Source organism: Cryptomeria japonica, chromosome 1 (genome assembly GCF_030272615.1).
Source record: "Cryptomeria japonica chromosome 1, Sugi_1.0, whole genome shotgun sequence".
Lineage (NCBI taxonomy): Eukaryota > Viridiplantae > Streptophyta > Pinopsida > Cupressales > Cupressaceae > Cryptomeria > Cryptomeria japonica.
The window spans coordinates 517437074-517509162 of record NC_081405.1 but is presented as its reverse complement, the minus strand read 5'-3'; the positions used below and the strand labels follow the sequence as shown (position 1 = coordinate 517509162).

The 72089-nt window shown below is 37.1% G+C and overlaps 1 protein-coding gene across 2 annotated transcripts; it reads left to right on the top strand.

Annotated features, from left to right (window-relative positions):
- Positions 1-15834: 15834 nt before the first annotated feature.
- On the top strand, positions 15835-71644 carry LOC131070319 (proteasome subunit beta type-1). 2 transcript variants are annotated; one of them, XM_058005831.2, is made up of 9 exons: positions 15835-16018; positions 22255-22375; positions 22470-22536; positions 22973-23080; positions 42197-42278; positions 65466-65595; positions 65718-65860; positions 71041-71127; positions 71304-71644. In XM_058005831.2, exons 3-9 carry the CDS (start codon positions 22472-22474, stop codon positions 71379-71381), a joined length of 693 nt encoding a protein of 230 aa, XP_057861814.1. In that variant the 5' UTR covers positions 15835-16018; positions 22255-22375; positions 22470-22471; the 3' UTR covers positions 71382-71644. The 2 variants fall into 2 exon arrangements, with proteins under 2 accessions (XP_057861814.1, XP_057861813.1); XM_058005830.2 differs by lacking the exon at positions 22255-22375 and having other exon boundaries at positions 15836-16018.
- The last annotated feature ends 445 nt before the right edge of the window (positions 71645-72089 follow it).

Sequence of the window (72089 nt, the reverse complement as noted above, 5' to 3'; positions counted from 1 at the left end):
ATACCGTACTAAGAGATAAAAACCTTTATCCAGTTTGGATGAGGTAGGAGGAACCAAAGGAAGAGCATTGTACCTGCAAACAAACAGTATATACATAAAGAATAAAGAATAAGGATCCTTGGTAATGGTTCATGCCCATATGGTCGAGGTATACGCTATAGTCAACAAGCTGTAGTGATCTATGACTGTATTTTGCATATGATTACGTAGCTTGGTGAACTTCCCACGTAGACACCATTAGTACATGCCCCAGAACTTCATCGGAAATAATGCGCAAACGATACCAAACAATGTTGAAAGATCCCGATACAGATAAACGAATGATTGTACTCACAAATCAACCAAGTATTTGATAGCTTAACATAATTTTCTTGTCAAAGAAAACGTCACTGTTGTCTTTGTTTTGGTAAGGAAGGATGCATCCTTGTTGAAGACAGTTTTAAGTGTTGATGTTGATTGTGTGGTTTGATTGATAAGTGGTCATCGTGTGAGTATTTTGTCAATGCTTGTTTTGGTATCTGCATGGATGAGTATGTACAGGTGTTGCCATGTTTTTGTGTGATTTTCGATGTTTTGTCGATGTTTTTGGATATTTGAATTGTTTTGAATGTTTTTTGGATTTTGTGTTGAGACATTTTTGAATGTTTTTGGTATTTTGATGATTGCTTGAATGAAGAACTTAATGAATCATAAGACAATGTAGAAAACACTTCCATCAATAGGTTAAAGGCATTGCCCCTAGTTTGGACATGACTATGAAAAAGCGGGATGCAAGATGTATGGAGTACTAGCATAATTGCAGATGAATAACAAGCCATGGTTTTGGATGGATGGATGTATGTATGAAGTAGATGTGATCGCAACAAGTCTGAAAGACAATGGAGCCATAGCCTTTACAAGTGGCGCCTGTTTGCCAGGTTTTCGTCATCGCACTTACCCAAGGTACCACCAGAGTGGTTGTTCATCGTTTGGATGCATGATTTTTCTCTTACTCTTTTTGGTGTTTTTGTGTTTTCTTCAGGTCATTTATCTGGATGTTTTTTTGATATTTTCTGGTTATGTAGGGGAGCCTGATGCTCTGTACACCTTAGGTATAAAACCGTTTTAGGTGCATACTATTGATTGGATCTGCAAGCGGTTCTCCTTCTGATGTAGCCAACTGATATGCCCCGGACCCAAATACAACAGTGACAACATATGGGCCTAGCCAGTTTGATTCAAACTTGCCCTGATGTTCTCTGTTTGGTTGGTTGCGAGGATTCTCTCGAAGAACAAGATCACCTACCTCAAATGTACGAGGTCTAACTCGGTGATTGTAGCTTCTGCTCATGCGCTGCTGATAGGCTTTGAGATGATTGTATGCAGCTTGTTGTTTCTCATCTAGCAACTCTAAGTCCTGAAGACGGGATACTCTGTATGCTTCATCATCTATTAGATTATGCAAGGAAACCCGTAATGATAGTATCTCGACCTCAATAGGCAAGATAGCTTCTGCACCATAGACTAATGAATAAGGAGTTGCACCTGTAGGGGTTAGAATGCTAGTTCGATATGCCCATAGTGCTGGATTTAGTTGAACATGCCAATCACGACCGGCATCATTAACTGTCTTCTTTAGGATCCTCAATATGTTTTTATTGGATGCTTCGGCCTGACCATTGCCTTGTGGGTAGTAGGGAGTGGAAAAGCGGTGTTGGATATGAAATTTCTCACAAAGTTCACGGACATCCTGATTTTTGAAAGGAAGACCATTATCTGTGATGATGGACATGGGCACACCATACCGACAAATGATGTAGTTGAGGATGAATGAGGTGATCTGCTTGCCAGTGACTTGGGTAAGTGGAACAGCCTCGATCCACTTTGTGAAATATTCGGTGGCAGTAATAATGAATTTATGGCCATTGGATGAAGATGGATGAATCTTACCCACAAGGTCAAGGCCTCATTGACAGAAAGGCCATGGTGTCATGATTGGTTGCATTTCCTGGGCCGGTGCATGTATCAGGTCGCCATGAACTTGACATTTCTTGCATTTTCTGACAAAGTAGTAGGAATCCTTTTCCATAGATGGCCAATAATATCCAGCTCGCATGAGTTTCTTGGCTAGTGACGGACCACTTGAGTGAGTCCCGCAAATTCCTTCATGTACCTCTTCCAAAGCCTTTGTTATCTCATCTTGTTCCAGACATCGAAGGAGAGTACCATCAAGACCGCGTCGATATAGGGTTTCAGCAATAATGGTATATTGAGCAGTTTGGCGAATGAAGGTTTTACGTTGGTTATTTGATTGGTTGGGAGGAAGGGTGTGATCATGGAGATAGGTGTAGAACTCACCGTACCATGGGGATTCAGAACCGACAAGGCGACATATCATCTCGGATTCCGGGATATCATAAGCGGGGATCCAAAGTTGTTCTACCAAGAACTCGTAGCGTGTTGAATTTTGTGGAAGATCTAGGAGAGATGCGATGGTAGCCATAGCGTCAGCAGCTCGATTATGATCTCTTGGTATCTGCTCAAAAGTGATAGTAGTAAATGATGTCTTTAGAGTGTCCACCATTTGCTTATATGGCATGAGTTTGTCATCCTTGGTCTGATACTCATCGGTTGCTTGTCGAATGACTAGTTGGGAATCGCCATATACTTGCAGTTCTTGTAATTTCCATTGTACGGCTAGCCTGAGTCTTGTGATCAAGGCCTCATACTCTGCTATGTTGTTTGTGCAGGGAAATGTGAGCCTGTAAGACTTCGGGATGCTGTCACCTTGGGGTGTGATAAACAGAATGCCTGCCCCTGAGCCGTGCCTAGTGTATGAACCATCAAAATATTGTTTCCATGGTTGTGCTGTTGTGATCATGAATATCTCTTCATCTGGAAAATTGGAAATAAGAGGATGATCGCCTGTGAGGGGTGCATCGGCCAACTGATCTGCAATAACTTGACCTTTGATAGCTTTACGGTCCACATACTCAATGTCAAATTCACTTAGAATCATCACCCATTTGGCCAAGTGACCTGTTAATGCTGCTTTGCTGAGTAAATACTTGAGTGGATCAATCTTTGCAATGAGCTGTACCTTGTGTGTCAACAGATAGTGCCTCAATTTTGTGGCTGCTAAGATTACTGCTAGGCAAGCTCGCTCAATAGGCGTGTAATTGAGTTCATAGCCAACCAGTGTGCGAGAGATGTAGTATACAACACACTCTTTGCCTTCTGTATTATGTTGTGCCAGTAATACACCCAATGTTGTACTTGTTGCCGAGATATAGAGTAACAATGGTCTACTTGGATCTGGTGGCATCAACAATGGTGGATTCATGAGATAGTCTTTAAGTGTCTGAAATGCTTGCTGGCATCGGGCATCCCACTGAAAGTGGATGTTCTTGTGTAGCAGGTGTGTGAATGGGTGACACTTATCAGCTAGTTGTGCAATGAATCTTCGGATGGATTGAAGTCGCCCTTGTAATGTCCTTAGCTGACTGATATTCTTTGGTGGTGGCATATCCATGATTGCCTTAACCTTTGCTAGATCGACCTCAATACCTTTGCTTGAGACAATGTATCCTAGAAGTTTCCCGGAGGTTACTCCAAAGACACATTTCTTTGGGTTGGGTCGAACATGGTATTGTTCCAGTCTATCAAAGATTTTATCTAAGACGTGGAGATGCCCTTCTCTGGTGAGTGATTTTGCTAGTAAGTCATCCACATAATCTTCCATCATGGTATGGATCATGTCATGGAAGATGGTGGTCATTGCTCTTTGATAGGTTGCTCTTGCATTCTTTAGACCAAAAGGCATTACATTCTAGCAATATGTGCCCCATGGACATGTGAAGGTTGTCTTATGTTGATCTTCTGGTGCGATCTTTATCTGATTGTATCCGGAAAAGCCATCCATGAGTGAAAGCATGGCATGTCCTGCTATCAAATCCACTATGATGTTGATATTTGGTAGGGGGAAGTCATCCTTAGGACATGCCTTATTTAGATCTCTAAAGTCAGTACAAATGCGGATGCCCCCTTTTGGCTTGTCGACAGGCACAATGTTGGAGATCCATTCTGCATAATCAATTGGCCTAATGAAACCAACATCTAGGAGTTTCTTGAGTTCTGTTTTGACTAGCACTACAATCTGGGGATGCATCTTACGAAGCTTCTGCTTGACAGGTTTTGCTCCTGCTGCTACGGTGAGGTGATGCATGACTAAATCAGGATCAAGCCCTGGCATGTCTGCATATGACCATGCAAAGTTGATCTGACGCTGTTGAAAGAACTCTATAAACTTAGGCTGTTCCTTTGGAGTGAGAAGAGATGCCAGATGTATGATATGAGGATTTTCAGGAGTCCCCACATTGTACTCTTTGGTTTCCTCGATGAGAATCGTTGATTGTTCCTGTTGTGTACTATCAGGGAGAATGTCAAACCCTTCATCCTCAGGCGCCTCAGAGAGGTTTTCACCATTGGATACGCTATTTCTTTTTACTTTTGTCGGATCAAACAGTGCCACAGTGTGGTTTTCACTGGAAGATCCATGTTTTATTGTTATATTTTTGCAGCTGAAAGGTTTGGCATCCGCCCCGAAGTATGCTGCGCTATTAAGTTCAATGGTGAATCCAGCTTTGTGATCCCCACTTGGTAGGTTATCCCTTAATTCCAAAAAGTCAATGATGGCCTCATCATTTTAGAAGAAGTCAAGACATGGAGGATTTGATTGGTTCCATTCGATGAGTTCAGGGTGGATAACGGGCATTACTTCGTCGATTAAGTTAAGTGCGTTAGATGTATCAGTGAGGGTTAAGACGTTATGGTGAAGGTCGTTGATGGTACTTTCCCTGTCAGAATCAGGCGTAGGATGAGACGTAGGGTCTGTGGAAGATGTTTCCAATTCAGGAACCCAAGTGGTCTTTATCTGTGCTTCTCCGTAAACAGGGATATCTTTGCGTGGTGGAGGTGGTGATGTGTCTTCCTCATCTGAAGTGTTAAGCTGTACCGAATCAAATTCCCATTCATGTGAGTCGGTCTCTGAATCACTTTCCAGCATCCGATTACTATACCATACTGGGATGTCCTTTGAGTTAAATACTGCAGGTGTGATTGGTTGGTGTACCTTTGTAATGATCGCTGCTGCAGGGTGGTTGATGGGGATCAAGGAATCTGGTATAGGGAGTATCGGTAATATTGACTCAGTTGCTTCTGCTGGAACTGCTGGTGCCATGGATGCTGCTGTGGGTTCTGATATAGTTGCTGCTGCTAATGGTGCTGCTGATGGGATTACTGGTTTGATTGGGGGGATGATTGGCATTGGTGATAGTTGTGTTGGGGTTTTGAGCCTCAGTGGGGCAGTCGGGATGGTGCTTGATGTCGCTTTGATAATGAAAGGTGGCCTTTTGGCAGTAGGCTGACATAATGATTTGTTGGGTTTTCCTTTTAATTTTAATTTAGGAAAGATCTCTTTTTCAAAGCCTAGGCCTGTATTACCTTTGGGCTTGAATTCTGGTAGCAGAGGTTCATGTCGTCCTTGTTTGCAATAGCCCAAAGCGCTCTGACCATCATACCCCATTCTTTGCATAATGAGGAGACCTTTGCCATACTGATCTGTAGGAAGTGTAACTCGCAGCATATCAGTGGTGATAGGATCTTTATAGATCCATTCCGCTAGGTCCTCATCTTGTGTTTCTTCCTCTTGACTCTTTCCAAGAACAAAAGGCGTCAAAGCACATGCTGGTATGTTTAGTGGTTGCTGGAGTACCTGCTGTGGTTTACCATGTGTTCGAGGAGAAGTGGGCATTTATCCCACACAAAAGAGTTGACTCAAGTTGTATTCCCCAGGACCTTCCTCTGCTATTTTCATTTTAAGCTTTTCTTGCTTGGGTATAGTGGTGTTTGAACGGGCAAGAGAGGCGAGACTGATATATGATGCGGAAGAAATGGCTTCTCTATTATTAGGAACGGTAATCTCTAGTTGATGGCCGATATTATGGCAATATGCAAAGGGATTTGCATCGCCCAGGATTGTGATCTCTACACCGTTATGTGGGAACTTGATACATTGATGGTAGGTAGATGGAACGACTTGCATGGCATGTATCCAAGGTCTTCCTAACAATAGATTGTAGGGCAGAGGAAGGTCCAGCACCTGACAAATGATGTGCTTTGCCATGGGGCCCACTCAGATTGGTAGTACCACAGCTCCTCTGGATGAACGCTCCGCATCGTCATAGGCTTTGATTGTGATGTTTTGACGAGGATCCACTGATTCTACCGCATATCCCAATGCTGTGACCAACTGTAATGTACAAATATTTAGGCCTGCTCCATTATCGATCAAGACTCGCTTGATCCAATGTTGGTTAATAAATCCTTCGATGTGGAGTGAGGCGTTATGAGGTTGTTGGAAGGAAGAGTTGTCACTTTCGGAAAAAGTGAGACAAGGTGATGACTTTAGACTTCCAACCATGGCTTGAAATTGGTCCGTATTCAGATTTGCAGGGACTGATGCCTCTTGGAGTGCTTGATCCAAGATAGTTTTATGAGATGGTGATAGACGCAAAAGCTCTAAAATGGATATAAGCGCAGGGGTTTTGTCTAATTGTTCCACAAGATTGTACTGCTTTGGGATGGAGGTGGTGCCTTGTGGAGCTGCCTTGATGGTAACTTTGCCGCGACGCGTAACAACATTGCAATTTGAGTTGGGATTTTTGAAGGTTATGGTTGCAACTTGTTCATTGGCATCATACAGATGATTTACAGTGTAATTATACGCAGCCTGCATATAATCTGTGGTATCAGTGTCTCGCCTGGAAGTGGAAGGATCCATTTGATCTTGTGATGGAAGTGGATTTTTGAACATCAGATGATCATTATTTGTTGTTTTTGGGTCATGTCCTTCAATTTCAATTTCTCCTCGATCAATAAGATCCTGAATGAGATCTTTCAATCGGTGACAATTACTTGTCTTGTGTCCTCTTCCTTGATGGAATTCACAGTGTTCAGTATCTCTCCACCATGCCGGTTTGACCTGAGGTTCATAGTTTGATAGTTTAGGCAGAGTGACCAAATTTTGAGAAATGAGTTGTCGCAATACTGTTTCAATGGGTTCCCCTAAGGGAGTGTATGTTCATTTCTGTTTTTGCTGACGAGGTCTAGGTTCATCGTGAGATGTGATGCGACCTTGATTGGAAGGAACATTTGTGTTGTTTTGAGGTGGAGGATTTGGTCCTGCAAACCGAACCACAGGTTGTGCATTTTGGATAGTCCGGGCATCAACAACCCCATCATTGACGATATTCTTGTTTTTATTCCAGAAGTTTGGTTTATCACTATTAAAGCGTGGGCGATGACCATCTTTTGGTTCATTAAAGATTTTGATGAGTCCTTTCTTGATGAGCGCCCGTTCACATTTTAAACCCTTGGTGATCATATCATTAAAAGAGTCTGTGTCTTTGACATCCAGGTGAAATTCCATTTCTTCGTTTAAGTTGGAAATGAATATTTCCACTAGTTCTCGTTCAGGTAACTGAAGAGAACGTCTGCTAGACATTTGGCGCCATCTTTGCAGGAATACTGAGAAAAGCTCACTTGGTTTTTGTTTGGTGTTGCACAGATCAGCCATGGTGATGTCATGTTCAATGTTATGAGAGTAATGAGCTAGGAACTTCTGGATGAGTTCCTCAAATGTTCGAATGCCACCTGGTAGTCGGGAAAATCATGATGTGGTTGTTCCTCCCAAGCTTTGGGGAAAAAGGCGCATTAGGTAGGTGTCTTCATATGCCACTTCAAGACAAGCGGAATGAAATTCTCTGACATGATCACGAGGATCTCCCTTTCCCCTATATTTTTCGAATTTGGGTGTTTCGAATCCTCTTGGAAAGGGTGGCATATAAAGATTCCTATCAAAAGGATAGGGACAAATGTCATTGAGTGAGAATTGGTTAGTCTTGACACCACTATGAAGCTGTTGGGCGAGATTCTCGACTTGTTGCCGCAACATCTCCATTTCATTTGGAGGAGGAGGTGGTGGGTTACCTCGAGGAATGTTATATCTGATGGGTCTCTACCACTTTCTTCTTCATGGCGACTTTGTCTTTCTGATGCTTGTCTTAATTGGGCAAAATCAAAGTCAGAGGGGAGTTTTGCTCCTTCTTGAGCGAGTTTTAAGAAGTGAGCATCCGCATTGCTCCTGAGTATTTCGTCAAACAATCTATTAAAGAGAGGGTTATGCTGAGCCCTTTCTATTGTTGCAGGAGTAGGAGTACTTAGGTTTTCGTCATTCACATTTCCTCCAAGTGCTTCTTGGAATTCATTGAGATTTTCCTCTTCTTCTTCTTCTATTTCTATTTCTCGTTGTCGTGACTGTGATCGGGTTTGAGCCATTTTGTTTATGAGTCTTTGTTGAAATTGCATGAAAATGATGATGAGTTTTTGATGAAATGAGAAATTTGATGATTGGTGAATTGTGTTGCACGTGGATCTCTAGCACTTTTAAGGTGGATGTAATTGAAATTCTTCTTTGAATTGCTTGCTTGTTTGATAAGATTTGATGTGATGAGGTGTAGAGAAATCTGAGATGTGTTACAGATTTAACTACCTAGTAATGAGAGGATTCACTCATGAACTAGTTTTAACTTGCGTAGATGTGTCTCTTAGGATGAGCTTATCCTTGATGTAGAAACAATCTAAAAAGTGATGTGAAGTGTTTGATTTCAAGCAATATCTAAAAGAGAACTTGGAACAATAACTTCTTAATGTTTTGAGAGTTGGGACGGACTGATAATGAAATGATGATGTATGAGTGAGATGATGGATTAAAATGTTTTCAACTTCAATAAAAACTTTGTGTCACAAATGAGATGAACTCTAGCTCTTCTCTTTCAGGTGTTGGAGGTATTTCTCGAGCTGTGTTGTAGGTGATGCAGATGTTTGGGAAGAAGTTTGGATTAATCTTTCCTCCTTGATTTTTGTGATAACTCAGAGCTCTATATTGCATAAAAGCTCTGCGGTTCAATGATTCTGAATCAAATTCGTTTGTTTTACCTTTAAGGTATAGACGCATGCGATGTAGAAAGACTCTATGGGAGACAAAGATTTGTCGATTGATATAGAAGAATTTCCTCCTTTTGATCAAAGCCTTTGAGCTTAGTGGTCTTCTTTTCAAGTTGATATTCTGATGACACTTCTTCTTTCGCAAGATGTGAAGAATGGTCATAAAATTTGACTCTTTGTTGTTTGTACCTTGTTTTTGATGTTTTTGGTTGTGTTGACAGATGTTTGGTTGGATGAATACTTTGTTTTTGGGATTGATTTCCTGATTTGATGTTTCTTTGACAAGAAAATGAAGCAAGCACACAAACACCAGAATGTTGCTCAAAGAGCACAAATGAGTATGGGTCTAGATTAACCCAATCCTTGGACTTGTATATGACCCTTCCTTTAGATGTATTTTAAGGTGTATTTCCAAAGCCTGAAGTCCGCTCAATTTGCACTAGGTCTGTAAAATGAACACACTTCAAACACTTTTTATCCCTAAGGTCAAATGGCCATTTGTGATAAATTTAGCCCACATCTTGATATTTCTTCGACTTTGGTACTACATACCTTATGAATCCCGCCGTGGCAGGTAAGGATGTGATATACTAAGTCTTGCACGAGTATAACAAATAGATGATCCCTATGATGGGGGAGTCACCACCTTTATCAAGCCACAAGTGACTTTTCAAAAAGCTATGTTTCTACTCAAGGAAATATGTATGGTGAGTATCTTGGGAGCAAAACCATCTATGCTCTTGCACTAAATTATATCGCAAATATTTTCAATCATTAGAACGGGTGGGCTACTACTTAAAGGTGTTTAGTCATGTTCGATGTTTTTGGACATAAGTTCATTCTGCAGTGACTCACTTAAGAGCCTTGTAACTGGTGGTGGGGCCCATTTGTCCTTTCGGCCAGTTACACTGTAGGAACAACTATACCCAAGGCTACAGCTTTCGCTCTCACTTGATTTTTATAACGGCTCGAAGGATTTACCGCTCGAGGTCGTTCCCAAGAGTATCGATCCCTTGGCAGGCCTCTCTTAAAAAGATAAAATTTTGAGTGTTACTAACACTTTTCTCTTGCACCTAGGACCACGAGAGCCAAGGGAGAGGATAGTGTGTGTTAGAGGTAGGACCACTCGACTGACTTTTGTGCACAAGCGTGCCAAACACGTAAAACACTTGTTCTTTTTAATCCAGCATTTCAAAATGTGGTCTAACTATTTGGAGATGTTGCTCCAACAGCCATGGTGTTCGTTTTAACTTCAAAGGCAATGTGTTTTGTAATCTAGAATTCGAAAATCCTGGTCAACTTAATGAAAAACACGTTTTTGCTTGAAGTAAAATTTGTTTGCAAAAATAAAAAACAAGTGGTTTGTTCTTTTTACTTGCCCAAAAATTGAAGTGTGGATTGTGATTTTTTTAAGTTTGATGCAAGAAAAGAAACTTTGTGTGTTGATTTTAAGCACCAAAATAAAGATGAATCCTAACTAGAAAGCAATACAATTTTGTGTTTTTTTAAATTTTTTAAGCACCAAAAGACAAGTTTGCAATTTTTATGGTGAGTTTTTAACCTGCACAAACAAAAACATGTTAGTAAAATCGATGTTCAAGGGGGGCTTCCACAAGCCTAAGAATTTCCATTTTTGTGGTTACAAGGCGATTTGGACGACACTCTGTTGCAATAGCACTAGTCTGCGTTTAAACAGAAGCGCTATTTTACACAAAAGCGCTGAAAGAACAACAATGACAGAGAGTCAAAAGCGCTAAAAGATCTTCAATAGCGTCAGAAGAATGACCAAAGCGCTAAAATAGTGTCAAAAGCGCTGAAACTTTTACAATAGCGCTATTGTAAGAACAATAGCGCTAAAAGAAAAAGTGTCGGTAGCGCTATAACGTGTTCAATAGCGCTAAAGCGCAACCTGTGTGACACTTTCAACAATCAAACATGTTAGTTAAAAAAAAAAAATGATATGTTTTGGTGGTTCGATTCACGTTGGGTTCACCAAATGATGCCCTGCAAAATGGCACAAGGTTAGCAAATGATAAACAACACAAAAAGACACAAAACCGTTAGATCATTAGTCAATCAAAAACTAATCTAAAAAGGCATACCAAGAGAGACACTAAAAACATGCTAATATATCTAACTAAAGAAGCAAAGATAATGAGATATCTCCAAATGCCTCTTAGCATGGTCTTGGTTCCTTTCTCCCTTGTTCCTCTCCTCTCCAAGTTCCAAAATAGTGTAGCTCTCAGCAACTTTTTGCACTATGGATGCTTATGGAGGATTGAGATGGTAGTATTGTGCTTCAAATATGAAATGAGAAGTTAATGCTATGCTATTGATGCTAAAATGATATATTTTAACCAAAATAACAAGATATTAGATTGCCTATGCTAAAACGCTCTCTTAAAATGCCTATAGCTTAAATGCATACAAGTTTTCAGGATCTGGATTATGAAGAAATGGGCTCTATTTATAAGAAAAATGGAGCAATGGATGGTTGAGATTGAGCAACCTCAACAAGGGTCAGGATTGAATGATTTCAAATCCATGTGAGGGCTTTCAGCCCAATCCCAGGATGACAAGTGTCAATGTGAGATAGGTTGAGAGGGGAGGGAATAAACATTAAATGCCTAATATGACCTTGGGATTTTAGAGTCAAGGTTGGTTGAATGAATAAAATCTTTATTCAAAGAATAAAGCTTTTATCCGATGGATAAGCTCTTGTGCAAATGTGAAATGGATGAATATGGTCAAAACAATAAATGTTTGGGGGGACAAGTTTGAAATAACCATAATGGTTATGTAAGAGCCATAAATGGTCATGTAAGAGCCATTAGTGGTCTTGGAAGACTTCGGGGGTTAATTTGTTGAACACACAAAGCATTAAATGCTTTTCAAAGACTTTGGAGTCTTTGAGAAGTGACTCCATTTTGCTTAGGAATGTGACAATAATTAGGGGATGGATTAGGCTAATTAGGAAGGGGTTAGAAGAATCTAGAAGGGGATTAGATTTTTGCAAGTGGATTTGGTGGGTGAGGGAAAATAGGATTTTATTAAAATAAAAATTCATTTATTCCAATAAATGTGTGCAAGTTGCATTTGTAGGAAAATGCAAGTGGAGTGGGGATAATGATTTAAATAAATGTTTTATTTAATTTATTTAAAAGAGGAATAGGGGGATTTCATTAAATAAATAGATTTTATTTATTTAATTGATTTGAATTTGATTTAATGAATTAATTAAAATAAATTGAATAATTTATTTAATTAATAGAAGAATGTTTGGGGATGAATTAATTAAATATTAATTTAATTAATTGATGGCTAGTGGATTTTTAATCAAATAAATACGAAATATTCATTTAATTAAACTAGACAGATTTGTGTGACTACAATTTTTTTATTGGAACACTTTTCGAGGCACAAAAATCCGTATGAGTGTACCACCTGCACGCATCTTAGTACCTGCGTTATAATTTTTTTCAAAAAAAAAAATCAACAAGCTAGTAAAAAAATTTAATTGTTAGGGTTTTTAATTTTTTCAAAAGAAAATTCACTTGGATGCATGCTATTTCAAAAGGTTAAATTTTAATCAATTAATATAAAGGAAGTCAAATGCAGAAGTACATTCTGCAGCTTTTCCAGCCGTTGACGCCAGCAGTACAATCAACTATGCATGACTCATTTGACCCCTCTTTGTGCTCTAAAGGTGGGGTTTTTTTTCTTTTGCTCATAACTTGGGCATACGATCTTGGTTTTTGGCAAACGAGATATTGTTAGAAAGCTGGTTTCGTCAAATTTCAAGTGATGTGGGTCTTATCATCTATTGTTGCTGCTAGTGCATTCTATAGCTGTTTGAAGTCAAAGGTGCTATTTTTTCAGTTTCAAGCTCATAAATTTTCACCAATTTGTCTGTTTTTTGCGATTTTGGTGGCGTTGGGACTTTGTTTCAAAGCTCTTCATAGCCATCCATGCACTTTTTCTAGATTTTACTTCAGGGACATTTTATTCAGTTTTTTGTGTTTCACACTCTGGTGAATTACTTGGACATATGAGCTCGTGAAAACTTCTCGTTTGAGTGGGATGACTCGTGTTTTGTTGTTCTTCATCTATTTATAGTTTTATGTCTGATTTTGACATTTTGAGATTTCATTGTAAGCACTTATTATTTTGTAAACACACCGAGATAAAGTTCCTCTGTATTGCACATGTATTATGGGATCTTGCATGTCATTTTTGTGCCTTATTGTACTCGCACTGTGATATAAAGTGCCAGGGGGGTTTGATGTTTGCCTTTGTTTTGCCTTTGTACCTTTCTCATACGTGTGTGCCTTAGTTTGCACACCCTTTGTATTTGTTTGTACTTTTATGTTTGCACGTTTAGATGTTCTTGGTTCTTCTTCATGCACTACATTATGGCATTCAGATTCAGTGTACCTGTCATACCTCTCCCTTGTTAGCAGTATGGGGGGATTTCTACTGTTGGTGCTAATGCTTCTTTGGTTTCGTGTTGGAGTGAGCTATGTATTCAGTATTTGTTCCTATGTACTAGGCATATGCAGCGGCTAGTTTCCCATGCATTTCGGTGAGATGGAACACTTACCATATGGACACTCTTGAATTCCTATTTTTGGAGGCGACCTTTCATTTTTCACTTGACCAGTTCTTTGGACTATTGGTACTTGTGCCATCTGTATCTTTGGGTTGTAGATGTTTTGCCTGTGTTTGTCGTCTGATTCGGGTTTGAGTAGTGTCATTGAGGGCACTCATGCAGAATCATGTCTTCTTGATCATGATCATCTTTTGTTTCAGAGGAGGTTCTTATTTCAGCATCATAGTAGTCATTCTACGACAGTGTTTGTAGCTTCTTCATGCTTCAATGTTTCTTCATGCTTGTCTTTTGATCCTATCTTTTGGAACATTCTTATTTGGAGGCTTCTTAGTCCTTCACTTGTGTTTCTCTTCTTGGAGAGGAGTTTTGTGCCCATAGGGTTTTCTCATTTTTTGTCCACTTTATAGAGATATCATTGTACTTGGGTACCTCATCAGGCTTTGTTGTTGGGACCCATTTTTTGCTTTCATGCTTCTAGTCCTTAGTTTTTTAGCTTCTCCCTAAGTTCATCTTAAGGGGGGGTGTTGGAGGAATAAGGTTCTTTATTTAATTAATTAAATCATATTGATTTATTAATTAAGTCACCTTTTACTTTGTTTTCACTTAAGCTAAATTTAGGAAGCTAAACTTAGGCTCATTAATAATTAATTTATTATTAATTATTAATTGCTTTTAGGGTTTTTACTTTTAGGTTTTGATCTGATTTTATAATGGATTGGGTTTTTACTTTTAGGTTTTGATCTCCTTTTATAAGGATTGATCCATTTGTAATCCTTACATTGATTATTATTATTGCATATTGTTTTTTGCTTCAGGCTTTCAGGGCACCTTGTTTGTGTTTTAGTATCTCTTGCATGTGACAGGTTATTTGCATGCATGTGTTCACTGGGTTTTGTGAGATTGTCTTTCACAACTTTAACATATTTCCCCATCTCTCGCTATCTCTATAGATCACTCTCTCTCTCTCTCTCTCTCTCTCTATATATATATATATTTCCCTCTTTCTCTCCCCCTCTATTTTCCTATGTCCTCATTTATCTCTAGATATGTCTCCCTCTGTCTCTTCCTATGTCTCTTTCTAGCCCTTTATATCTATATATCTTTACCTCTCTAGCTCTATCTCTCAATATTTTTCCTTCCATATCCCTTTTATCTCTAGACATGTCTCCCTCTCTCTTCTTCTCCCTCTTCATAGAACTCTATATTGATATATCTTTACCTCTCTATGTGATGCCCCTCTTCTACTATGCTACTTGAGTTTCTTTTGGGCTTTATATTTATCCTTGACATTCTACTATGATGACAAATATATGTTTATGGTTAGATGTATTGTTTTGACTAGCCGCATGATATAGCTTACAATTATGTTTCTGTTTCTGTAGATGCTTAGTATATGTGATGATGCATGCTTTATTCACATTATGATTAGGATTTAATGTTAGTAAGAATATAAGATTGAAATGATTATGTGTATTAACAAGAATGCTATATATATGTATGTCGTAATCGATTGGAATCCCATATCACTCGTTTTGGGAGGCATATGGGTGGGTTCGCAATCGTTCGATTTATTGATGGTTTATATTTTTCATGTATGCATGTACAAGATGTTTTATGTAGTTCTTTGTGGATGCAACTTGTAGGTACTAGGCATCAAATTCTTTTGATTTCAGGAATGAGCGTGCCCTATTGACTTCGAAGGTGGCAAGGGGATATAGCATTCAAGTCCTAGGGTCTACCCCGTTTCCCTCCGATTTGGGAGTAGGGCAACACTTGTAACCTTTGCCTGTCCAATTTGAGTTGGTAGGTCATTGTTGTGTAGGGTTGATTCCCTAGTTTTATGTCTTCGTAGCAATATAAAATTATAACTTTAATTGGTAATTAAATCAAAAGGGGGTTACATTTTATAAATAATTAAATTGAACGCAAAATAACTATGATTAAAGATATTATAAAATAAATAATGTGCTGTTTATTCATGTTTGTGTGGAACCTTACTGATAATATAATTTCTAAACCAATTAATTAATTAAATATATTAGGTTGGAGCTAATAAGTTAAATAAACCAAGGTTAATGTAAAATTAATTAATTAAGATTTATTAAATTAATTTATTAATATAAATAATTAAAAAGTTTATGTTAATTAATTTTGATTATCTCGGAAATGGTTATGATTCTGGGGGGATATAATTCCCGAGTTCAGCCTGAGAGGAGGATGATCGGTATTTTTTTTGGGAAAGGGAAATTTTGGATTTAGATTGCCAGGGGAAGATTGGAGATAGGAGAATTGCAGAGGAGTTTTTTTTGGCTGGCGAGAGGATTGGAGGATTTGTTTTCAGTTTCCTGGGAAGTGTGTTTGGAGGTAGGGTTAATGTCCTTCTGTGCAATGTGATTTATTAATAATTTTGGGTAGATGCATAATAGTTGCAAAAGAAATTTGCCTGTGAACAGTCCTTGGTTGGCTCATTCCCTGTGTGTATACTGTTAGAAATCTACCTGTCTGCCGTATAAGTAATTTAATGTGCTTGCTCCTGTCGAGTCTTATTTTTTATTTTTGTGTTGCATTTATCATTCTGCTGAACAGGAGATGTGGGCTTTTTAATATTTTCATGGATATTTTCCTTCCAACATTCAAATTGTATTCTCCCTGTAAGTTTTATGAGCTATTCCTGTAGATGTATGGTCCCTTATATTGTATTCCTGGGATATTAGATGAATACTATCATTCTATGGTTTTAATATCGCCATTAATATTTCTTAATTCAGCCCTTGCAAAGGTTTTCTCTCGCATTTCTTTGCTTCTCTCCTGCATCGTATTTTTTTTTTGTTTCGTCTGTCGGCCTGCTTGGGCGTGGCTTGGGAGGTGATGTGTGCGGACGTGGGGAGGCGTGGCCTTCCCCCACGTATGGTGGGAGCGTTCCACCTATTTGGTGGGGGGAAGCACCTCTCCCACGCAGCGTGGGAGCTTCCCACCTGCGTGGGGAGGGGCTTCCCACCTACGTGGAAGGGGGCTCCTCACAACCATTGCTGGTGTGTTCGCACCCAGCCAATCCCCACAGGCATAAAGAAAAAAATATATGATTTCTTTTTGCTATGAGAAGTGTAGTTTGATATTATATGACGGTTTATAAATTTAGGGTTTTGCCATAAAAAAAATATATGCATACATATTTCTGTAAGCGTTTTTAGAGTTTCCTGGATATCTACTCGTATGTCTTAAAAATTTCCAGAGGAATGCTTTTTCTTTTTCTGTGAATATAGTTTTACCCCCCTTAAAGTAGTGAGTTAATTCTAGGTTGAGTTCCTGTGAATCTATTTGTTTAATTTTCTTTTACCAGTACTGTTTGTACCAATATTTCGAATGGAAGGTGAATTGGCTGTAAGCTATTTTTATTATATATGTGAATGTTAAATGTCTGGTTTAGTACTCCATTAGATTTTTAAGATAAATTTGAATGTAATGCAAATTAATTATGTGGTATTGTAAGGGCTATATTATACCTTGGGATGGTAATTATTTTATCTTTCATTGAAGAATTTGGGTAACGGGTAAATGTGAATGCGTCATGATCAGTCTAATTAGGGACAATTAAATGGTAGGGTGATGCAGAGGCAGGGCTTAGATTCACAAAGACAATCGCAACATGTAGGGTTTCTACCATACAACATTTCAAAACATAACTCCTTTTAGGCATATTGACTAACTTCAACATTGATCTCTACAAGACTTAAGCCTTTACACATAGGCTTGAACTTTCATGAAAGTATTGATCAACAACAAAAGGTAGGGTGTGAATACTATTTAGGGGCTTGGATCATCACAACAAATGCAACCTCAGGGTCTGAAACATTCCCACTCTCACCTTTACTGTCACAATGTAGGCCATAACAATTTGGACTGCCCTATGGATGATCAAAAGATCCAAACACAAAATACCTTATATTGGTAACACTCACAACTTATTGAGACGTCCCTACACAACATCAATTATCCCACCATAGATTAATAACAGTGAAAGACTCCATTTGAGATTCCTTGTAACATATTTAGGACTGGTAAATCTAGGACTGAGACACAGTCCTAGTTATGACAGTCAACACCATGTTTGGAGAACTCTAGCATTGATAACCTTATGACTGTGACATTCAAATCATTAGGACAGTCCTCTCTACATGAAGTATTTCTATTTGTTGTGACTTCAAACATCCTTCCAAGGGTGCATAGGGTCCCTACACCCCTCCCTGACATCAACCACTTCAAAAGATCACTCATTTGGTCTTACCAATAAATTCTTCAACCTCACTGTCACACTAGGTCTGATATGTTGGTTTTTTGTGTAACTAGGATAGGAAAATAAATAGGATTCGGATTGCCTTAAGGCATCATCCGAATCCTTATAGGGCAAGGCCCTATCTATTGTATTTATATGTAATGTGTAAAACCATTAAGGGCTGGACCTAACATGTAAAGGGGCGCATCTCTAGGTCCAATGTGTGGACCTATCTCCAGCACACACATTTTGTGGCGTATAGTCTTATGTATTGATAATTTATGATGGGCTGGGCCCAAATGATTTTACTATTAAAAGGACGCATCCCTTCTCCAAACGTGTGGTCCTATATCTTATTTTAGCACATCTCCATGTAGCGTGGGCTCTTGTAATGTGGAAACTATATTGTTTAGGTCCCATGCTTATGGTGGCGTGTGGAACTAATATTATAGTGTTGGCCCCAAGGATGGATTGGGCCGACCCAAGATAGGGCTCACCTCTTGTATATATGCACAAGCATATCACTAGTCGTAAATGCAATCAAGCAATCCGAATATTAGACAATCAATGTGAAGACCCTGTGCTCTGCAATAAAAGGTCAATGCGAATTCTGATCAAGGAATCAGCGAATTACTTCTGCCATCAGCATTTGCCATACATGCGATCTTGGACAGTGAGTACATTGAAGAGGATAGCGAGTTCCTCTTGAAGGTCTACAAACACCATTAGGTCTGCAATCTTCAGTGAAGAACTACGAAGAACTGGAAGCTGTATGCTGATGATATTCTTATATAAGAAAGAGATAAGTCTGCTATCTTCTGCTGTTACATTGTGCCCTAGCTGGGTTACGACTGTAACTCTAATTCTGCCCTAGGTTGACAGTTATATCAGATAAGTAATCTGATCTTTATTGCCATTGTATTCTACAATTAATAAAAGGATCTAGATCTGATTTGTTGCTGGGTCTTTCCTCCAAGAGGGAGGTTTTCCCAGGGTATGTGTTGTGTCTTGTCTCTTTTGTATTCTTGCATTCACATTGTTCTCTGCAATCTGATCACTAAAGTTAACATGATATACTCAGAAAATCACACCAATCAGACCTCATTAGCACGTGCCATTTGGATTTGAAGCCTTGCACCATGGAAGAATGAAAAACAACATAAAAATACACCTTCCGACCAATTTTTAGATTTTTTTCTATGGTGGGAAGTGGAATGATTCATTTATTTTACTCACAGCAAACCCTAGATAGGGTTTTTGATAGTTTTTACCAAAATGAATGTAACTTTGTCAAAACTTAATGGATTTAAATGAAACGAACACCAAAATTTAGAGGATTCACCCCTCTTTCACATCCAATAGGTTTCAGTTGAAAGCAAGCAAGATTTCAAGGCGAACAAACAGTGAGAGCAGCCTGCAACGTATTGACGAGCATCAAAATTTCCACTTTAATTGCACAAAAGTCTCCAAATTCAACAATTAACCCTTGGGTGGCATGTAATATGACTATTTATACCCATCCAAGTGGGCTACAACCACTAACCACCCAAAGACCAATTTCCAACCATATTTTTAAAAAGTTGCTACAAGGTTGTAAAAGTTGTCATGACAACAATGACAACTTTTACATTTTTTACCCAATGGACCTCAAACTTGCCCAATTAGGTCCAAATACATCACAATGGCCTCAAATGGCCTTATTTACATGAAAGAACACAAAACAAACAAAACACTCAAATTTTGACCCTGTTGGCCAAATGTAGGTCTCTAGGGTTCTCCTGCACCATAGGGTTAGTTTGAGGAAATCATAATATTTTTTTTTACCTTAGGTTGTTTAATTCAAGCTGGTAGATTAATAATACCTGGTAACGATTATACATATGGTGTAGTAAGATTAATTTAAGTAGGTAAATTAACCGTGGGAGAAGGGAGTAGAATTCTAGGGTAAATTTATATTCTTTAGTTAAGAAGTTGAGTTGCAATATGATCACAATTAATGTTACTTCATTTGTTTATTATCAGTGATAATTATATTTTACCTAGATTAACAATACTCATTTAATGTTAAGCATTTTGTTGGGGTGGTGCTTGTATTTTATTGCCTAAACCCCATTGGTTTATTTTATTAAGTTGATTATAGTATACCTTAGGGTTGTTAATTTGAAACCATGATTAGCATCACAGAGGCTCATAGAAATGGTTGATTATTCTGTGTCATTATCCTTGAATGGATGTCATTTGTTGAGAATGATTGGATAATGGGAATTGTGAAATTATTTTCTCCTTTGTGGTTAATCAAACCTTGTGGATTTGGTATTGAGGCTTAGGGTTAGAGTGATGAATTCCTTTGATCAATACCTTTGTTTCTATGATTGTTTTTTACCCTAAGAGTGGGTTTACCTATGGAAAGGTAGCATTGGGAGTCTTAGGGAGGAGTGGCTCGCAACGGGGGTCGAGTCCCAAAGTGGCTGCTTGGGTAACCTATTGTGGAGTTGTTTTAAACAAGTGAAAACCAAAAAGAATAATGAACTGGGGTTACACACCTAATCAAGATAAGTAAGTTTGCCTCGCCCATGTCTGGAGTGCTCGTTTATGCTCTGGAAGGGTTTGAAAAGATGCTTGTCCGTCCATGTGACGTTTGGAACTGGCATTTGCTTGTTCGTCTGGGAAGACTTTTGAAGCTAGCATTGCTTGTTTGTCCATGATATGTTTGGAGCTGGCATAGTCGCCCGCCTTGTCCTCATGAAAGGTGGTCGGTTTCACATGTGTACCCTGGGAGGGACCATGTGATGACACTCCTCCCCTAATATGTCCTAGCACCTTGCCCGAAATATTCTAGTATCCAGCCTCTATTAGTTGGCCATGATGTTAATACTTGACTTACCTTTGGATGGCTGGGCCTTGTTGACCTTAGTTTGTCTTTTAGGACTTGGTGTCTATCTCCCTAGCACGGTGGGGTGGACCTTCAGGTTCCACATGGCTGGGTGGTCGTGGCCTACCTTTGGAAGTCAATTTCCCTTGCTGAGTGTGGTTGTGGCATTCTCCAGTTGGTGCATTCTGTTTGTGGATCGATGTTCATTTTGAAGATGTATTCATGTTACCATTTGATGTACCTTTATATGTATGTAATTGTACTACTCCGCTCCGGAGGATCTTGATGTAATTGAATTATGTAATGTATTAATGATTCATGAGGAGTGATTAGATTGACCGGTGTTGGTATTGGCAATCCATCATATGATCATGAGTATCCTTTAGTTACCATTGATATTTAGCTTATTATGGTTTAGAAATGTTAATTGCATGAGATGGAATTATATGTTTTGATGTTATGGTTATGGATACTTATGGTTAATGGTTTAATGCAATTTGAATTATTGCTAATGTGGAGGAACCTCTTGGAAATAGTTGAGTAATGGATTTAAATGTTTCTTGGTATTAATGTTTCGGTAAAAAAAGAAAAATTTACTACATTTATCTGTTATTGTATGAATGTTTATTTGGTTCCATGAGGTTCCTTGTGGGGGACATTAGACTTGGTATTCTCTCGCTATTTCCTCTTCCATCTCACCCTCTATCTCTATCTTGTTATCTCCCTTTCTCTCTACCCCTTTATCTCTCCCTTTGTCAACCTCTCTCTCTATCACCTTGTATCCTCTATCTTTATCTTTCTATATCACCTTACCTATATACATATCTCTATCTATCCCTCTCTCCTCTCTCTATCTCCATCTTCCTCTCTATCTATATTCCCTAGTTCTTTATCTCCTTACCCTTTTCTCTATCTCTCTCATTATTCCCCTCTTTATCTCTTCCTGTATATCTCTTACTTTGTCTCTGTCTCTGTCTCTCTCTCTCGCCATTACAAACATAACATGAGCCTATTCATAATGAAGCATGATTGTCTTCTTGATTTAACTATCACTTCTCCACTTCAATACCTTTGTTGTACAAATGATATTATTTTCTAAATTGTCTCAATTGACCTCATGTGCTACACAAATGTATGCAAATAGTAGACCAATTTTTTTCCTTACTGACCTTCCATACCTATTCGATGTGTCCATTTCACACCAAGGTGGAATTGCTAGTTAACATGCACTTATCAAGAATAAAACAAAGATATCAAAAGAAAAACTATCCCAATTCTAGCTTTGCATTACCTGGTTTTCTTACCTTAAGAACAAGCATATGAAAAAAAGGAAGGCTTCAAAAACCTTGCACAACAAGAAAGCTCAAAAAAAAAAGTAAAAATAAAAAAAGCTTACATGAGAAAAAAAATTAAAAAAATAAATAGAAAAGCTCACATCAAAATTTCTTTTTTCAGAGCTTTTATGTACATTGCCCACCTGCAGATAGGGGTTTTATTTCTAAGTCAAATTTCATTACGTTCTCCATTTGAAGAGCTTACTCTGGAGCAGTTTTCTCCATCTACAAAGTGTGAAGAGGCATGAATCCTCATCTACTCTATTGTTTTCTTTGCTGAAAACTGGTTTTTTGGTTTTCTTTCTTCTTATAAATTGTTTGTCAAATTATTTGCAGAAATGGGTGCTACAGAAGTGATCACGCAACGACAGTCTACATGGAGTCCTTACGACAACAACGGAGGGTAAGGATTTTGTCGTAGTTTTTTTTTTCTTTGCTTCCGATATCATATATTTGTATTTTATTGCTTTTCTTTTCCAGTGTTTCTTTTTCTGCTTCTCGGGCAACTATACCAATGTCATGTATCAACATTTTACAGAATACGATTATACATTCGACATGATCTTCAATGATTAGCTTAAGACCATGATGTTTCTCCATTCTTTTCTTTTTCTTTTCCCCTTCTTTAGGTTGAAAATTTCAGGTTTTTGATTTTATTTATATTTATTTGGATATATGTTATTACTTCAATTAATTGGATCTTTAGTAGTGCAACATTTTTAAAAATTGTTTTATTAGGTTAACTGTTTGCAGATTAATAGTTCCTGCAGTGAACTATTTATGATGAATAGTCTTTTTCTACGACATATCTCTCATTATAATTTTTATTACCTTTACAGAACTTGTGTTGCAATAGCGGGGGCCAATTACTGCGTAATTGCGGCAGATAGAAGAATGTCAACTGGCTATAGCATTCTCACAAGGGATTACTCTAAGATTTGCAAACTGTAAGTCCTTAAAGCCTGGACTCTAATATTGATTTCTTTTTTTATTAAAGGCGATGGTGTGTGCCATTTTTTAAATTTTTTCTTTTTAAATTGCAACATTTTCCTGGAGCAAAAGGTCGGCGTGCACCTTCTTTTAATTTTTCTTGATAGAAGTTAAACCAAGGTAGCATCTGTCCTACTGAACATTTGGTACACTAAACCTCAAATATGTAAAAGATAAAATACAAGAGAAGGTGGGTGGGAATGCTAGTATAGACATAGGGAGAGAGGGGAGGGAGTGGGGAGGGGGAAGAGATAAACTTTTATATATATATTACATTTTTCTATATATCTCTTCAATTCCTTTATTTTTTCAGCAAAAATGATAAAATACAATGGATGGAGTGAGAGAGACAAGGAGAGGGGGTGTGGGGGGATGAAGGTGGAATGCAACTACCATAGCTACTTGATTCAGACTCAACAAGATAATTTTTTACCTGGACTTGGATTTTGTGCTTAGAAAGAGAGAGAGGAAATGCTATTACAGACATAGACAGAAGAGCAATGCAACTATAGGCATAGAGAGAACAGAATGCTACTATGGACATCGGAACTGCTATATATATATTATATTTTAGTATAATATAATAATGTTTTACTATTTTCAATATGTCCCTTCAATTCCTCTACTTTTTCACTAAAAATGATAAAATACAATGGAGGGAGGGAGGTGGGGGAAAAAGGAGTATGGGGAATGCTATTATCATTGTTACTTGATTCATAAAGAAACTAGCATTTGACCTATACTTGGACTTGGCACTCAAAGGTGGCAAATTGAAAAAAATATGAAATATAGAGATTGTTAAGGATTTAGAACTTTTTATTATGCACCCTTCAATAAATAAACATTAAAGACACAATAAAATAATGAAATAGAAGATACTTTGATCACATACACAAGTATACATTGATCATATGAGTATGAACAATGTTAAATGGGGATGCATCCCCCCTCAAATCCCCCCATTTTTGTGACAGGTATGTTTTTGAAACATGGGTTCTTAGGGTGAGAAGCACACAGGAAATACTGAGAGTGGGGGGGGGGGGCGTGAATCAGTATTTCACAACTTTTTAAAACTATTTGCAGAACAGAACCAAATAAAATAGAGAACAACCAACAAGACAAAAACACAAAGATTTCTCATGGAAAACCCTTTCGGGAAAAAAACCACGGCATCAAAAAGCCCATTTCATAAAAAATGGGCACCAACCCTGATTACAATGGAGAGCACCAACTCTTTGTTCTTCTTAAGCACCAATTCCAGAAAGTAAACAACCTTAAATACAAGAATCAATGAGATTTTTCTGAGCACATACAGAACTTCTATCACTAGCAAGAGATATACAACATCCCCAAAATTCAAGATATTCAGAAGCATTTCATTAAACACTCAGAAGATACATTCAGAACTCTGAAACAAATACTTTATCCTATAATTCTGTCTACCAATCTCAATATCTTGAAGTTGAAGCTGTGTTGACACACTGTACAACTTTTGATCAGACTTTTCAGTAGTAATACTCCAAAAATCCCGATTCAATATGAAGCCATGAATACCAGTATTGTCAAAAGGATTTCAGCCTTCACTTTCGTCCACACCAATAATCGCACTGTTCTCTTCTCATAGAAATAACACTCGAATCCTTTCTGATTTAGGATCTTATTTTTATATCTTTCTCACTTAGAAGTAAATCATTTTAACAATGATTGGTAATGCTTAGATAGAAGATGACTATCAGAGAATCTGCATACAAAATATTGTAGAACAAGATGCAATAGAACAAATCTGAGCACTCCAATGTTCACCGTTGAATATAAATGATCAACTGAGGAAATAATTGCAGATCCAAAGTCACAGCAAAAAGTCACTTCAAAGAATGTCGAACCTCACTTAAATAACCCACGACAGATGAAAAATAACCTCCTTCAATAACCGATAGCCTCCTCAAGAAGAAAACGGAAGATAAGACAAAAAGACGGTGTCAGTTACACACCGTCATGCATTATGATCCGATGAAGTCCAACGAAGGGAAAGAAACGGATTGCCAGCTGATAACACTCGAATCGCACTGTTTTTAGCTTGCTTCAAACTTTTTTATGGGCAGAGGCTTGCAGGACAGCTGTATACATTTAGAACCGTAGTCCTTATCAATTTCTAGACAACATAACTCCAGAAGAAGCTTTTTCAGGTATTAAACCTGACATTAGTCATCTCAAAATTTTTGGATGTCTTGTCTATTTTCATGTTCCAAAAGAGAAAAGATCCAAGTTGGAACCTTTAGGAAAGAAAGGCATCTTTGTTGGTTATAGTGAATCTTCAAAAGCATATAGAATCTACATTCCAGGTCAAAAGCAAATTGAAATCAGCAGGGATGTGTCTTTTGATGAAGAAGTAGCTTGCAAGAAATTCAAAGAATCTTTCATAGAATCTGATAGAGAAGACTTTGAGCCGCCTCATGATATAGATATGGCTGATCCGGATTCACTTTCAGAGATTTAGTGGGAGAATACAGATTTAGAAGACTCTGCTGATCCTGTTGATCCAATTGTTTCCTTAGATACTCTTGAAGGTCCCAATAATATTCCAGCTAATAAGAAAAGACCTTTGTGGGCTCGTAACACTATGGAAAAGGCTGAAAAATATGCAGCCCCTCGTGGCACCTTCAGAGAGTAAAAAGCCTCATAAGTTTGCAGGATATGTAGCCTTGATGAGTCACTTTTTAGCATCCGAGCCTTCTAATTTTGAAGAAGCCTCTAATCATCAAGTGTGGAAGGATGCCATGATGGAGGAGTATCAATCTATTATCAAAAATGATGTGTGGGATATTGTTCCTAGGCCCAAAGGTAAATTTGTTGTTTCCTCCAAGTGGCTATTTAAAATTAAACATGTAGCTGATGGGAGTAGAGAAAAATATAAAGCTAGATTTGTACCTAGAGGTTTTTCACAAAAGGAAGGTATAAACTATGAAGAGACTTTTGCACTTGTAGCACATTATACTTCTATCAGAACTATTATTGCTATTGCAGCTGTTAAAGGGTGGAAATTGCATCAGATGGATGTAAAGACAACATTCTTGAATGGCATAATTGAAGAAGAAGTTTTTATTGAGCAGCCAGATGGATTTGTAATTCATAAGAAAGAATCACATGTTTGCAGATTGAAAAAGGCCTTGTATGGCCTTAAGCAAGCTCCTCATGCTTGGTATGAAAGAATTGATCGATATTTGTTGAGCTTGGGTTTTCTAAAAAATGATGCAGATCCAAATATCTATTTCAAGGTAATTGATGATAATGCCTTAATTTTAGTTCTATATGTTGATGATTTATTTCTTATGGGAGAGGATGATCTTATTGCTAGATATAAGAAAGATTTAACTTCTGAATTCGAGATGAAAGATCTTGGTTTGATGCATTGTTTTCTTTGTTTAGAAGTGTGGCAAAGACCAAATGAAATCATTTTCGAGTCAAAGGAAATATGCTATTGATATTTTGAAAAGATTTGGTATGTTGGATTGCAAATCTATGGCAACTCCCATGGAAGCAAATCTGAAAAAGTTACATGAGTTTGCAGCTAGCTCAGATTTAGTTGATCCTACTATGTATAGGTAATTGATTGGATCTTTGATGTATTTAGTCAATACAAGGCCTGACATATGTTATGCTGTTAACACTCTAGTCAGTTTATGAGTGAACCTAGACAGATTCATTTTGTTGCAGCTAAACATCTACTGAGATATGTGCGTGGTATAGTGGGATATGGTTTGAAATATTCTTTTTGTGAAGGTTTGAAATTGCAAGGTTTTTCTGATTCAGATTGGGTAGGATGTGTACCTGACAGGAAGAGCACTTCCAGTTGTTGTTTTAGCTTAGGTTCAGCTATGATTTCCTGGTGCAGCAGGAAGCAATCATGTGTGGCCCAAAGTATAGCTAGAGAAGCCACGTGGCTTCGTAAATTGCTTGCAGGATTGTTTGGATAGTCTTTGGAACCTAGAGTGATTCATTGTGATAACCAAAGTTGTGTGAAGCTTTCGGTTCAGTCCGTTTTTCATCATAGAACCAAGCCTGTGGAAATAAAATATCATTACTTGAGAGATATGATTCAAAGGAAAGTAGTGGAACTCAAATACATTTGCACAAAAGAGCAAACAATAGACATTCTTACCAAGCCACTTCCTAGAGTGAAGTTTTGTTATTTTCGAGATAACCTTGGTATTGTAGAGAATGTTGCTCTTGCTGAGAGAGAATTTCAGCTTCAATGATTTCTTTTATATATATATGTTAATGAGTTCTTCTCTATGAGAGAGAAGTTCGAGGTGAAATCCCTTGTAATGCATTTTTCTTTGTGATGGAGAAATTTGAGGTGAAAGCCCTTGAAGCTCTTTCCACTTATGGGGGTAGCCATGGTGGATGTCATGTTGAGAGACTCCATGACAACATCACGTTGAGTGACTCCGTGATGAGGGCTTGTGTTATTTCACCTATGGGAGTAGCCATGGTGAACATCATGTTGAGTGAATCCATGATGCTTATCACGTTGTGAGAATCCGTGATTAAATTTCGTTGTTTTATGTTCCTTGTTTATCACGTTGAGAGAATCCGTGATTATTTTTTTTTGTTGTTTGTCATGTTGAGAGACTCCATGACTCGAATATCTTTTAATGATATCTTCTTTGTTAAGAGGGAGTGTTGAAGATGGTAACTTCAATTGATATCATACTTGTCATATTTATGATATTCTCGGGCTCTTATTTATATTCAGCTTGCTTACTCTATAGCTGGAAATGTTTTGGTTTCATTTTACATATGTCGCTGTTTATACTTCATGTATTGGAGACCTTGTATGCTGTCACCAACTTTGACTCAGCTGGCAATCCGTTTCTTTCCCTTCATTGGACTTCATCGGATCATAATGCATGACGGTGCGTAACTGATACCGTCCTTTTGTCTTATCTTCCGTTTTCTTCTTGAGGAGGCTATCGGTTATTGAAGCAGGTTATTTTTCATGTGCCGTGGGTTATGTAAGTGAGGTTCGACATTCTTTTAAGTGTCTTTTTGCTGTATCTTTGGATCTGCAATTATTTCCTGAGTTGATCATTTATATTCAACGGTTAACATTGGAGTGCTCAGATTTGTTCTATTGCATCTTCTTCTACATTATTTTGTATGAAGATTCTCTAATAGTCATCTTCTATCTGAGCATTATCAATGATTGTTAAAATGATTGCCTTCTAAGTGAGAAAGATACGTACTTATTTTGAGACTTCAATAAAATTATCATTTGGTGTGGCTGGGTTTTTCACCCTCAGGTGGAGGGTTTTCCCAAGATAATTTGATGTCTTCTTGTTCTCTATTGCTGTCTTAGATTCTATTATCTGAGTTGTTAGCTTTATGATTTTAATTTTAACAAAATTCTGTCTACCAATCTCAATATCTTGAAGTTGAAGCTGCGTTGACACACTGTACAACTTTTGATCAGACTTTTCAGTAGTAATACTCCAAAAATCCCGATTCAATATGAAGCCATGAATACCAGTATTGTCAAAAGGATTTCAGCCTTCACTTTTGTCCACGCCAATAATCGCACTGTTCTCTTCTCATAGAAATAACACTCGAATCCATTTTTTGTATTCAAAAAATGACTGCAACTTAAAAGACTTTTTCTTTATAACTTACTGTGATTACTTCTCTCATCCAACCACACTCGAACCTCACAATATCTCAATATAAACTTTCATAGTGCACTTAACATATAGCAGGAAGCCAGCACTGCAATTACCATCATGTTCTGTTTTTATTTAATTGAACATTTAAAGCCCCATAGCACAAACAGCTGCACCCCCCTATTTAGCACCAAACGGATTCAAAAAGAGATATCAGTTGGCACAGTGGTCATAAATAATCGCTTTCCTTATTTCCAATGGACGTTACAGCCTGCTGGACACTAAAACCACCCAACACAAAAACTCCATGATGACTGCCCAGCTGACATAAAAGTTCAAAATAGGCTCCACGCTTTTTTATAAAAACAAGCGCTTCTGTTGCATATTAAATACCCACAACTCCACTCTTACCTTATTAAGTTCTTCCTGTTATAATAAAATGGAAACTCGATAGGTCCGCAAACAATTTGCTGGCACAAATAAATGATGCACAATTCATATACAACACACTATTTAATAGACCATCGCAGCCCATTGAATAAGACAAATATGCTTCCTTTCATCGGTTGATATGGAAGAGTCAACCTTCAAAGGATGATGTGGCAAATGATTTGACACCTGGCACAAACAAGTAGACAAGGAGTCAACTGAAGTAGACAAGCAGCTAGGTGAAGTAGACCCATAAGCAAGTGAAGCGGACAGCCAAGCAGCTGAAGCACACAATCAACCAGCTCAACTAGGCACTCAAGCACCTCAACCAAACAAGTAAGCAGTTCGAGCAGGAAGACAAGGAGTTCAAGCAGCTCAAGGAAACAACTAGGCAGCTCAAATCAATCTCCATTACTTTGAGTAATCCTTTAACATCAATGACAAAATGTCCAACACGGGGGAGGTGTCCTCTTTCTGTCCCACAATTTGTGCTCCATACTTGGGGCTATTTTGGGGATGTCCTCTTTGTTTGGGGACTCCAAGAGGTCCCTAATGTTGGCCCAAGGTTTGCCATTGCACCAAAAGATCGACCTGTTAATGCCCAATACAATCACTAGAAATAAACAAACCATGGGAGGCGGTTAAGCAATGTTGCGAATCCCCGAGGCTAGCGTTGAACAATCAAGAGGACGAAGGCACCAACCTTCCAACAATCCCCCCCCCCTCCCCCAAGCGCAATTGAGGGATTCAAACACGTTTCTTGAGCTCTGATACCACTTGTTGGCCTAAGGTTTGCTGTCGCTCCAAAAGATCGACCTATTAATGCCCAATACAAACACTAGAGATAAACAAACCATGGGAGGCGGTTAAGCCTTATCGAAAATCCTCAAGGGAAGCATTGAACAACCAAGGGGATGAAAGCACTGACCTTCCAACACCTAAGACATCTAGGGGACTCCTAGGAGTCTCTTGATTGTCCTTGGGACTTTTAGGTGTCCCCAATGATAGATAAATGAAAAAGTCATTATTTTTAGAAAATCAAGAAGTATTTTTGATCAGTGTGCCATAAATCCTAACACTAATGGTCTATGGGCCCCACTCAAATTGTAAGCACTCACAAAGTTTGTATAAATTAGTAGGTACTTGGTGTTGCAAAACAACGAAGTGGTTTAATTGTGGAAATTGCGTGTGCGATGAAGGTTTGTGTGGGTTTGAAGGCCTTAATTTTTGCTCAATGGTGGGGCCCTGTGAGGGGTGTTGCCCTCAACCTCATTGGGGGCTCTCCCCCAAACTCCCACGAGGGGCATTGCCCATAGAGCCCCAAAAGGGGTGTTGCTCCTCAAACTCATAGGGGGCTCAGCCTCAAAACCTCCACTTGCCACCACCTTGCCATCCTCAAATCTTGGCCCTTGGTCCTCCCTTCCTCAGGATTCATCCCCATGTCCCCTTAACCTAAACTTTATGGAACATAGATAAAAGAACAACATTTTTAAATATATTGTAAATAGTAAGTGATTTAGGTGTACAAAAATCATGGATTATGATTTACATGGCATGAAAAAAAAAAATTACAATATGGAGTCATGAACTATGGTAGAAAGGAGCTTGTATCCCTTAGCCTAGCATTGATAGCTCTATATGGAGTTAAGTGCTTGTATCTCAAACAAGTTTGCAAATGCTACTACAACCTTAGGAGGATTGCTTAGGGTATGGTTTGACTTAGCAAATTAAAAGTTTCAATGTAATTTATTTACTAGAAATTTAATTGGGAAAATGTTGAAAGATAAAAAATGTTGCTTTTCCATCTAGCATGGCCTAAATTAATTTTTTATTTTTTTGTGTTTTAAAATTAGAGCAAGGGTTTTTGGGCCAGCACCCTTGGTGCACTCGTTGTCACAATATAGGGTGGGGTTGAGGGGTAGAGTCCCTGCCATCAAGACCAAATTAAAGCCTTTGAAACTACAAGACCTTCAATGTATCCCTTCAATTCCTTTATTTTTTCAGATAAACATGATTTACCAAATAAAAATACTGAAAAAGGCTACCAGTATGAAACATGATATATATATATATATATATATATATAACTGATGTTTTACTATTTTCAGTTTCTCCCTTCAATTCCTTTATTTTTTCAGTATAAACATGATTTACCAAATAAAAATACCAAAAAAGGCCACCATGGTTGCAACTTTTATAGATGCCAATGCACCATCAAGTTTAGATAGCTTGGTTTCTATACTGGTAATTTACCTAGGATTTCCATCCAGTTTGGTCCAGATGTGGCTTCTGCGACTCCATCGTTAAGGGCTGAGCTCAAACTGTGAACAGCAGCACATTGGTTGGCATGGCTCCTTAACATGGTCAATACCTAGACAGTCTTTCAAGAGAAGCAAAATGGTTACATTTGAGTCATTCTTTGTGTTCTAGATTACATGAATTCATTTTGGATAGATTATCTTGTTATATTCTACACAATAAGGCTCAGATAGAGATGTTTTATCCTGTTATTGAGATTAGATGGTTTTATCTTGTGGTCTGTTGGTGATCGGTTTGACACCTATTTAAGTTACAAACAGGCACTCTCCTATAACTATAAAGTCTTCGACTGCTATTGTGTTCAACTTCTGTAATAGTTTTAATAACTTTTATTAATAATGTATATTAGATGATGTATATTATATTTCAGATATTATATATGAAGTGAACATGGATCTTAAATCTTGTAACAGTTCCTAGTTTTAGCTTTAGATATGTTATTTTTAGTTGTTAGAGCATCCCTTAGAGCTCCTGGTTAGCTATTCTATCCTGCCATACTTTTTTGCTATCTGGTCAGCACTCCTAGCACTCTTAGAATGTAGGTCCACTTCTTGAATGTGTGCCACTCATATTTTGTCTGGGTAGTGTGCTGCTCTCGAGAGGCAGTAGCTTGCACTTTATTACAGGATTCTGTTTTACTCGTAAGGAGGCCAGTATGTTAGGTACCATTTTTTAGGGAAAATTTAGTTTGAATATATATTTTTTTTTCGGTTTGAGGGCTGAGGCAAACAGTTCTTTAGAACTGTTGCTCCATTGCCTTGTTATTGGTCTATACACAGTTTATATCATGTTGAATTACCATTCTCAGCCAGTATTGTTTAATGTGAGGATTGTGAAGTGGTTTATGCTGTTTTTTTACACACTTAATTATAGATACATTTGCACATTTTTTTTCTGAGAAAATAGTACATCTACGCAGAATAATAGGAACTGCAATTTTGGAGAAGAGTGCCAACCATGAATTAAATCTGTATCAGATAAAATGAGAAATGTTGAACTCAGAATGAGTTAAAACTTAAAACCCTGGATACCCTTTCAAATTTAAAGTTTCCGGTGGCTGTATAAGAGACGTTTCTAAATATATGAACAATAGAATCATGCCTTAGTCTTAGGATTTCAAAATTGGGTTGGCAGCACAAACTATAACAAAATAGCTCATCATGAGAAAGAACACAAGATTTTTGAGCAAATAGGAAGATGACGAGTTCTATTTTTGTCAAATGCATATCATGCACAATATCAATATGAAATACTTTTCTTTCATACAGAATTGTTCAAGGTACTTTGCAGTTGTTTTTTAGTGGTCTTAGGATGATTTTTATTTACTATCATATTCATCTGTCGGTATAAACTATTTTGCTTCAGAACTCCAATGTTCAAGAGAGGAAATCTTAGCCTTGAGGATAAAAAAATTAAAGTATTGTCCATCTTCCATTCATATCATTTGCCTATGGTTTTAATGAACTGCCTAACCCCACCTCTAAATCAAGACACAGTTTTAGAGATTTTGTTTCGGTCAATTCAAAATATTCTTGATAACTAGGTGACAAGGTTTGTGTTTGCTTTTGAGTTCAGCAAGATAAAATTTGGAAAAAAGTAACAGTATAAAATTGCAAATTTGAAAAATACAAAATATAAAATTTCTTTTTTATTTGAATTATAAATATAACAAAAAAAATTGAATAAATTTAAAAGGATTAAAACTCAATCAAATGTTAGTCCTGCTGTGATCCATTCATCTATAAAATTGAGATACAATGTCCATCTTTACACACAGTGAATGCTCCTGTGCTCAAAGGATACAACTACCTGCTTCATTGTTAGCATATTCTGAAGAAAAAAAGTCTGTTTTAGCAAAACAATTTGTCCGGCCATTTTGCTAAATAGTGTTTCTGCCTTCGCCAAATTTGTCTCACCTGGAACAAGCTTTTGCAGAAACCTTAACCTGGGCCTAAATATAGTGGGCTGCCAAACATTGACCTTTTTAGCATCTTTGCAAAAGCTCCAAGTTAAGGCTGCTCCTTTCTAACATGCGAACAACAAACAGTTTAAAATTGTTGGATGGGAGCAGATAAATGACCTGGGATGTTTGTTGTTTATGTGTTTTGGTGCAAAACAAAGAATGATCTGATACCTTGACCGGAAGTGGGCTCATGACATGTAGTCAAGACTCAAGAGTATAGTCAGTGTCCCTGTGTTGTGGATGGCTGGTTTTCAAATGTTCTGTAGATGTGATGTTGATGCTGCTGCAGTTTGAAGTTTTGTAAAACCCTTGATGCCTAGCCACCCGGTAAACAACAGATGCCTGCTGCAAACTCTAATATTTTCTAGTCATAAACCATATGATCTTGTACTTTAATGGTGATTTCAAATTAATTGGAGGGTTTTTTAATGTTTGTCAGATTTCTATTTCTAGGATAAAATCCAGCAAACTTTGAATTAGCTACATAGTATGAAGTATAATCCAAATAGAAAGGATTACTTCTAATTCAGCTGTTTCCGGATTCAATTTTATAAATTTTTGCATCAATGTTTCGGATGACACTTCGTGATCCATTATCAGGATGAAAAAAGCTAGAGAGCATACAGAGATGACATGATGATCAAGTAGCAGACCAAGGTTGCTAAAAAAGAGGGAGGGAGGAGGCACACCGATCTAGGAGGGAAGCAAGTCAAAAGAACAAACTAAACACAAGAGAAACAATCAAAATAAAGAGAAAATAAATAAAACAACAAATTAAAATAAGAAAATACAAGAGCAAAATTGTTAGTTTTCGTGATCAGATTAACAATAATGAGCAGGAAATAATAATGCAGAGTCACAAGAATCAAAGCACACAAATAGAAAGAGCACACAACACAAAACCTCCCTCTTGGAGGAAAAAGCTAGCAACAACAGATCCTCAGATCTGATTATTCATTATGAATAAAATTGCAGCCTTACAACACTTATCTCAGGCTGAATACATGTGCAGACATCTTCAGCTTCTAATGACCCTTTTGTAATCAGCATAACCGTGCCTTCTTCAGCATGAACAATAGACTTAAGTTCGCATCAATCAGAGCAGAGTCGCATCCATAGATCAGGTATCTTCACACCAAAGGAGAGCAAATATATTTCACACTGTTATTGCAGATCTGATTCGCATATATGATAATTGTATCAAGATGCATTCTATGTAGCTTTTATATATGAGGATTGGTGCCTTATTGGGTCGGCCCAATAAGGCACCTTTTGGCGCTAAAGTCTTTGTACTTTTCCCACGTTATATGTGCAAGATAGGGTCGGCCCTATATCTCACTCCATGATTTATTTAGGTTCAGCCCTATCCTGGGCGCTAAGGTAGATGCTACAATGTCGCACGTTTGACCTTGCTTGGCATGTGGAAGAGAAAGGGCCCAGCCCTATCCTGATTTGTGCACATAGATGGGGCCCAGCCCTATGTGCCCTTCTACATAAATACATTAGATGGAGATAGGGCCCAGCCCTATTTACACGCCTCCTAATGAAGAAGGGCCCAGCCCTATAAGGATTCGGATGATGCCTTAAGGCAATCCGAATCCTTTTATTTTCCTATCCTAGTTACACAAAAAAAACAACAAAAATAACAAAAAAAAACCACAAAATAACAAAGACATCAAGGACAAAAACAGCAAGGATATATATATATGTATATATATATATATACTGATAAGCATTCGATCTCCGAGAAGAGCTTAATTTGTGTTGACGTTTCAACAAAAGGATATTCAACGGTGAAAAATACTAGGAAGTGGCTATCCAGTCTAAAAATGCACCAACGCAAGTGATAGTAAATGAGAATAATTTATACATTCATGCATTTACATTTTTGGGAAACTCAGAAGTAATTGCCCAAAAGTGATATTGAAACCACATGGAAACTGGTACCGATCTTCAATTCTTTCCTCAAAACCTTCACCCTTATGTTACTCCATATACACCAAGGTAGACGTTAATTTATTTGAACAAGTTTTGTGATGCATCAATCATAAACATTAGATTTGTAAATATAGTTTGGTAAATCTCCATGATATTGGTCAAGCTCAAGTAAATCTTATTTCTAGACATATAACAAGGAAGGAGGACAAATATTGGGGAAATGAAAGCGTCGGATTCTCTAAACTTGTAAGTGATGTTTTTGAAATAACATCATTGATGTTAGAGATAAAGCTGGAAAAACTATTTCTATAAAGAAAACAAAACACGCTGAGCCCCTGTGCCACAAACTGAGAAATAGTCATGAATCTTCTATAAGAACTGGTAGAAGTAGGATAATGAAATAATATGTTTCTCCTATATGGTTTTAATATAATTGTGTATTAACAATGGTATGTTTTGATATAAAGTTGAGTTATGATTATTTATAATTGTTGTATTAACAATGGTATATTTTGATATAAAGTCGAGTTATGATTATTTATTCATATTTTTATACATTTTATGATAGTATATGTGTTTATATATTCATTTTTTATAGTTTATAGATATTATATTTTTTAATTTATATTCATATATTCATTTTTTATTTTGATATTCATATAAGGTCAATTTTATGTGTGGGAGATACACTTTCATGATTAGTTGCTATGTTTTGGTATTTTAATACATTAATTATGCATTAAGTCATAAGCAATTTGTATCTAACAATATAAGTACTTAAAGGAGAATAATTAGAGTTTATAGATATTGTTATAGATTGAGAGGACATTTATTTGCACTTATAAATTTTTTCTATTATTTGAAAATGATTTCTAATTCAAAATTTTCAAAACGTTTTTAGATTTGAGTAGATTTATATATGTGAAGCACATCATATGATGTAGGTTGAGAGGGAGGGCAATTTTACTCAGATATTTCTTTGCTTTTAGGTGCTATGTTAATTGGTTTATACATTTCTTCTATTATGTGAAGATAATTTTAATTCAAAAATATAAAATGGGTTTCAAAATGTTTTAGGTTTAACTAGATTTATATATGTGAATCATAAAAATATAAAATGGGTCTCAAAATGTTTAAGATTTGAGTAGATTTATAGATGTAAATCACATCATATAGTTATAGATTGAGAGGAGAATCTTAACTAGATATTTATTTATATATAGGCTTACCAAACATAAGGTTAATTGGTTTATAAATTTCTTCTACTATTTTAATATAATTTTAACTCAAAAATATAAAATAGATTTTAAAAAATATACGATGATTAGGTCAGTGTTGGCATTGTTTGTACTCATGTATCATTAATTATGACAAGGTCAATTTTATGTGTGGGAGATGCACTTTCATGATTAGGAGAAACATATTATTTCATTATTCTACTTATAACAGTTCTTATAGAAGATTCATCACCAACACATATATATATACTGATAAGCATTCATGGGTTTATGAAAGCACTTAGTGCATGAAAAACCTTTGCATCAAAAGCTATTTGTGGAACAGATTAAGTGTCATTTCATATTCCTACAATATCGTCTATAAACCATTGAAATAAAGAGATGGTCTAAGGAAAGAGATTCAGCAATTTGATTTTCTTGAGATCACAAAAATAAGCATTCATAGATGACAGCAAAATTGCTGCCTATGGCTGTATTATGGTGTTGTCAGAAGAATCTGCTTTTAAATTCCAGATGTTATACATGTAAGAAGTAGTTCTGCCAGACCAACAATGAAGCTACATCTTGCAGGAGAGAAGACATCTTGACAATAAAACCTGAGCGGAGTCAATCCAGCATCATTAGGAACGATGGTGTATAGGTTGATCAGGTTGAAGGTAGATAAGATAAGATAAGATAAATTTATTAATGTCCAACAAGTGACCACAAACGGGTCGAAGGGACTGGAGGTTACAAACAAGGAGGGCAGTCGCCAGCAAGGGCACCAAACGGTGCCTGCAAGAGACAAAACAAAAACTAAACAGCCACAACACCGAGGCCAAAGACCAGCCAAGCAAACCCTATGTGGCCGTAGCATAGGAGAAAAACCTCAAGACTGAGGGATAAGCCGCAGGGCTATGCCTCTGAGTGGTCCGAGTCTGACAGGAGGAAGAGGACCGATGTATGGTCCCTCTGCGGGGCTTCACCGATTTGGAGTGACTGGGGGAAGTAACCAACTGCCTTTGGGGGAGTGATCTGGAGAAGAAGGAGGTGATGAGCTGGCAAGATGGAGGACACGGGGGGCTTTGCAGCGAATGCTCTCAGAGTCTAAGAGTCTCCTGTTAGCAGAGAGGAAGGCATCTCTGGTCAATGAACCTAAAGAAAGTGGAGAGAGTCTTAGTCTCTCTAAAAAGGTAGTAGAACCTCCCTTTGATCTCGTAGTAAATAGGACATCGGAAGATAAAGTGCTCCTCCGTTTCGATCTCACCGGTGTCGCAAAGCTGGCAAACACTCTCAATCCTGTCCAACTGGTGATCAGCCTCAACCTGGAGCTGATGGAACCCCACTCTGAAAGAACCAAGGGGGATCCGGAGGGAATGAGACCAATGGCGTGAAATGTAAGAGGGACGGACAATGAGTCCATCTTGCATCACGAGAAAGTGCTCCACATAGAATGCCATCTTGGGGTGAAGACCCCCATGGGGATTGACCGCATAGAGGAGAATATCTGTAGAAAATTGAAGATCATGAACATCCTAGATCAAAGTCAAATAATCCATGAGGTGATTTTTTTGATAAGCAAATTGGGTAGCAGAGTGTGATGCAGCCATTTAAAGGTTGGCTCTACTATAAAACTGCAATATGAGAAGATGGGCCTTGTAGTAAGAGGTTCCTTATGCACCTTAGGAATGAGTTCGAAGACACAAACCCTTGCAACACTAAGAGAAACCTGCACAAGGAACTCAACTAACCAGTGGAGTGGTGTTGCTAGATGTTAGAACATCATTAACAGAAAACTGCTAGTGAGAAAACTAGAAGCACAATGAACTTTAAGCATTTCTTCTTAGACATTGCAATCGGACAAACTATTGGAGCCCTTTAGCAATGTACCAAACCCGAGCTAACACAGTAATGAACTATGCATTGTGCAATATAATGGTGATTTAATAATTATGATAAAAAAACTATATTCCAAAATTCATGGTGTAAACTCTCGTTTCTCTTCATCTCTCTATCACTATGCAATTAAATTGCTTCAAATTATTAGTATAAAAAACAGCAGTTTTTTCTCATTGTTTTTTTGTTTTTGGATCCTTGGCTTTTTGAAGAAATCTTTATCTTTTGGTTTGCTGAGTTATTCCTAAGAGAGATTTTTGCTACCATGATTTAAACTGTGTATGCTGAAGTAGACTTGAAGTTGCATAAATCAATTGTTGAGCTTTTCCATACCATCTTTTCCCTCATTGGATGAATCAGCGCTATCGTCTTTTACTTGGTTAAAGGCATAAGCTTTGGCCATTCTCCCTAAAAGCGAAGAACAAGCTTTGATTTGGAATTTGATCTATAAGTGAACAATCCATGACTGCTTTATTTCATAATACATGCATCGTCTCATCACAGTGTTGATTCTAGTGCTTTACTACTGGAATTTAAATAGAAAAATCTGATTTAGATGTGCATCAATTACCAATACTTCCATGGTGCAGCAAAAAACGGGAAAAGAATCAGAAGGCATATACAGGACAACACATTTTACCAAATATAAACATCGATCTACATGGAGAAAGCTCTCAGAAGGTTGAATAAAATCCACTACAAGAGAAGTCCTTGACTCCTTGCTTTGGAGCTTAGAAATGGCCAGAATTATCAGTACGATGTTTTCACCTTTAATAGCTTGGATCCTTGTTCTTCTGTTCTGCTTATACAAATATCTGATCTTTCCATGTCCGATCTGTTGGGAGCTTCCCAAAGAATCCCTTTCAAGTAAAATTACATACTTTAATGAATTAAGGATGATTGTTTGGAATGCACATGTTTTGAACTTACCAAGCCTGTTCACCTGTAAAATCTTCTGCTAGCAACAATTGGAATTACTGTTGAAAATTAGTCATCACCAACTTATGGACTTGTCAAAAGGGCTGGGATTGCCAAAATCAAATTACCCTGCAAACTTGAAGTTTTTAGACATATCCCTGATAATGTGCACTTATTCAGCTTTGCTTCCTCAAGGTTCCAGTACTGATATCACATTCATCCCATCAATTACACTAGCTTAGATAAGTGGCCGCCAATTGACACAATACATTTGTTATTTTCTAATCCCCATGTCTCAAGAGTGATTGAAAAGTATAGAGTAAGTCAAGGGAACGAGGAGTGGAGAGATTTCCTTTATCATCATGCAATTCAAGATTTTATGAAATTGAGTGACTATTACCATTCCTACAATTAGTTGTGTTTTTGGCTGGCTTTGAGAAATTAAACTTTTATACACTTGTAGCAACCTATAGGCTTCCCTTTGTTAACCTATCTATTTGATTTTGTCTACATTCCGTAGCAACATCATTGTAGGAATTAGACTGCTATTTCCACATTCTGTTTTTGTTGTTTGTAATATAAATTGTAGTTCAAGTACACGAGTAAACACTCTTTGGTGTTTTTAAAGGGATAATACATTTAACACGAAAACTTCATGGGCACTTTATCTACAACATAGTACCTTCTCTTAAGGTTTAATTGCAAAAGCAGGACTTTTCAAGTGGGGCCCTTTATATTTCCTTACACCTTAAAAATGTTCCCTCCGGTTGTTCTAATGTTGTGTATGTGAATGTCACATTCCTATGATTTAACTGGAATTTGGTTGTTAAAATTATGATGATGATGACAGATGTCACCAGTTTTTAGACCAGATTGATTTGTAGAACCTATTAGAATGCATCATATAGCTATGCAATTTAACATGTCTTTGGATGTTGTTTTTCAATTTATCATTTTTGAGCTGTACTTATTATTTCCATTCCTTCATTCAAACATTTTGTGTAACACTTTACAGGTGAAATTCTCATCCTTGTAATTGTTGTCAATATTGCAATTTGTAATAATTCATATTGTTCCTGTGTGCCATGACATGTGGCTAGAATTCCCCACAAATGAAAAGAACTGTAAGATAAAGTTTAAACCATTTATATGCATATGGGTAAAGTAGAATTGAGACTAGAAATTCTTCTTAGTATCAATTCTATATTTGAACATGATGGAAGTGAAGGTACCCAAGTTGTTTTGATTCTTGTAAGCTAGAAGTTCTTGAATATTAGTTGCATTATGAAACTGGATGAGATTGCTTCACATGTATTAAGGGTAGGGCAAATTTGAAAGAAATGGTGTTTGTCTTCAATTTTGCTTGATTTGCAAATTTTACAAATTTGCTCATCCCAAGGTGTTTTTTGATCACTGCAATGACCAGTTTCACCATGTTGGTCATGAGCATTGGTCCTTATTTTAGCAATATTCATTTGTTTTCAAAATGTTGGAGAAGTAGTTTTAATTAGTTAAACGAGGATTGATAAAATTCTTCTTAATACTTTAGCTTCCTCTTATTAACTAGTCCATTGTTGTTTAATTTTTTTCTTTGAATTTCGTATGGATATAGAATTTGATTTTATCAACATGGTTTGATTTAATTGTTATCTTCAATAGTCCAATATCTAGGCTAAGGTTCAGTTTCAAAAGCTCACCAGTGTTTAGTCTATTGTGGCTATTAGGCATGTTAGAGGGCATCTGGTGCCACCTAAGTTGAGCACCTTGTTTTTATTTTCTAGGTGTCGATTATAGTTTCAGATTCCACCAATGTACAAAACACTTTGACCAAAAGAATATATTATGAAGTAATGTATCTTAAATATACCCAAATTTGTTCCAAGGGCCATGAGAGATGCTGCAGGATACAACTTAACTATATAGAATATCTGGAAATGATTAAAAGGTTGAAGAGAACTTTTTGAAATCCCAGTTCCATAGCTCAGGATTTCTTCGTGTGTTTGCAAGACATGGTAAGCTTTACGGCTATAAATGATTGGCTAAAGTACATGGTCACTCCAGTTCAAATGGCTTTTGAGATTCTACATTTTATTTCAAGTTGTAAGTTTTAAGATGCTCTGAGATTTTCTCAATTTTATTTCAAGTCTCATCAGAGATGCTGCTTTGTCAACCTTCAACACCATATGGGGTAAGGAATGACCAAAGTGTTGAAAAGAGACATTTCTCATCCTATTCCCATACCTTAACATTTGTTCTTGCATTTTCAATACGGTAATAAGCTTTCCAGCTAGAAATGATTCTCTTATCCACACTACCATCCTATTCCCATAGCTTAGCATTTATACATGCATTTTCAAGACCATAATAAGCCTTCCAGCTAGAAATGATTCTCTTATCCACACTATCATTCCAATGTGAATAGCAGTTGAAGTCAATGCCGAGCTATTTGTAAGGCTAAATCTCTTCAAGCATATTGTTGTCATACAAAACTGGAGTTATTTAACAGAACCAAGTAAAATATATTTCTGCCTTCCATAATCTATTTAGCCAAAATACAGTAAAAGTGAATATAAGCCTCAAACTATATTTATTTGGTGGGTGCCGATAATAAGCTAATTTTATGTATGAATTGTTATACAAATTAAATGAATTCTCTGATATGTTACTAAGTGCCTTTGGTGTGCTTTATGGTGATTAAAATCCTTAAAATAATGTTTATCACATCCCTTATTACAGTGCAGATAAATGTGTACTTGCATCTTCAGGATTCCAAGCTGATATAAAGGCATTGCAAAAAAACTTATCTGCTAGACATCTGGTGAGTAGCTTGTTAAATTAAGAGTGTCAATTTGCTTAGTTCTTTTTGTCTATTTTAAGTGTCACCTAAAAATTTATTTGTTAGATGGCCTAAAGCAGTAGACAATTGAAGTGAGCCTTTTTGAATGTTTCCTTTTTGAAACCATTCCGACAATTATAATAAATGCAACTGAAAGGGGTGAGAAAAATTTCATTCCAATGTTTTGGAAGTAGTGATCCATTCAAATTAATGCCCTAAGAAGTTGAAAAAATGTTTCATTTATTTTATCAATGCTAAGCTATAAGTTTGTTGTAATTGCAATAAATAACTAAAGTACTAAATTTTTTTAGGGTGCTCTCAAAATAAAAAGCCAGCTGCATTAAAACTTTATTCTTACTAGAATTTTCGGTCATTTGCAAAAATTGTTATGGTTCAAAACTTTTGTCAGCTTTATTCTCTTTACTGATGCAATGCACATTACAAGAGCTTTCCAACAATATACAACAAAATGATGTTTAATGTGAAATGCTTTATTGATGTAACATTAGTTAACATTAGTTGCTAGAGGATTACATCACCAGGATTTTTTTAAAGACCCTTTTAAGTATTAAACCACACACAATATGACCATGTTTTGTTAAAATAAAAGAAAGTGAAATCATAATAGCTGATTTTATACTTGTTGCTGAACTTGAGTCTGTTGGCCGAACTAAATTTGATTATCTGTATCGAAACAGAATTAGTCCAGCTGAATCAAACGTGGAAATAAGTATAACTATACCAACCTATTAGAATAATATCTTGCTATTTTAGTTTAATGGTCATTATTGTGTGATATTGTTAATAGGAGTTTCTAACTTATTTCTGTTATCGGTTGTTTCTTAAATAGAAACATCGATCCTTTGTATCTCTATTTAATTATCTCTCGATTATTCTTTATTCATTCATTATTTTACCAAATTACCTGTGTAATATGGTATCAGAGCATAGAAGATTTTTTTCAAAAATTTTTGTTATCTTAATTTTATAATTAGTGAATTTTTTTCGAAATTGTTCTAGTTTTTTTTTTTTTTTTTTAGTTTTCAAAAACCCGTCTAGGGTTTTCCGTCATTTGCAGTCTATGTTCGTGTGGAAATCGTGACCTCTGATTTTCGTGACTTGCTTTTCGTGGGTTGAAGTTTCTGCTTGCGATTTTTGTTTGGTAACCTGTTTCTTCTTACGATCTTTTCCAACATGCAATTTCATTTTTTTCGTGTCCGTAATTCTGCCTGTGCTATGTCTTTTGCCCTGCGAAATTGCGCCGCCTATACTTCTTTAATGGCTTGCACGCGTCCGTTGTAATTTTTTCCGGCGGCTTTGCAACGATCATGAGTGTCTTTCAGCTTGCATTTGGACGTGATTTTCCTACGCTTGACGACAAGATCTCTGCGTTCTTTTTTGGCGGGCATTTTTCTCTTCTGCGTGATTTCGTCTTCATCTCTTTTGCACAACTTTGCCCGCATCGAAGGAGTTCTCGTGTTTTTCTCTTATTTTTTTTGCGATTTTCAGAACACGATTCGTCTGCTTAATTTCGTTAGCATCTGTCCACTAGGGTTTCGTGCATTTCGAGCTCCTGTTTCAGCCGTCTAAAGTTTTTTTGCGAACCCTCTGTATTTTTTGCGGCTAGGGTTTTTCATAAAACCGTTCTTAGAACTCTATTATTTGGGTTTTTGTAGGTTTTTCGAAAACTCTTTTGGGTTGTTTGCAGATTTTTTTGGATCATCCGAAATCCATACATTGGGATCCGTGCTCGAAAACTTCATCTTTTCGCCTTGAAATCTGTTTCTGATTTTTGCCTCCGTTTTGGTCATGACGCGTTGTATTTACGTGATTCACGCGTTGACATATTCTTGCCTCGGTATTCGTGCCATCATTCGGTTAATCAGCTTTGACCTCAGTTTTTCTTGATGGCATCTTTGACAAATATTTTACTTGAGGGAAGTCAGAAGTTCAATGGCAGAAACTACAACACCTGGAAATAGTGGATGCTCATGATTTTCAAGTTTCACGTCATAGACCAGCCCGTCCTCGGAAAAGGAAGCACGTACCTTTGCAGCAGCTCCTAACCAGACAAAGTTTGATGAGTAGAACCGTGAAGCTGTCATGTTCTTCAAGTTGTCAGTGACTGATGATCAACTCCCTCATATTCCATCCGACAAAAGATCTGTCGAGATATTGGAGCACCTAAAGATGCTGCATGAGACGTCTGATAAGAGTAGAGTGTTCTTACTGAAGAACATGCTCTTCTCTATTGTCATGGATGAGAGGAAATCTCTTCAGGATCACCTTAATCAGATTAAGGATATCCGTGACCAGTTAGAAGCAATCAGGCGAAAGATGGAGGTAGAAGACATGGTGGTCATCACCTTGGAGTGTCTTTCGAAGGCTTATTGAGCATTTTGTCTAGACTCTCAACATCACCTCCACTAGTGTTGATTTGAAGTTTCTCGATCTATGCACCAAACTTTTGCAGCAGGATTGGTGGAAGTAGCAGTTCGACAACAGTATCGGCTCATCCTCCACAAAGCAAGCATTCGCATTCAAATCCTTTCATAAAGATAAAGGCAAATTTCTGTCTTCTTAGTCTTCTTAGCAGCAACCCTCTACTCCGTCATCAGAAGGCTCAAAGAAGAAAAGTGTTCAATGCAACTATTGTCATAAGTTTGGTCATATGAAACTTGAGTGCCGTAAACGCTTAGCTGCACAGGCCAAGCAAAGTGGTTCTCAGTCGAAAGCAAATGTAGTAGAGGACATTGAGTAGAGCGAGTCTGCCTTTTACGCCTTCATGTCTAAAAGACCTGCAGACCATGTCAAATCCTCTGCCTGGTATATTGATTTAGGTGCCTCTCGCCACTTCACTCATTGTCGAGATGGGTTCATTGATTTTTAGCCTTACTTAGGTTCAGTTGTTTTTGGAGGAAGGGAAGAGTACATTGTTGCCGGAAAGGGCAATGTGCAAATTCAGTCTGGAGGAAGGAAATTGATTTTCCTCGATGTGTACTATGTTCTAGGAGTGGAACTCAACCTTCTCTCTGTCAGTCAAATTCTGAGACATTCTCCTTGGCTCGACGTGCCATTCAATTCACATCAATGCTGCATCATTGATCGGGAGACTTAGTCTACAATTGCCGTAGGTCTTGAGGATCGTGGTCTTTTCAGACTAATTGACTCAGGTGATTCTCAAGAGCTTGCTATGTCAGCCAAGCGCTCCTTTGTTAGTACACTCTGGCATCAACGTTATGGGCACTTAAATGTGCACTATATTTCTCAGCTTGTTCGCGAAGATCTTGTTATCGGATTGCTAGAGATCCAGACCCAGAACCTCGGAGTTTGTGGAGCATGTCAGGTTGGTAAGCAGTATTGGACTCCGTTTTCAGATGGCGACTCTTGGAGAGCCTCTAAGGTACTGCAACTGGTCCATGTTGATATCTGTGGACCTATGGCTACTCCTTCTGTAACTGGGTCCAGGTATTTTCTACTTTTTGTTGGTGATTTTAGTAGAAAAATGTGGGTGCATTTCCTTCATCAGATTTTTGAGGTGTTTGTTGTTTTTTAAAAGTTTAAAGCATTAGTAGAAAGAGAGTGGTGTAATCATATTGTAACTCTTCGGTCTGGTAATGGGGGAGAATTTTGTTCTTTTGCTTTCTCTTTATTTTCCGTGAACAACATGGCATCAAGCACCAACTCACTACACCCTACACCCCTCAACAAAATGGTGTTGTTGAGTGGAGAAATTGCTTGATTACCGAAATGGCCTGGTTTATGCTCGAACACAATAGTGTTCCAAAGAAGTTTTGGGCTGAAGCAATTAACACTGCCGTCTATCTTTTGAATCATTTTCCTACCGTGGCTGTGAAGAAGAGGACTCCGGAAGAGGCTTGGTCAGGCCGCAAGCCCAAAATCAATCATCTCAAAGTTTTTGGCTCCACTGCTTTTGTTTGGATCCTTGATGCAAAACGCACCAAGTTGGATGCCAAGAGCCAAAAACTCATGCTTACCGGCTACAGTGATAATCACAAAGCCTATCAACTGATTGACATCAAGACAAGTTGTCTCATCTTCAGTTGTGATGTGGTTTTTGATGAGGCACAAGGGCCATTTCAGCTCTCTCCTTTAGTTGTGGATTCAAAGGATCAGCCTTTCAAGGCTCACGATTTGGGTGTCCGTCTTCCTATTAGGTCCACTTGATGGGAGGGCTCCAGTTGTTCCAGTTCCTGCACCTACACCAGTTCCTTCTCCTGCAGGGTCCCCTAGACACGTAGTTGCTCCACCTGATTTTCCTCAAGATTCATCTGATCTTCTATTTGATGAACCTAATTCTGTTGCACCTCCTGCATGTGACGTTGGCACTTCCACTCTCCAGCCTAAATGGTGGGCTAAGACTCTTGCTGATCTTCATGATGATGAGCTCATTGAGGGTAGAACTGCTTGGAAGAAGAGCAAGCAGCCTGATTATGTCAATTTTGCTCTCATGGCCAACATTCGTAGTGTCTATGAACCTCAAACATACATAGAGGCAAAAAGGGATACCTGAGTGGGAACAAGCTATGGCAATTGAGCACCATAGCTTGTTGAAAAATAACACTTGGGTTCTGTCCAATCTTCCTCCAGGGAAGAAACCCATTGTATGCAAATGGGTCTATAAAGTTAAGTACAAGGCTGATGGTACTTTGGATAAGTACAAGGTTCGTCTCGTTGCCAAAGGCTTCTCTCAGCGTGAAGGAATTAATTATGAGGAGACTTTTGCTCCAACAACAAAGATGAGCACCATCAGATTAATCCTAGCCATGGCAGCTCAGTGTGGTTGGAAGGTCCATCAAATGGACGTTAAGAGTGCCTTCCTAAATGGTGAGCTTCAGGAAGAAGTCTACATGACGCAACCTCTTGGATTCAAGTTTGCCGGAAAAGAAAACCAGGTATTGAAACTGGTGAAAGCACTATATTGCCTGAAACAGGCTCCTCGGGCATTGTACATGAAGATTGATAAGTACCTCACATATCAAGGTTTCCAGAGGAGTCTTTCTGACTGAAATTTGTATGTCAAGATTACTGGCAGTGATATCATCCTTCTGGTTATCTATGTGGATGATTTGATCATCATTGGCAGCTCGGCATCTTTGATTCAGGGAATCAAGCAGAATTTATGCAAGTCTTTTGACATGACCGACCTTGGGCTTCTGCACTATTGCCTAGGTGTTAAGGTTTGGCAGCAGTCTCATGGCATCTTCATTTTCAATTCAAATATGCTAGGGCTTTGCTCGACAAGTTCCGATTGTAGGACTACACCTATGGAGAAAGGCTTGAAGTTGTTAGCCAAATTTGGTTCTCTAGTTGAGAATGAATCCGATTCGAGGTAACTAGTGGGTAGTTTAATATATCTCACCGCCACTAGACCCGATCTGAGCTATGCAATGAGTTACATATACCGCTTCATGACAGCTCCTACATCATATCATTGGGCTATAGCGAGGCGGATCCCACGCTATGTCAAGGGCATTTTAGACTTTGGTATTCTTTATGGACGAACCAAAGATCCTAGACTCATCGGTTATACAGATTCGGATTGGGTAGGCTTTGTAGATGACAGAAAGTCCACATCCGAGTATGTCTTCAGTTTAGGCACCAGTGCTATCACTTGGACCAGTAAGAAGTAGGAGGCCGTAGCTCTTTCCTCGACTGAAGCTGAACATCGAGGAACAGTCAAAGCAGCGTGTAAGGTAGTTTGTCTTTGAAGGATGCTTTCTGACATTCATGTCTCAAGCAGGTCCTTCATCCCTCTTCTGCGACAATCAAGGGGTGCTCAAACTCACCAAAAATCCATTCTTCCATGAGCGAACGAAGCATGTTGAGCTTCATAGTCATTTCATCCGCAAGCTGGTTGAAGATGGATCCGTGGATTTGCAGTATGTTCCTACTGAGGACCAGACTGCAGATATCCTCATCAAGTCCCTACAACTGGATAAGTTTGTTAAGTTTAGGGGGCTACTTGTTGTAGTAGACAGATTGACCATTAAGGGAGGGTATTAGAATAATATCTTGCTATTTTAGTTTAATGGTCAATATTGTGTGATATTGTTAATATTAGGAGTTTCTAACTTATTTCTGCTATTGTTTGTTTCTTAAATAGAAACAACGATCTTTTGTATCTCTATTTAATGATCTCTCAATCATTCTTTATTCATTCATTATTTTACCAAATTACCTGTGTAATACAACCGTTATGCATTCTTCACAAGTTCTTGTGCTATCTATCTGATTTAAAAAAAATGGAAATTCTGATCCAATATGGATTTCATGCATCTTCTACAAATTTTCAGTTTGTTCGAAATGCAATGGAAATTTCTAGTAAAGGTGTTTTTGTATTCTTTATATATATATTTTTCATTTTATTTGTTTTTCTGGAGATTGCTTACCCATCAGAGATGAAATTCAGGGCTCATGCATTGAAGTTTGAAGAACATTAACATTGCTGACACAAACTAAGACAGTCATTGGTGGATCTTAACGAAGATTTGCTATTTAGTAACTGTACAGTATTTGTGATGCATCCATTTTTTATAATGAAAAACAAATGCTTGAACCTTAGATGCGTGGCCTAGGATGACAGATGACTTTGTTGTAGCAATGCCCACTTGGAAAGAAATAGGAGAGACTCCTGATGACCCAGCCATGAATTTTCTTCTCAACCATTATGGGCCTGTTTATTTAAGGATGGGAGTGAGTATGACAAGCTGTAAAAGGTTTTGTGGTCTCTAGATGTATTTGATCTCTCATAGGAAAATAGAGCGGGTTCACATTTCTCTTCGGAAGAAACACCGGGCACCCCTTGAGAATAGTAGGGGAATGGTCCACTCTAACTATTCTAGGGGTAACAGTTATGGGCGGGGAGATGGCCTATCGCATTCCGGCAGGGGAGCGTTTTCTGCAGTGCTTGGGCAGGGATGCACTTCATACTATGACATGTCTTGTTTCCACATGTATGAATTTACAAGATAGGCTGTTTGAAACAACTGTATCCCTTCCTCACCATCATACAAACTCGATGAAGATTTTAAGTGGCAAGTCACTTGTTATAGCCATAGGGTATGCAAAATTAGTATGAACATCTCTCTCATTTATTTTTGACTTTATGATATTCAATGCTAGAAAAATGCTGAAACTGTCATATTGGTTGAACCTTAATAATAAGCCTACTTATGTAGGAAGTTTGTTTAATCTTTAAGTTATTGGTCTTGGTACTGGTTTGGGTTTGGGTTTGCAGGTTCGTTTAAATTTTTTGGGGATTGGGTTTGTCCATACAAAAACATTTAAAAATGTGAAAAAATAACATATTTGCAGTAGTAATTAAGTTCAGAATACCACATGGCATCATACAATGAACTAACCACCATAAAAGTAAAAAATATTACAATGTTAGTCAATCAAACTTGAATGTTGTGATATATATTATAATTAAAAAACAATAATGTGAAGTGTCAACAATCAGCCATCACCGATCAATCATAAACATCATATGGGTCTTCAAAAATATCGTGATCACTATCTATTTGTAATGCTCCCTTTTCTGATCTATTTTAACCTTCTTGGAAACTTCAACTTTCTTCGAGAGTGTCAGCTTTATTGGTAAGGTGTTTTGACAGTGACAGTTCCTAGAGCCAAGATAAGTACAATGGTACTTTCCGTGTGTAGATGCGACATTTTGGGAGCTGCCCAATTTTCTTGGAGAAGTTCATTATCTTGGGAGAGTGCCAATTTTCATACAGATTGTTATTCTATGCTTTTTAAGGTATTGGCGGTAGAATAATTATTTGTTAAATAGTTAAATATTAAAGTTGTTGAAAAAGTAAAATTAAATAACTTATATTTAATTATGTAAAACAGTGGTTTAAGTGTGTAGATAAAGTGTCGTAAGGCTCAAGGTGCTAAAAAGTGGTCAAAAGGATACTTTTATTATGTTAATAAAAAATACCAATGGAAATAACTTTTTTGAAAAAGCAATGAAAAGTTAAAAATGAATGTTGAAACTTAGTAGCTTCGGTAAGATAAATGATTGAATGAGAGACTTCATTTATCTCTCATTCAATCATATACCTTATCGATATAACTAAAATCTAAATGTAGACCTCATGATTAAATAAATGAGCTTGTTATAATCATCTTATATGCATAATCGATCATACTATAATTGTAATAAGATCAGACCAGAATTATGATAACTATCATAGATATCATATGATAGCATCGATATGATGCTATCATATGATAACTATAACAGTTATCATCTTAATCTCAATTTATATCGATCGATGATTATCTTATTTATCGGATGATTATATTCCTGACGTGACCCGATTACTAATCGGTCAAACATACTAACTAATGTGCCCTAATAGCAATCGGTTTAATATATTAAATGTGACGTGACTGATAGTTATCGGTACATCGCTTAAGTGAAGCGGTGCATATGCACCGATCAAGACATGTCTTGATTGGGCATGTCAAAAGACATGACCGGTCAAGGCATGCCTTGATCGGTGGGCATTGCCTATATGTACATGTCAGTGAAAAGCTGTAGAAGCATAGAAAATAATAATGTTATCTTCAGCAATCTGTGACATAAGAAATAACAGAAAATATCAGTAAAACAATAATAAGATTATATAACTTCAGACTTGAACATAAATTTGAATATCATTTACAATGCATCATTGAAAAAGCAACAAAACAACAAAAAATGTTTTTAAAAACAAACAACAAAAAAACAAAAAGCACTGTCATGAAAAAAATAATAAAAAAGCAAAAAGTCTTTTTCCAAAAATAGCTCTGAAAAGGTGTAATGTCCCCTATTTGTGAAAGCCCTAATTTTGCCCTAATCACAATTTTTGAGTAAAATGAGTGTAGGGTTAGAGATATCTTTTACCTGATCGAGACCCTACTAGAAACCATTTATAACCATAATCCATAAAACAGATCTCTTAGTTAGGAATCATCAAAACATATATTAGAAATATAAATTTAATCACAAGATATCTTAAATCTATTTGAGAAAGCTCAACGATAGGAGAGCTAGGATAAGGTGACTTGTTAGGGTGCCCTAGAGATCCTCTACCCTAGGCCCAAGAGCGCTATACCATCCCTCTTGGCCCCATGTGGGCTGTGCCATCCATATGGGGTGGTGTACCTAGTGAGGTGTCCTACAACCGTTCTGCATCATCTTTCCATCCATCTCCCACTTCCTATGATTGGACTTCTTAGTGATTAATCCACCACGATAGAGGGCTGAGGTGTATTCACAATAGGGTGTCCCGGGAGTCCATCCCTTCTAAACCCAAAGGCAGTACCCTTTGTACCCCTTTGGCCTCATGGGACTCCCTGGTCTACTACCATGAGGTGGTGTACCTAGAAGAGGGCCCCATCACTGTTTTCCCTCCTTGTAATCCCTCATTACCCCTACCATGGCTGATTATAATAATTAAGCAAAATATATATTGAGAATCCTATATGATGTCATGTATCCTATAAATCTATATATTAAACAGTCATAAGCAACAACATAATATTAATCAGCAATGAACATATAGAAATAATATACATTATGCTATATTAAGCAGTCATAAACAACACATCATTAAATCTGCACGTATTCATTAAACCATGCACAGGGAACTCGTACCAAAAACCACAATATGTGTTTGAATCTGCTGTATACTCAATTAATTATTAATGCTCAAATCTGATCCCCTTTGATCCTTTCCTTGGATGCTGGAGAGTCGTGCACTTTCCCATGGTCATGCCCATTGTGAAGAGACACCTTGTGTTTGATCTCTGCCTTTCCTCCCTTTACCAAGAGAAGAATGATCGTTTCTCAAGGCTTATTCTGTTAACCTACCTGACTACAAGAGGTAGACGATCTAAGCACATGGTTTTATCTTATGAAATTGTGAAGTCTTATCTTGTAAGACAATTTCTTCCCTGGTAATTGAATATCAGATCATGGGCATGGCAAAAGGTTATAAAGGAGGTTAGGTCTTCATAAAGAAGGATTACTGCTTATTCGTTTCATTTGCTTTGTTGAAAGAACATGAGTTCTCCCTATTGACAGAAACCCTTTGGTTATTCTAGTTTCAAGGACAATAACCCTCCTAGCTAGCTAAGTGATTTAGTCCAGAAATCACTATTGTCTTGAATGTTGAGTTTTTCCAATTTGTTGGTAATGGAGTTTTTCAATGTGTTTTGAGAGATTTTGGTATGCAAGTTTATTGATGTTTATTGTCCCAGTTTTGGCTTGAATTTAGGAGTGATTTTTGGAGCTTTGAGAGGGCTGCACTTTTATATTTCGTGCTATGCTCTTTGCTGTAGCAAAAATCAGAGTCATTTTGGAGAGATTTATTTTTGTATATTGGGCTGTACAGCAATATTGTTGCTATCCTACAATTAAGTGTGGTTATTAAGTATGGTGGATCGAAGGCATATTTTTAGATCCAAATAGTTTGATATGATAGTTTAAATAATGTTTAGTTAGTTTGGATGGTAGTACTGCTAGAGAGTTGTGCATTTCATGTTCAAGATATTGTAAGACCGGATGGTATACCGTTGGTTAATGCTTTAATCATTGAAGGTCTTGGTCGGTTCACCACTAGACCCCTCTACAATTCAAGCCTGTTTTGGAATTGATCGGATTCCCATGTAATCAACCATTTAGCTGGACTGTATTCGGTTGTAATTTGTCAATGGATTTGCATTCTCAGTGCATGCTTGTTCTCCAAAGAGGTGTTTGTTTTGGTTGGCTCTCCTGCTTGTATGCTTTGGTCATGTTGTTGTCTTTACATTTCAGCAATGCATTCAGTTCACACTGGGAGTGTGGTGATCAGAAAGTGCACGGACTTGTATTTGCATTTTCTCTATTGAAAAATAGAAAATATTGGTATGGGGTTATTACATGGTATTTGATCATATAGGTATATCACAAGAACTGCAAACAATGCCACTAGCATTGACACTCTCATGCCCACTAGTTGGCTCGCCTTCAACATCAAGTGCAACAAGGTGGGAAGTGTAAGCATCCGAGTCCATGTTTTGGCTTAATATCCCACTTCCTTGTGCCCCCTTCTTTGTAGCCACTTCATTTGTGTGAAAGGGACACAATCTAGAATGCACATACACTAAGTTTTCTTCCCTTTTTGAGTGCATTTCATTGCGTTTCACTAAGTGGGTGGAGTATGTCCTCCAATTCTTTTTAGATGTAGATGAACATGTAATCTATTAAAACTAAAATAGAGAGTTGAGAGTTACAAAATTAAAAAACTTAGGTAAAAAATGAAACTTAAAAAGATAAAAAGATTTTTTGTATAAAACGTGATTGATTGTAGGAGGTTGTAGGTGTGTATTAGAATATTTATTTATTATTTAATTAGTATTTTAATGGTCATTAGAGTATTTTTTGCTTTATTTACTTTTCTTTTTTTGGCTTCTCTTTTTAGAAGAAGTTGTTTCTTTTTTGAAACATCACCGTTTGTAATCGCCTATTTAAACGGCTCTACAATTGAATAAAGTTATCTGATTATTTGAGCAATAATTTTTCATGGTATCAGAGCAGGTCGATGGGCTTCTTTAGGATTTGGTAAATTTTTTAAATAAAAATTCATTAGCCTCCACCTGGATATTATTTCCAGAATTTTTTTAATCAATATTTTAATGAAAAAATTGTTGGAGTTTTTCGGTTAAATTTTTGAGATTTGATTTCGGCGAGCTAGGGTTTTTGGAAAATTTGGGCATCGTTTTCTGATTTTTTTTTTTTGTAGGCAATTCGAGGGTTTGGAAAAATTTTTGGGCAACTTTTTTTGATCAAATCGAGAGCTAGGGCTTTCATGGTTTTCTTTTGCCATCGATTTTATTGGAGCAGCAACTTTTCATAGCACTGCGCACATTTGTCTATGTTCAACTGACGTCGGAATTCTCTAAGGCACCTATGAGTAGGGTTTTCGACCCTATTTTCTGCTCTTTCAAGGCGCTATAAAGAATTTCGCGACCACATAAATATTTTTTCGGGACGTTTATGTAAGATGCGATTTTTCCAGCACAATTTCCGTCTATGTTTTGGTGGGTTTTTACGCGCAACTTGCAAACTTTGTTGGGGCGCTGTCTTTTTTTTCGCGATTTCTGAAAAATCACGTCGTATTTTTGGAGCAATTTTTATTTGTTTCAAAACTTGCGTGATTTTTTTGCGATTTTCAATATTGTCGACAGCAGGGTTTTTGTTGTTTTCGTGGTGGGATTTTCTTTGCATTAGTTTTGCGAACTTTCAACCTATTTTTTTGGATTTCAGGCTTGTGTGCTCCGACCTAGGGTTTCTTTACTGAAAAATTTGTTTGGTTTTTTGCAAACTTTTATGGGTTTTGTGAATTTTTTTTTTTGGGTTCACATAAAAATTTTCTGGGTCTTTCAGATTTCACGCCTTGAGTTTTGTGCCAACATTTTTGAACCTTGGGAACTGTGGTAGTCTCATTTGCTGATTATTTTTATGCGGTCTAGGGTTTGTAGAAAAAAATCCTAGGTCTTCAGCAAATTTTGGCATTTGCATTGGGATTCGTGCCTCGAATTTTGTGTCAGTTTCTAGAATGGCGTCTTTGACCAACATCATGTTGGAGAGCAGTCAAAAGTTCAACAACTAGAACTATAATGCCTGGAAGCAGAGGATACTCTCAATTTTTGAGTATCGTTGCCTTGATTAGATTGTTTTGGGCAAGGCATCTCGTCCTACAACAGTAGGTGACGACCAAGACAAACATGATGCAAAAAATCGAGAGGCTGTCATGCTTATCAAGTTATCTGTCATAGATGATCAACTCCCTCAAGTGCCTTCAGGTAAAACAACTAAAGAGATCTGGGATCTCTTGAAGGATCTTCATGAAACATCCGACAAGAGCTGAGCTTTCTTTTTGAAGAATATGCTGTTTTCTATCATGATGGATGAAAAGATATCTATCCAGGCACATCTTACGAAGATCAAGAAGATTCGTGACCAGTTGGAAGCTATTGGCCGAACCATGGAAAAAGAGGATATGGTAGTGGTCACGCTGAAAAGCCTACCCTGCTCTTATGAGCATTTCATTGACACACTCAATATCTCTTCTACTAGTGTTGATCTGAAGTTTCCCGATCTTTGCACCAAGCTTCTACAACAAGATAGATGGAACCAGCAGTTTGGTAGTAACAGTGTCAGTGCAGAACAAGCATTTACTGCCAAGGACAAGGGCAAAGGCGAGTACACTTGGCAGAAAGGGCAACGCAACTCTGAGGAGGGGTTCATGTAGAGATTCACATGTTACTATTGTAGTGTGTTAAGGAATTTAGATCAGAGATAGAGAATACAATAGTCTGGTAATATGTAGTGAGGATAGACTTTAATAAGATCACTGCAATGAATATGTTTTACCTCCGACGTGTATATATATATAACTCTAACTATTAATCTTCTATGATAATATTGACTGCTTGCTGGTTCATGAAACTGCCACAGTTATTGGTTTCGGTTCACAGCAAGTGTCGATGCCTATAAATAAAAGGATGAAGAGTCATGTCCACGTAGGGGCATGACTTCTACGTGGCATAGGCTTATGCCACGTAGAGTCATGACCCTATGGGGACATGACCCTTCATTCAATGTCGTTATATATTACTTGCTTCAATCCAAATGAAGCTATATCCTTAACACTCCCTCTTAGCAAAAGAGGATTGAATTTCATAATTAAGTTTTAAGGAACAACATTCTAGATATACACATTCATTTGACATGATCATTCACTTAGTAACACTTACTAGTGAAATACTTCATATCTCAGAGAGATGGATTATCTGATATCCAACACTCTGGGACAACAACTACTCTAAGTCTTATTAGATTACAACCTTGATTCTAGTGACAATTGTAACATTGTCATTATCACAGGTGAAATAATTTTAGTATCATGTTATCTAGCACATTCTGGGACAGCAAATTAATGTAGTCAATCATGATATGATTGTTATCATAATTTCCGACATATTTTGGAACAATCATTTAATGATAACAATTCAATAACTCATCATAGCAAATTTAGTATCAAGATTTACGACACATTCCGGGACAGCAACTTAATGTAGTCAATCTTGATAACAGATCAGGCTATTGTGAAAGTCGTCACCTTACAATAGCGATCTTACACTTACATCACATGAAAGATCGTCACCTTCCATGACATAACACATACATGCAATATTGCATTCAAGATATTCATGAATATATCAATTACATATGATTAAGATTAATATCAGAAATTTCCATTATAATTTAGTCATACCAAGTTTACCTCTAAAGTACTCCACTTTCAACTTTGCAAGAGGTTTGGTGAATATGTCGGCACTTTGCTCTTCAGTGCTGATGTAGGTCAATTTGATGACATCTCTATCTACCACATCTCTTATGTAATGGTATGGGATTTCTATATGCTTGGATCGATTATGAAAAACTAGATTTATAGAAAGTTTGATGCAACTTTGATTATCACAGTGAATCACAGGGGGGTTTAGGGGCTTCCCAAATAATCCAACTAGCAATTTCCTTAACCATACTGCCTCACGTGCTCCCATGGAGGCAGCCATATATTCGGCTTCAGTGGAACTCTGAGCAACTGCTGACTGTTTTCTGCTAAACCAGGATAACATAGCTGATCCAAGACTAGAGCAACACCCCGTTGTACTTTTACGATCAATGGAACTTCCTGCCCAGTCGGAATCAGAATACCCTTGGAGTTGTATCTCAACATTTTTATACTTCAGGCCAATTCCAATAGTGCCACGCAAGTATCTCAGAATATGCTTAGCAGCCATTAGGTGAATCTTCTTAGGTTCGCACATGAAATGACTTAACACATTGGTAGCGTAACAAATATCAGGGCGAGTGTTTACCAGGTACATAAGAGATCCAATAATCTGTCTATAGTATGTAGGATCTGTAGGTTCTGAATCTACTGCTTCACTTTTGAGCTTATGAAGATTTGTTTCCATTGGAATGGATAGAGACTTACAATCTATCATACCAAATCTGGCCAGGATATTAGTGGTGTATTTTCCTTGATTTAGGAAAATATAATTCTCTTTTTGCCATACTTCTATTCCTAGAAAATAGTGCAGTAGACCTAGATCCTTCATATCAAATTCAGCCACAAGATCTTGTTTGCATTTTGCAATGAGGTGATCTTCTCCTGTTATCAACAAGTCATCAACATAGAGAACAAGTATTCTCTTTTTTTATTTTTTTATTTTATTTTTTCTGTCAATTTTCGAAATCTTCATTTAGAGCTGCGAGTGATTATTTTAAATTTTGAAGTATATGTTAGAGTCTGCTTCATTTTTGGAATATCCTAGTTTGGAGAGATAACTATCTATCCTTCCGTACCATGCCCTCGGAGCTTGCTTAAGGCCGTAGAGAGCTTTTTTTAGTCTACACACAAAGATTCCTATCATGTGTAGCAAAGCCTTCAGGTTGTTCTATATATACTTCTTCTTCAATAACACCATTCAAAAATTCGGTCTTCACGTCCATTTGGTGTATCTTCCACCCTTTGGAAGCTGCAATGGCAATGATGGTTCTTACAGAAGTATATCGGGCAACTGGAGCAAATGTCTCTTCGTAATCAATTCCAGCCTTTTGAGAGAACCCCCTGGCAACGAATCTGGCTTTGTGTTTTTCAATACTACCATCTTGTGCATATTTGATTTTGAATAACCACTTTGATGAGACAACTGATTTGTCTTTTGGTCTAGGTACAATGTCCCAGACATCATTTTTTAAGATAGATTGGTATTCCTCAATCATTGCATCTTTCCAAGCTTGACATGTTAAAGCCTCTTCAACATTGATGGTTCAGATTTTGTAAGTTCGGTCATGAGGGCAGCATAGCATGATTGACTTCTTGCTTTCTTATTCTCTTTAAAGATTTCATCGGGTTCCACATTGTTTACTTCAATCATCTTTCTTGCCCATAGTGGTCTTTTCTTGTTGCTAGGATTTTCAGCATTCTCGAAATTAGGTGATTGAAGTTCATGATTTTCTATGCTATTCTCCCTGTGATTTTCAATTGTAGGATTTTCATCTGATTCTGCGGTTAGATCATCTTCTGCACTTAGAGATAGTTTATAAGCAGCATGTTCTTCAAATTTGACATCTCTATTGATTTCAATGGATCTTCGTCCTGGAATATAGACTCTGTATCCTTTAGTGGTTTCACTGTAGCCAACAAATATGCCTTTCTTCTCGGAGGGTTCTAGTTTGGTTCTCTTTTCTTTAGGAACGTGAATATACACGTGGCAACCAAAGATTCTTAGATGGCTTAAATTTGGTTTATTTCCTGTAAAGGCTTCTTCAGGTGTTATATTCTCTAGGATTGAATGAGGGCATCTGTTTTGAATGTACACAGTTGTATTTGAGGCTTCAGCCCAAAATGAGATATGTAGATTTTGATCATGCGTCATGGCTTTAGCAGCTTCGATGATGGTTCTGTTTTTTCTTTTTGCAACTCCATTTTGTTGAGGATTATTAGGTACAGTACACTCCCTCTTAATCCCAACAGAAATGCAGAATTCTTTAAAATTTTCATAGATATATTCACCCCCATTATCTGATCGTAGAGTCTTTATTTTCTTCCCAGTTTGATTTTCCACTAGGGCCTTAAATTCTTTAAATTTCAATAACACTTCATTTGATTCTTTGAGTTTTGTGAAATAGATCCAAGTTTTCCTAGAGTAATCATCAACAAGTATCACGTAATATAAGAATCCCCCTAGTGATGGTAATGACACTAGACCACACAAATCAGTGTGGACAAGTTCTAGTACAACTTTTGATTTGTGTTCACTTGAGGGAAATGACCCTTTTGAGTTCTTCCCTAGAGCACATCCTTTACAAGTTCCAACATGATCAGATTTTAGATTGGGTAATCCCGTGGTAATTTTTCCTATAGAAGGTAGGGCACTAAATCGAAGATGTCCTAATCTTCTATGCCAAATTTCATTAGAGTTTGATACTTCATGATTTAGTGCTTGTTTTTGAGTTAATATGTATAAACTACCATCTCTAGATCCTATAGGAATAGCATTCTTTATGTTAGTGATTTTAGGCCAGAGTAGAACTTTATCTTCATTGAAGGTGACACGATGTCCTTGATCAGCTAGTCCTGAAATAGAGACCAAATTCCTTTTGATACCTGGTACAAAGAGAACATCTTTCAATTGTAATGTAACTCCTGTTCTTAATTGAATTGAGCAGGTCTCAATTCCTTTCACTGGATAGGTAGAATTGTCTCCTATTGTAACTTCTTCAATTGAGTGGCCTTCACAGGTTTCAAATTGATTTGTAAAACCGGTTATGTGTCGAGATGCTCCACTGTCGATTATCCACATATGTTTGTTTGAGTTTAGTTTGCTTGATAAGGCTAAGAAAAATAGAGGATTCTCTACTTCCTTGACTTGAGCTATGGTTGCTTGAGCTTTCTTTCTTTCTGGGCAGAACCTATGAGTGTGTCCAAATTTATCACACTTGTAGCATTGAATCTTGGAGAAGACTTTGCTTTTGTGATTATTTCCTCTCTTCCGTTTGAATTTCCTTTTCTTCCCTTTGTTGCTTGTGTTAGCATGTAGTGCATGAATTTCTCCCCCTTTGTTTGGACCCAATCCTCTTGTGATTAGTCGAGATTCTTCTTGAGTACAATCATTCTTGAGTTGATCGAATTTTGGTAGTGTCGGACGAGCACTAATGCCTTGAATAAAGGATTCCCAACTGGATGGTAATCCCTTAAGTGCTATTAGAGATAGCTCCATATCATCTATATTATTCCCAATAGTTGACAATTGGTCTTTTAATTCTGAAATCCTCATGAAATAGGATGTGATCGTTTCTCCTTTGTTCATGTAGATATGCATTAATTGCTGTTTGAAAGTGAGCAATCTGCTTGCATTATTTATTTCATATGAGTTTTGAATGGTCTTGAACATATCATAAGCTGTAGTTAGTTTTGAGATGGTTGGGAGAATGTGATCTTTAATAGCATCAATTATGATTTTCTTAGCCTTGTTGTGTTTTTTCCAGGTTGTTTGTTCTAGCTCGCCTTCAGGCATCTTAGTATCTTCTTTTATGTATGCATCTAGTTCGAGTTCTTTAAGAGTTGTTGTTATTCGAATTCTCCATGAGACGAAGTTGGATGTGCCTTAGAGTCTATCCTCCACTCTAACACTGTTCACCATGATTGATTTTCCTTTGATTTTGAGTGCAAGTCTGATTTTTTTTTTTTAGAAAAGAGGTGTGACTATTTTATTATTTCTCTACCAATGTGGCTCTGATACCATGTTAAGGAATTTAGATCAGAGATAGAGAATACAATAGTCTGGTAATATGTAGTGAGGATAGATTTTAATAAGATCACTGCAATGAATATGTTTTACCTCTGATGTGTATATATATATATATATATATATATATATAACTCTAACTATTAATCTTCTATGATAATATCGACAGCTTGCTCGTTCGTGAAACTACCATAGTTATTGGTTTCGGTTCACAACAAGTGTCGATGCCTATAAATAAAAGGATGAAGAGTCATGTCCACGTAGGGGCATGACTTCTACGTGGCCTAGGCCACGTAGAGTCATGACCCTACAAGGACATGACTTTTCATTCAATGTTGTTATATATGCCACGTAGAAGTCATGCCCCTATGAGGACATGACCCTTCATTCAATGTTGTTATATATTACTTGCTTCAACCCGAATGAGAAGCTATATGCTTAACATGGTGGACGTGGGCATATTCAGAAGTTCTGTAGAAAGAGGTTGGTTGATCAGAAGTCCAACCAGGGAGGGTCTTAGGAGCAGGTGCAAGCTCATGTTATAGAGCGTTCCAAAGAGGAGTCGTCAACCTTCTATTCTTTTTGATTTTGTCATCAAATGGGTTTTCTGATTTTTCTCCACAAAAAATCATGGGAAGGTTTTGCTTGATTTTTCCTAAAAAATTAGGGAGTGTTGTTTTACCACGTGATGTATGTTGTTTTGCCACGTGATGTTTGATGTTTTGCCACGTGATGTCTGGTGTCTTGTTGCCTGAAGATTGGTGGTTTTATCGCGCGACGCTTCAAGGTTTTGTACAAATTTTTCCTCAAAAATTGTTTCAAGGGTTTAGTTCCTGTTAAGGGTTTTAACCATTTTTTCCACAAAAAAATGATGATTTGTTTCTTCAGTTTTGGAGGGTTTGCCGATTTTTTCCTCAAAATCGTGGTTTTAGGTTTCAGTTTGGTTACCCAACATCAGGTTGGATGGATTCTGGTATTCTTGGTCATTAACATTTTACAGATCCAGGGAGGGTCTCCGCTACGACAAAGTGTTCTTTGGGTTTGTGATCAAAAGACCTGCAGTGTCTTTTGTAGGGTAGTTTGTTGATAGAATGACCATTAAGGGAGGGTATTAGAATATTTATTTGTTATTTAATTAGTATTTTAATTGTCATTAGAGTATTTTTTGCTTTATTTAGTTTTCTATTTTTGGCTTCTTTTTTTAGAAGTAGTTTCTTTTTAACATCACCGTTTGTAATCGCCTATTTAAACGGCTCTACAATTGAATAAAGTTATCTGATTATTTGAGCAATAATTTTTCAAGGGTGGGTGATTGACCATGGAAGTACCATCAAATATGAACATCAACGTTAAACTTCTCACAAAGGCCTCAATAGTAAAGTTATCAGAGCTTATAAAATCCATGAGCTCATCTTAATTGTATCCAACATGTTAGGATCAATCTAAAGTCTACAAAGTGATGCCTTGTACCCTTGGCTGACTTTAACATCTCTATCTTGGGCAATCCTTATTAGCATGGAAAGAATCTCAATGCAAAGGCAAGAAGATGTAGATGGGTGCTCATTTTTTTTTATATCTCTTCAATAATTTTGTCTAATTGTTTGAAGAAATTTGATTTAGGATTTTGATCTTTCATATTTATGATCATCTTCGTCTTCTCAATCATTGAGTTGATGCTATTGTGTATCTCTCCCAAACAAGGCCTATCCATGTTGGTATAACAGATCATACTCAATATGAGCTTGCACAAACTAAGGAGATATTCAAGACTATCACTAATTGTCATTTAAGATAATCTACTTAATATGTGCTACCTTTGTAGTGATAGGCTGCCTCCATATGGACCAATTTTTACTAATGATTATGCTAGAATGTGATCCTAAACCTTCATAAGTTGTCTCAAGACAAGTGTGTTGGAGGCAAAGTGGATTTCAACACTATTTGAAAATAAAAACCAAAAATTAAAAACATAAAAATAGAACCTTATTGCTTCACTTACCTTCAACAACTTCAATTTCGAGAATTCTCTAAATTTCTCTTGTGATATATATGGTGTTGGTGATGAACATTTGGATCCCTTCAGCCTTGGCATACATCTGTTTAATCCATTCAATTTTGGTACCAATTTTTGTGACATCAGGGAAAAAAGTCAATGCAAATCAAATAGCACAGTTCTTAAGCAAGTATGATTATTCACATGGTTTATATGGATTATGATAAATGTATGTTGTTACAAGTATTGTCCCAAATTTCAACAGAGGGCTGAGATGAACATCAAATAATGCATATTGAGGATTTGTGTAACATGTATGGAGATGGCAAAACTGTTGTCCTCATCTTGATATTTGTGAGGGCTGGCAGAGTGCCTAAAGCTGTACCTTACCTTTATCTGGCGCTCTTCCCTTTTTTAGAGTTGAGAATCAGGTGGCCCTCAACTTGCTGATTAGTTCACTCACTCACCATTTTGCTTATTCCTGTGGCAAAGTCTCTTAAATTTAGAAGTGTCAGCTGTGTAAAGGTGACTTTAGGGAAAAAGAATTGATCTCGAATTAAAAGCCCAGTTCTTAAGAAAGTATTATAACTTAATATTTATTGATCGCATGGTATGTATGGATTAAGATAATTCTATTCTACAAGGATGGACTTTATAAGGCTTGTTAGAAAGAAATGATAAAGGCAAATTAAGAAATTATTGGATTCAAAGGATTCTTAAAAAAGGATGGACTCATGATTTTTTTAAAGTATGATAATCAATGATTCATGTGTGGAAGAATTCTCTTTTGAATGAGATACTTGTTTGGGATAATCCTTTTAAATCACGTGTACTTTGGAGACCACTAAATCCAATAGACAGGCTCAAGGGCTGATAAGCATTATTCCCATCCACCACAGTACTTCTGGTTGTTCTGCAAATTGATTTCTTACAGAAGAAACAGTTATTCAGAACCTCAATGGATGGGGGGTTGAGTTGCATGGTGTACTGGAACTCTTTTTAGATTGTTTTGTAGTGCCCCAAAACATTCTGGGTAATCCAGGAGTCACATACCATGCTGCCCAAATGGGAGTCACATTGTTCTGAAGCACCATCTTTAATTTCTAAGCTCCATCTTTTGTCAATGATATACTAGCAGGGATTGGACAATGCTCCAGATATGGGACTCCTTGCATAGATAGTTAGCTGTGAAGATTATCTCTGAATCTATGACATCTAGGTATTTTGCTTTAAACATTTGGCTCCAAGGCTCAGGTGCTTGCATAAAAATCTTGGTATTTTGCATAAAACATTTGGCTACAATTTAAGGTTCCCGAATCTTGGTTCCCCCAATTCCTTCACACCCCAGCTGTACCCCCCTTCCTTGCCCTCCATCCCCTCCCTCCGATATATTTTAAGATTCAGATTCTTTTCCATTTCAAGAGAGTGATTTTCCCCTTCCAAAGTACTTTGGTGGAGGAAGTTGCCCAGAATCTTAGATTGTGTCTTGGTTATTTTTTAGGTGCCTTTAAGAATATAGGATGAGTTTGCACTTTGCAGCGCTGCTTGAAGGAGTTGACCTTGCCCCAACAGGATAGTCACATCGTCTCATTTTTTAATCCTTTGAGCATTGTAACATTCCATTTCTATTTCGAGTTTCTATGCTATTTAGGAAATCTCAGGGGCTATTACCTGATTGTGAAGATTTTGTTGCAGGATAAGCCAAAGCTCTTCTTCATTCCACACATACCAACATGAGGGGGAAGTGAAATAGGAACCCACTTGTCTTTAATATACATTATATCATACAAATGGGTACATTGGGGCCTCATCTCTTAGACATAAGATAATTTTGCTAGGTAGGGAATCTACCTCAACCCATTTGTCTAACCTTGAAGCATAGACAACTTTATTGGTCATCTTATTATCCATCTTGTTACCTTCTCTATAGATGTGGCAAATTTTAATTCCCTTGAAGGCCTTAATAGTATCCATCTCATCTTCTATTATATGTTTGATGGTCCAGCTAGGGGACATTTCCTTTCTAAGAGATTGATTATGTTACCTTCTCTAAGATGTTTGCTTATGTTCAGAGAGGCCTCCTTTATTATAATGTGAGAGTCCTTTATATTTTTAGCTAGTTGGATATCTGAAAAGACGACCTTCACTTCTGCAAAGTTCTTATACTAACTGCGCAGGCATCACAAATCCACCATCGCTGTCGCTGAGAATACTACCACCTCCAATCATCTAGGTTAACTTTCTAGGTGCCATGGATAATAGGTTTGTTCTTTGATGAATAATGCATTTGCTCTTTATTTGTGCTAGTTTTCATTTGTGATGGGTGGATCATTATCTCTCGGCTTTCTGTAAGGTGCATGCTTTAATTTTGAAAGCTTGTGTTAGCTACTAGTTAGAGGAATGATATTAGAACAATACTAGTCTTCCCAGCAAGCTTGCTTGTAATTGTAATGTGAGCTGTGTGTTGTTTACTATGCTTAGTTGAATCAAGAACTCTTTTATTTAGGAGGCTTTAGTTTTAAAGATTGAAGAAATCAGATTGCAAGCTAAGCTGGCTATACATCTTTTCCTTATGAACATCATGAATTTTGTGATCACTCAGAGATTCCATCTTCTTGATTAATGTGGTAGACAAACATCTCGCTCACCCGTATGGGTCTGTTTTGTGATGATATGTTCTTTTTACTCCATTGACTGCTAGATGCTTATTGTTTTTAATCATTTTGATTGTGATAAATTTGAAACAAATAGGTATATGTTCATAGAATTAATAATGGATCTGGTAATTGTAGATTTATCAGCATCAGCATAACAAGCAAATGAGTTGCCCTGCCATGGCACAGCTGCTCTCGAACACTCTTTACTACAAACGATTTTTCCCATACTATTCTTTCAATGTTTTAGGTGGTCTAGACAGTGAAGGTAAGCTACGTAACAGAGTATATTTGAGTTTAGAATTCATACAAGACAAAAAGAAATTGATTTGTTAAATTATTTATAGTAAGAGTAATGCTGATAGTGCAAGTAAATTTACATTGCCACAGGAAAAGGCTGTGTTTACACATATGATGCAGTTGGCTCATATGAACGAGTAGGCTATGGATCTCAGGGGACTGGCTCGACACTTATGATGCCTGTTCTTGACAATCAGCTTAAATCCCCAAGTCCTCTGCTCTTGCCAGCTAAGGTGTGTCTGCATTCATTTGTCTGGCATATCTTGCATGACTGGAATATTTATATGTTGCTCAATTTTATTTTACTTCTATGCTGTAGGGCAGAGTCCTGATCTTGTTTTCCACTTTTGTTGCTGATTTTTTTTTTCATTCACTAATAAATTTTTTTGATTAAAACTATTAATATGTCTCTAAAAGTGTTGTTAATGTTTGCATTTTACTGTTCAACCTAAGATTGCATATAGAAGCTCCAAACTACATGTTGTCACGAAGGATTGCACCCTGATGCTAAGTTGAGAGCTCAACAATCCTGTGAAACATGGGAATACTTTCAAGCCCGTGGGTATGCCTATATTGAAAATAGACCTCCAGATTATAGGCCGCTTTCCTGTATGATGAATCTCCTGCAAACTAATTTCTGCTGAGAAAAGAGATAGAAGGAATACTTTACTCATACTTGCGACTCCTTTACTCGCAAAACCTTTAACAAATATTCTTTCTCAGACTTGCGACTGCTTTACTCACAAAACCTTTAACAAATAACCCTGAATACTTCACAACTCAACTGAACATGTGAATACATAAATATTTCATAGAAAGGGCCTGATTAGAAGGCTTGCTCGAAGGAAAATAAACTATCTTCACAACTACAAACCCATCAAAATCAGATTACACAATCTATAACCTACATTAACCATGTATCCTCCTGAAATAATACTGCTTGAAAGAGACAGCATTAAAGGATTTGAAGAATGAATCACAAAAAATCACCAATATCTTTCATTCAACACCAAACAAGAAGTATCAAGAAGGAAATTTGCTGCTATTTTAAAGGGCCTAAAACAGTTCACAATCATGCTGAGGAGAGAAAGAACTCGCATATTTCTGAGTTTGTAGTAGCAACAACTCCTTCATTTTCAATAAAATAGCAGCAGATTTCCTTCTTGATACTTCTTGTTTGGTGTTGAATGAAAGATATTGATGATTTTTCTGCGATTCATTCTTCGAATCTTTTAATGTTGTCTCTTTCAAGCAGTATTATTTCAGGAGGATACATGGTTAATGCAGGTTATAGATTGTGTAATCTGATTTTGATGGGTTTGTAGTTGTGAAAATAGTTTATTTTCCTTCAAGCAAGCCTTCTAATCAGGCCCTTTCTATGAAATATTTATGTACTCACATGTTTAGTTGAGTTGTAAAGTATTCAGGGTTATTTGTTAAAGGTTTTGTGAGTTAAGTAGTTGCAGGTCTTAGAAAAAATATTTGGTGCATCACCTCGTAGGATAGGTTTAATTTCAGTATTCCTTCTATCTCTTTTCTTAGCAGAAATTAGTTTGCAAGAGATTCATTATACAGGAAGCCGACCTATAATCCGGAGGTCTACTTTCAATATAGGCATACCCATAGGCTTGAAAGTATTCCCATGTTTCACAGGATTGCCGAGCTCCCAGCTTAGCATTAGGGTGCAATCCTTCGTGACAACACTACAGACATTAGATATTGAGGGATGATAAATGCAAATATGATCTGAAAGCTAGGGAGGTGTGATCTTTAAAATAGGACAGATATTTTATACATTAGACATCAACATATAGATTAAATGAAAGAAATGAAGTGTTGTAAGTTGCCAATCAATTAACTTAACTTGCATTGTGTTAATGAGAGCAAACACCTTGCACAATTAAGAAGACAAATGATTTACCCTAAAGAAACCTATGTGTGGGAGAAAACTTAAGCAAAATGCGAGTGACAACTCACTTAAAACCAATGTTCCACGGGCACGTCCTCCCTGAAAATGTAGGCATTTCCGAGACGGGGACGTCCCCGATATGCGGAGGCTCCTAGAGAACGTCCCTTCTCCGTCCGTCCACTGCCACCAACATACCTTTGCCGTTTCCGAGACGTTTCCTCACCAGGGGGACGTTTCCCAGAAGTTTCTTGTGTTAGAAATGCCAAAGGGGATTCCCAAACATCCCCGAAACTCCCAAACGTCCCCAAGACATCCAAACGTCCTTAAACCTTGCAGGGGACTTGCAAACTGACTTGCAATTTTTTAATACTGATTGGTAGGTTGAGTCTATCTCAGGCTGTTTGGCATTGTTTGGGGGTGAACATGGTTGCATAGAGTGAGTTTTCGGAGGCTTTAAGGGGTTGTTTGGACCTAAAATGGTGATGTTTCAGACCTGCAACATATTTTCTAGTTGTATCAGACCTGCGTTGTTGTATACAGTAATTTAAACCAAATGTGTGTTTCGGCCCTGTAGTGATCATTTCAGCTACCTTTTCAAGGTATTTTCATTTATTGTGTTCTATTGGATGCTAGTTTCATGCAATTTATTCTATTGTGCTAATGTTTATTCTACTTCTTTATCAAATGATAGCCAATAAATATGTGTGTAAAAATGATGGTGTTTTGGTGGTGGTGTTATTATTGTTGGTGCTGCTGCTGTTTTAAGTTGGTAACTCTTCTTTCATTTTTTCATTTTTTATTTTTAAGTTTTGGACATTTGTGGAGCTGTTAGGGGTTTTATGGCTTGTCCTATTTAATTTTTAAAATAATATAGTTAAATTTTAATATTAATATAATGTTACATTGTTATTAATTTTATATAATATGTTAAATTTTAATATTTTAAATTTAATACAATATATCTAAATTTTAACATTTTAAATTATGATAATATAACAGTATCATGGTCTATATATATATATGAACTTAATTCCAATTTTTAGGTTAAACTGTATAAATTCATGTATTTTTGTACAGACACGCTCAAAACAAACCCAATCCCAATTTTTTTGCTATACTGGCATACTGAAACCTCTTTACCTGAGCCCAAATCACAGACCTGAACCTGGACTGGTATAACTTAGCCTGTGAAATCCAATCATCATCATGAAGATGTTATATTTAATTTATATGACTGTAACCATAGTAGCATTCATTGGAATCAAGCTTCACTTGGCAAACTAAAAATTATAAATAGAATTCAATTCTTTTGGATTTTATCTGGTGCAGCTCAAAATGCTTTTCAAAACTGGAGCAAGGATATAGGGGCAGCAGCCATCAGTGGGGTTGAAGGGTAGTACACCTTGCATGTTTCTTCTTGCTATACAGGGTGAGGTCCACCATCCCCAAATCAAAATCCTTCAAGACTACAAGAATCTTCATCATTTGTTTTTGTCTGTTTTTCAATCTTTTTAATGTTAAATGTTCTTTTCTACAACATGCAGGGAACCTTTCTCTTCCATTACCTCTCGTTTTTATTTTTGTTTTTGCAATATAGCACATGCTAGCTATCTTATTTGTAACTGTTGAGAGTAGGAGCCCTCGGTGGGGATCCCATTTAGGTTTGGGTTTAGAATTTTAGGTTTCGTTTTTAAAACTACAGACCTGTTTTATATGAGCACATGGGGACACCTTGCCGTCCGTGGGACAGTCAAGTGATGCCTGCATGTCCCCTGACCGCCCCAAGATTGACAGGTTGTTTCTCTAGAGGGGGATGTCAAGGGACATTCCCTGCTTTTCATGATTATACTTCGGACAACCCCCTTTGGGGCTGGTGTGTAGGGCAGTGCTCCGGAGGGTGTTTTGTCGCCGATTGCTGTTGCTAAGACATCCCTGCTCTTGAAAACAAGGGATTTTAGCCTGTAACATTGAAAATATGGCAAAAATATTTGAGATATACAAGTTAACTCTAAATATATGTCATGCCGATTCTTGCATCTTGAATATGAAGTCATTTTACATTATTGATTACAAATGAAATGTCCCACAAATTGAGGGGATATATGTAGTTTCTGCTTTTGCTTGTCCCTGAGCTCCCAAAATGTCTTTGTTTTTGTGGATGGTGTAAAAACCTTGGCGACAGGTCCTTGTAGTACATAACAAAATATATGAATGATTTGTGTTTACTTCTTTAGAAACCAGAAAGTCATCATGAATGCATCATCATGTTATTTATCCGATTCAACAATAGATGATTTTGTTGTTACCTCAGCAGTCATCCTACATGAGACATAGTGGTACTGCTATGTAATTTTGTCAAACAGAATTGCAGACAAAGAGGCAAGAAGCAGGAGAGGGGATGGCTTGGGGGAGACCTTGGCGGGCCCTCAATTTAGGTTTTAGCTTATTTAATTTTTTTTGGGCTGTTGGAAAGACAGGCTGCAAGGGACATGCTGATGCCACTATTACTGTTAATTCTCTCTGGGGAGACTCTGAAGGTGGTATCTCCTTTGAGTTTGATGCCTCAACATTTTGGACGGGGTTAAATGGCTGGAATATTCCCCATTGTTTAAATTTTTTTTGGGATGGATGGAATGTCTCATCCCCATCCCTGAGTACTTGGGATATCTTAGATATGTCAGGTGGTCCAAAAACCTTGGGGATGTCTCTAGGGTATGCTGACATTATTAGGTAATTCATTATACTTTCCTGTATGGCATTTTGATAATTAGTACAAAACAAGAAATCTATGATGGACAAGGCTACATTTACATGTTTTCTATTCTTTATATAGGGGCACAATTAGCAACTTCATAATTACTCTCCTCTTTAGGTTTCATGGTGTTAAGCCTTTTAATTTAACTAACAAAAATTCTAGTCACGAAACATTGTAAATAATAATCAACGATATGACTCCAGCTTTTATCAAACATGGCAGTTCCATCTCATTTTCAATGGAGCAAGTCAAGAACCCACTCAGAAAGTAAGAACTGACGAAAATATTTACCAAATGTAGTTGAACTCTTAAATATATGTTCATGTCAATTCTTGCATGTTAAATTTGGAGTCATTTTACACCCCTCTATACAAATGAGCTTCAAATTTTGCTACCTCATCTCAATGACAGTACTGCAAGCTATAAAATGAACACACCAATTGTTGAGATTATCTGGACATACACTAATTACATCATTTCTTCACGTAATTCAATCCCCCAAAATAAAAAAAGATAAAAAAATCCCAAATTGTCAATTTGATAACAATATGTAGATGTCAAAAGCAATATGTTGATGTCAACTTGAAATTCTTTTTTTGGATATTTAGAACGTGGGTTTGAGGTTTTGAGCATTTGATGTACACTGGTTTTAGGAGCACGATTTTTTGTTAAGGTTGTCATAATTTATGTTTTCCAATTTATTCTCGTTTTGAAAATATCTAATTTTTATTCTTATTCTTCTTGTTTAGGATGCTACAACCCCCCTGTCAGAATCTGAAGCAGTCGATTTGGTGAAGGATATTTTTGCTTCAGCTACCGAAAGAGACATATACACTGTATTTCCTTCTATGCTATATTGGAACATTTTTCAAAACTTAACGCAAAATTCTGTGATATTTGTTGCTGATATGTTAGAATATTTTATTTTGTCGTTTATCATTGTTCATGTATCACTTATATTGCCTATGTATTACTTGAATCGTATTGATAAGAGTGTTATGTGATTCTTCAGGGCGATGGACTAGAAATAGTAGTTGTGAATGCAGAAGGCATCAGACGAGAAGAGATTATGGAGTTGCGAAAAGATTAATTTCACTGCGAAATTTGGTGCATTATTAGTTATATTTTAAACTAATTGTGAATTTCTGTTGAATATTTGAATCTGCATTAACTGATATTTGTTTGAGACATACAAATATCTTATTATTTGTTGCAAAATTGAGTGTTTAAATACACTCGATCTGAGATATCCATTCAAGTTTGGTACTCCTGCAACTTATTGAACAGTGACATATAATTTTGGCGATTAGTACAATGCGTTAAAAGAAACAAAGTAATTATCTATGGATACTATATTGGGTGTTTTCTCAGGGCACTCTGCTGAAACATTTTATTAGTCGGCTGATTAATAATTGAGAAAGGTAATTGATATAGAAATGTATCTCATTTTCGTAAGCACTGTTTAAGGGACACAAATATGAGAGGTTTGTCTTTTTCAATGACGATGAGTAAAAATCTCTTTGTAGCTGTGAGGTTGATTCAGCAAACCAGACGCCAGCAGGGTATTCCATGGATTTTATTTGTTTTTATATTATAGCAGTGGTTGAGGTTTTTCAGAATTGTCCCGCCTAGTTTTTTGTTTTCACAAATTTCATGCTTGGCCAACGCCTATGTTAAGACTCGCGACTCACCTCATATTAGCATGGAATTTTTTTATACATGGTGGTTTCTACCTTGTGTCTTGTTTTAGTCTCTACCTTCTTCCTTTCAATTGCAGTTTAAAAATTAAAAGAGTAAA

Bases quoted from the DNA above. Each gene is read 5' to 3' on its own strand.
- LOC131070319 (XM_058005831.2), top strand. From the start codon at position 22,472: ATGGGTGCTACAGAAGTGATCACGCAACGACAGTCTACATGGAGTCCT. The intron at 22,537-22,972 runs GTAAGGATTTTG...TTACCTTTACAG, and splicing joins CCTTACGACAACAACGGAGG to AACTTGTGTTGCAATAGCGG. The intron at 23,081-42,196 runs GTAAGTCCTTAA...CCCTTATTACAG, and splicing joins TACTCTAAGATTTGCAAACT to TGCAGATAAATGTGTACTTG.